Below are 72,089 nucleotides of genomic sequence, written 5' to 3' on the forward strand. Positions count from 1 at the left end.
AGCATCCTCCCAACAGCTCCTCAAAGTAACTTATACTTAGACTCTGCTTTAGTTTCACTTTCACAAGCACACTCTGCAAAAGCATGCGCTTCCTGTCTATTTTGGCACAGAGTGTACTCAGAGTTAGGCCTTTCTTTTATAATGCAATATAATCTGCATATAAACATTTAAGATTATGAAAAGTATTCAAAAGCATTTAAGATTATAGATTTAACTCAACAGTTTAAAGTGGTTATAACTGCACCTGTAATAAAGGCTAATTGGGTGCCAATAAGTTTAAACATCTGAATACAATATCAATGCTGTAGATTATATTATTAATGCAATGGTAGTGACGATGACCATGAACAATAGCAATAAAATATTTCCCTCATATCAATAACTTCAAAGCTTGAAGTAGATTGCCTGTATCAGGGGCCTCTCCTGCCAGCTAAGAACTGGAAATTGAGGCTGCTATCCACATGGACTCACCAAAATGTGACAATAAAATTGGAAAAAATTTTCCCTCGTATGATGAGTCAAGTCCTACAACAACATTTAAATGTTAGGTTAGAATTTTGTGTAAACAACACAAAAGCATGGATCCATCCAGACTTGTATCCATGGCTCCTTCTAGTGGTGATGGTGGTGTAATGTCATGTACAACCTGATGGCTGTTTTAAATGCAACAGCCTACCCTAGAAGAGTTGCTGTCCATCTCTATACCCTTATCAAAACACCTATGTTCTGATGAGGCTCAGATCATCTCAAACTGGTTTCTTAAACATGACAATGACTTCATTGTGTTCGAATGGGCTTCACAATCCATCAGATCTCAATTTAATAAAGTACCTTTGGGAACATGGTGGAGTGAAGATCCATATCATGGATCTGCATCCAGCAAGTCTGCACCAAGTGTGTGATGCTATTTTGTCAGTATCAACCAAAATCTCTAAAGAATGTTTCCAGCACTGTGATGAAAGCCCTTCTGAATAACATTAGTTATGAAAGTGTACCTTATATAGTGGACATTTGTATAAATATGTGTATATTGCTCAGGTTTCCACATCTTCTGTGCTTTGCTAGTCTCCCTTATCTTTAGTGGAATCCAAATATATAAGAGGGGATTTCTTTCTGCTGAGTTCAAATGTTGTTGGGTTAGCCTGGGTGGGATGTGCAGTTTGAGGGTGTGATCTGTCTCTTTAAAACTTGATTTGACAACATTAAAGCAGTATGTGCAGCCTTCTGTCAGCTGTGTGACACACATGGGGATTGTCCCGTCTGCTGTTTGTTTTGTCACTTTGTTTCTCCCATGGTTCCTTTCAGTTGTCAGCAGAGCAGCAGCCTTGTTAGCGTAGCTCCCTCTGAGTTTCACTGACACACACACCTCAGCACCAACAGATACACACACACACACACACACACACACACACACACACACATACTGGTATGAACCCTCAGGTTTACAAAAGTTTTCCAAGTTATTTGGTTTGACAACCACAGTATCACAACATAGTGAGGCATACTTCATCTTATACTTAGGCACCTATTGTGAATGTATGCACAGTAACATTAAAGATTAGTCAGAAGATATTGAGAAATAAATACACTTATGCTTTCATGCATGCTTGTTCGTTTGGTAAGTATACAGTTATGACCAATTTAAAAAACATTAATGTGGCTTTGTGCAAAATTAACAGAATATCTCCCTTGTTGGTTCATGTTTGCAGGCAGAAGGTATCTGCTCTGGTGCAAGACATTTTGCGGTACATGCACTAAACACCTGTAAAACTGCAAACCTTTTTTACTTTTATCGACTCTAATCAAGAAAATATTATGTATTATGTATATGTATATGTAATGTAAAAGGGATGTATATGTAAAAGGGATCTTCAGAGGTGTTAGGAGAAGTGAATGCTTTTTAAGTTTTGGAGATGGAAACACAATCTGTACACATATAGACAACCAACTGCTTGTCTCTGTTGCAGGTGGTTGCACTAAGCTAAGCTAAGCTAAGAGAATCTGTTTATGCAAACACACATAAATCCCCTCCCAGCCCACCCCTTCCCCTTATTTCTGCATTATCAAACAAATATATAACCTTAAAAATGCCTGGTTACTGTGTGGTATCAACAGTTTTTTTAGAGACAACATTATAAAAAAATAAAATAGTAAATCATCTGCTGTGTTTTCAGTTACTCACAGATAATGTACTTACCACAAACGAAGCATTCAGTATCCTAATACTGTGATTGTATACCCGAATAAATAAAGTTGTTGTATACAGTTGCAAATATTCACAGGTTTTTCACAGTTTTGCAACTTTCATACTTTTTCCAGAGAAATGAAATGTATCAACACAGATATATTAAACCGATGTAATTTTGCATTATGAACAAATACAAACACATTGATTGAGAGAATATGGCCTTAACTATGAAGCCAACTATGATTGTAGCTTATCCAAGTAACTTGAAATTAACCTGCTCCAGGGTAGGATTTGTTCTAGATTAGAGATCAGCAGGTATTTTATTTTTTTAAATTTTGGCTACAAACAACGATTTTTGATTGTATAATAATTGTATTCCTCTATAAGCACTATTATTATATAACAGGACTATCTGTGACTGTTCAGATACTGCCAACAGCAGCCCTGTCACCTGAATACCCTATGGAGCCAGAACAATACCTCCTGATTTTGCTATTGGAAAAAAATAAAATGATATGTTAATAAATATAATGGAACGGTACCGTGGGCATATTAAACTTGTTTTGTAGTATAGGGCCTTGTTGGATAGCCTTACTGCACTCTGATTTTCTTCCACTGCAGTCTAATAATATGACACTAGAGGGTGATGCATAACAGGATATGGCATGCCAGATGTATGTGTGTAGACCAGCATATGTGTGTGTCTGTGTAAAAATTAAAGCACTTGAAGGCATATTTGCTGCATATTTGTATGCTGATTATAAGGAAACATATCCTATAAAAAATTCCATCTGTGAAGGTTTCAGGGTTATTTCCTGAGAAATCTTTCTGTGTGCAATCATTTTTTCTTCTATCAATACTTTAAGTAGCACATGGACACACGCACGCACACACACACACACACACACACACACACACACACACACACACATATAAACTGAAGCAGTAAATGGAATTAAACACCCTTTTAGAAAAGACAAGACCAAATCCTTCACGCTTGAGTCACCTTCTGTTTGAGATTATGTATGCATATTATTTATTCATATTCTCATCTTGACTTACCCATATGTTTTAAAGGTCAGGGTGCTATTACTGTTTTAGAAGGTTATAAAGTTAGTGGAGGGCCAAAATCATTAAGACACTCTGTGTATGCCACCAAATTGTATAGTTTTTTTTTTTTTTTTTTTTTTGTAGCTCAAACAGGCTGCATGTCAAAGTGTGCTGTAGCCTGTAAGAGCCAAACCCCCCACAATGATAAATAGGATAACGAGCTGATTCTCATGTGGTTTCTCTTTTAGCATGCCACGGTATCTAGTATAATACTTGCAATAAACTTTTTAGGTCTGCACATTAATCCAGCACATGAAGCTCATGTTTTAGACAGCCTACTTAAATCATTAGTTTTTGGCTAGCTACCAGTCCACGAGATACAATATTAAACCACAGCTAGCAGTTAGCTTAGTGGAAAGACTATACATATGTGAAGGTATGCGTTTTATAGTCTTAAGCTGTATTAAAACACAATACTTTAAATGTGTCTTGAATAGTCTATTATATTTTGCTGCTTATACATGGTTAGCATGTGACAACTAGCTAGCTTCCTGTAGGCTAGCACTCACAATCAGCTGAAAAAAAAAACAAAACAAACACCTAAAAACCCATAACGTTACTGCACCTTTTACCCGTTAATCCCTTTTATATTTCCACAGACTAATTCTCTTTGTTATTAAGAGCTTAAAAATGGTCTATGAACGTGACTTTTTGTGCATCTGCCTTTTGTATGTGCAGTCAGAAATTGGTTTAGAGCAGCCAGAGGAGCTGCTGGCAGCTAAATTAGGAGCACATCAATCTTTTATGGACGTTGTTTTACAGTTCCTATCTCACTGTTATCTCTCTGTCTCTTTTAGGCCGGAGGGGCTAGCTGATTTGATCACCAGCCGTCTTATGCACACATCTTAGGAGATGTGGAAACTAATTAATTTGAAGGACCATTTAAAACACAACATTGTCAACACAACCTGTCTATAGAATCTCTCAGTTATACACGCAAGTGGGTGATATAGTAACTGACTTTGTTAAGCATGCAACCCATATCAAGGAGTCATGCAGGAGACTGGTTTCTAGTCCACTCCATGCCATTTTCATGGTACCACTCCCCAAACTCTCTCCATTCTTTCCTGTCAATTGTCAAACAGTTAAATGGTGAAAATGCACACATACACACACCACCTGGGCAAATTTACGTACTAATTTGAAGTTAGGGTTATTATTCTGTCGAAAGATTTTTTTTCTTCAGTTCAGTGAAGAAGTCATGTCTAATTAATTTTAATTTTTATTTCTTTTTGCCCTGTTATTGTTGATCCCCACCATTCAAACCCTGGAACAAATGAAAAATCATCATCTGTTATCTGATCTGCAAAAAGCAATCAGAGTGTAGGGAGGTGATTAATGTTATTTTTGCACATGTGTTAATGTACGCTGGTGCGTGTGTAAAATAGGTAATTGTCATTTTCCTGAGCATGCATCGGGACTCTGAATTTTTTACACATTTTCACAGCCACCCAGTGAGTCATATGGGTTGTTGGCAGTACAAATGTGATTTTCATTGCTGTAGTTAATTCACTGCTACAGCATTAGGCTGTAATAAAAACAATATTCATAATTAGGAATGAGGATAGGTAACTCACACACATTTGTTACCTGCTCTACATAGTCATGCAGCATTGGGGGTCATACCAATCTACTGCACAAGAAAGAGAGGTATGTTTTTGTGTGCTGATGGTTTAGGAATGAGAACATAACAAAATTATCTGGTTCATAACGAGTTAAAAAAATTAAATAAATAGAACATCTACAACAGAAGCATTGTGTGAAAAACTAAGTACACCCCATGACTTAATAGTTTTTAGCAGCAAGAAGTTGATGTATGATTTTATCAATCTCTCGCATCATTATGGTGGGATTTTGGCCCACTCTTTACAACATTGCTGGAGTTCATTGAGGTTTGTGGACAGGTTTTTGCACAGCTTTCCTAAGGTCCTGCTACAGCATTACAGTCGGTTGAGTTCTGAACTTTGACTTGGTCATTGCAACAACTTGATTTTTTTTTCAACTGCTCTATTGTAGATTTGCTGCTGTGTTTAGGATCATTGTCCTTTTGCATGGCCCACTTTGGGCCAAGGTTTAGGCCAAAATTGACAGATGGCCTCACATTTGATTTAGAATAGTTTGGTAAACACAAGAGTTCATGATCAACTCAATGACCATAAGGTTACCAGGTCCTGTGGCTGCAAAACAAGCCCAAATCATTGACCCTCCACCACCCTCTGACGGTGTTTGTACCAATATGCTGTGTTTGGTTTTCTCCTAACATGGTACTGTGCATTATGGCCAAACATCTCAATTATGGTCTCATCTGACCAAAGGACATTGTTCCAGAGGTCTTATTGTTTGTTCAGATGCAACCTGCTCCCGTGTTCTTTTTAAAGAGAAGAAGCTTTATCTTTGCAACCATTCCAAAGTGACAGAGACTGATAAAGTCACACAGAAATGAATGTTTCAGTGACTAGATGGGTCCATAGCAATTTTTTTTGTCATGAAATTCGGTCCTGATGCAAAATCCATGAAACCCTGAAAAAAGTCTACCTCTCAAAAGACTACATCATAACCCAGAACTTAAGAGCAAGACTGTATGTTTGATTTATTTCCCTCAAATAAATCAAGGCCTAGATTCAACTTCTAAATCTTTACTCACAACTCTAAGGGGAAAAAATGAGCAGGTGTACGCTCTAGGCTGTATTGGATCTTACTGAAATTAAACCACACATTTCTTTTACATGTAAAAGTTGAATGGCTTATAGCTTATACAAGAGCTTCAAAAGGGACCATGGCTAAATTGCCAGTTGTCTAAATAGTGTTTATTTATTTTTACATAGGTAATGAATTAGATCTGGATAGTTTTTATGTTTGTTACACCATTGATAAAGTGATGAGTTGTCATGTGTGAGGGAGGCAGGATTAGAACCCAAAATAAGACATGGAGACAAGCTAGAGACAGAAACCATACACAACTGACTACACACTGGGGATGGTGGGGAGGACACACAGAAGCAACCAAGAAAAACGGGACAGAAAGGGGAACGAAACTCAACGAGTTGGGTAAACAAATTAATACTCAAAAATGAATATTAGAATCACACAATCCCCAAAATGAATAAATCTAAACAATGCAGAACATATCAGATAATACAAAACACCTTAACAATCCAAGAGTCAACAACCCAGGAACCATGACACAATGACAGCTGGGTTAGTCTTCAGCCTCACTGTCACCCGGAAATAGATATGCGGTTATGGAAATGGATGGATGTAGCAAACATATTTCTACTTATGTATTCTACTTTCCCTCCACATACTGAGATTAATGATAAAAGAGGGCCAAGGCTAATGCTATGTGCCAGAATTTCAAAGCAAATGATGTGGATCTGCCTTAAAATTGAAAAATTTCTCCTGTTGCTCAGGCTTCATTATTCCACCATGTTTCATGGAATAGTTTTTGCCTAATCTCGCTGTCAGACGGGCCAATAAATAATCACAAATGGAGAGTGCTCAGAGAGCTCATTCTCCACTAAAGCAAGTCAAAGCAATGCAAGCTTTAATGGATTCTTTCTTTGCATAACTCCTTACCAAGTGTCATGGATTTGGTAGTTTTCTCATAATCTTGCTATAAAATCAACAGAACCTAAACAATAATCAGACACAAAGTCAAAGGGACAGACAAATGCATAAGAAACACTCCTGTCTTGCTGGAGAAACCGTTTATGACTTGCCAGTTTAAGATTACGTGTGACTGGCACGGCTGTGTGTACAACACAAACCGAACATAACTGGTGATAATGAATTACATCCACATGTGGAAAAAAAAAAGGGACAGATTATCCAGTAGTGAGACTGAGGCTATATACAGTATTATGTTCCTCCACAGGTGCATTTATCACAGAGCCTTGCAGCTCTTATTTCAGCCAGTGGAACTAAGAAGATAACAACACACAGAAGAAGCACTGACAGCTGCTGATTCAAAGGAAAAGACAGATAAGGCAAAGAGGATGGCCATCAGTCTGAAACATGACATTAATAACACTACACAGTATGTTATAATGAGCCTGTACAAACCAAGCATGCATTTTCTCTCATTATATTGTCTTTACCCCCCTTTTCTGCTGGATTTACTTTGCTAACTACTTGAGTTTCACACTGTTACTGTTTTCTGTTTACTTTTGTAAATCTTACAAATAATTTAAACCCCTCTTCTGAGTGTTTTTCCACCCTGTTTTTGGCCTGTGTCTTAGTTCTGAAATGAAGCTCTTCAGGTGCCACGGGGAATCATTTGGCAGTCCATTTTTACTCGTTCCGTGCAGTACTTTGAAAAAGCAGTACCGGTGGGCTGCAGCGGCGTAAGATGGCTCTGTTAAGAATGTTAATGCAACATCCTTGTTTGACAAGATCTTGCCTTAATATTTCAGGAAGCAAGCTTTCAAAGGTAAATGTTACATGTAAATGCCTCATTTTGTCAGGCTCCCTGAGCAGATTGGCTTGGAAAACAAAAGGTCACGCTGGGTTTCTTGACAGATAATACACAGTGGAGGAAGCAGTGATTGAGTTCAGTAGTTCTGATGAGTAAAAAACTTTCCCATTGGAAACCGTCCTTAGAAACCAATCACTACATGATTAATATATCTGAGACATTTCACCTCACTTATAGGGGTTAAAACATGGCTAACACACATATATTTAAGGATCCTTTACTTTTCTTTCTCTGTTTCTGAACAACAGTACGTTTGTGTGAACACCGTGGTGGTAGAAGTAGGCCTGTAGAGTTTGATGTTTCCTTTCTTTGCTTTCATGAATATTTAATCCAGCTCACCATCCCCAGAAGGTTCTTTCCAAATGAAAGCTAAAACAGCATCAACAACAACTACAACAGCAGCAACCAATATGGGAACATGCACCCAATCACCGTATAGCCTCACAGAGATTTTTCGGTGTTACGTAATATTGTTGAATTTTCTTGCTAGTTAGCCTTTTGTGAAAAAAATAAAAAGCTAAATTTGAAAAAAACTGAAATATGAAATTGAAGAGTATAGCAAAAAGCACATGCAAGTTGTGATCCACACACCACACACTCACACACACCACATATACATACACTGAGAAAATTAAGGAACATGAGGTAAGAAAAGCTCTGCAGCAGAAGCTAGATAATAACATAAAAGCTTAAGAGGAGATAGTGAAGAGGGCAGAATGACTTAAGCAGTCTTAGCTGTTCCTCCTAAAGCAGTGTGTGTGAGTACACACATTAAGACTTTGTGTTCCACACATTTTATTATTGTGTTTGGTCTTTGAAGGAGAGAGAAAGCTCAGTATAAGGTGAAGATTGCAGAGGGAAGATGGGGGGGAAAAAAAAGAAAAAAGTGACAAGAAGAGGACAAAGGATAGGAAGAAAAGATAGAAATCTATATTGTAAGCTTTATGGATAAAGTTCTTATTCTTAGCCAATTATACTGCATATTTACCTGCTAAAACGACATCTGATTCTCAAATTATTATCTCTAGATATCCAAACTTCAAGATCTCTTTCCACTGCCCAGTTACATCACTTCTGTGAATGCAAAGACAAAACTTTCTTTTTACATTATAATTTTGAAGTCCTTAAGCATTTCAGTAGAAAGAAACCCTTTATTTCTTCACTTTTAACATCAGAGTTTTCAGAATCCTGTTATGCAACACCACCTTTTGAGATTAAAGCAACAAATTGAAGTGGATCACGATGAAAAATCATATGCAAGGAAACAAAGTAACATTGCTGAATGATAAAACTTACATATACCTGACTAGCACGCACCTTGTAGGATAACATTTATCAGCTCTAACCTCCAACATAAGGACATACAGAAATTACATTTAGACTCAAGCCTTAAAAGTCACATGAAAATATTGGTTGGTTTATAGCAAAGACTTACAGGTAAATTATGGTTTAACAACGCTGGTGGATTAGCATCTGTGGGCAGTTTCAGACTGGCCATCTACCTGCAGAGAATGTCTGTTATTGGATGGGGGGGAGTGTCAAAACTTGTAAAATCATACTGTGGTCTTTCAGAGAAGAGTGAAGTGAATAGCTGAAGTCTAATCAAATGTTAGAAACCTGTATTGTTTTTTTATTTTTTATTTTTTATCTTTAATGTTTTTGTTTGTTCTGCTTCTGCTATTCCTGGTGAACTCTGCCGTCACCCCCTGCACTGTTCTGGCCCACTTGTCAGCCAGTCAGCGTACAGTGCAGTTGGGATTTTGGAGGAGTGACAGTTAGGATCAGGTGTGGTGGTGGTATGCTTTTGGAAAATGGTGTTAGTAATGCTTGCTTCAAAGAACAGAGCGCTTAGCTCTTACCAGACAAGAAAAAAGTAATGCAAGGCCCCATGCATAACTATACAAGAGTAGATATATGTTGTGATGTACTTATGAGAATGAATGAAATGAATTGAAAAAGCAAATACTCTTTCTTTACTTATACAATGGTTAGCATAACTTTCCTAACATATCACTAACTGCTAACTTACCTGTATGACTTTAATACGCACTTGAAACAGGGAGGACATATAAACGTACAAGGAAAACATTAAAAAGGATGAGTGAGGAGTAAGGAGAACAGGGACTCCACATGCTACACCGATAAACAAACTGAATGTAACAGGAAGTGAAAATATGTGTATTTTAAACAAAAGCCAAGGGAAAAAAATGATATTCTGCATAAGCAAAACTATCTAAAAAGCTGGGCAGCGCTGATAGTGACAGCAGAGTAAAGAAAAAAAGGTGAGCAGTATTGTTTGCCAAGCAAATTAAAGGATGACAGTCAAGTTGTTGTGTTACTCAGTGTTATAGTTGCTAACACTTACATTTTACTCTGCAGTCTCATTGCCCCAACCAAACCAGCTGATAACAGTTTTGATGAGATCAAGGAAATACTAAAGACGCATTTATATCTGATACCAGTGATAGTGGAACGTGTCAGGTTTCACACAAGGAATGAATCAAAGATTGAATCTATACCTGAGCACGTGGCAGAGCTCCTTAGATTAGTGGAGCATTGTCAGTGAGGGGAGAAGCTGTCAGATGCACAAGTGACAGGCTTGTGTGTGGGCTGCACAATGAGGGCATTCAGAAACGGCTTCCACAAAGGATAGACTAACATTGACTTGGTTTGTGAAGATCCCCATATCTAGGAAGCACAGCAGAAGATATTGTCAAGTTACAAGATGAAAATGCGACATATAAGCACGATCAGTACACAAGGTACTTTCTATTGTGTATCAGAATCTCATATCCCACCAACAAAAATCTCACCTGTATATTTGGAATATGTAACATTATGATATTTGCCACTCATAATGCCTCTACAGAGGCAGTGATTTTAGCTTTTAACTACTTCTTTTCACTTTGTGTGTATGTGTGTGTGTTGGTGTGTGTGTGCTTGTGTCACGGGACTGTGCTAACGCAGTGAAAGACTGCTGGGCCTTGTATGTAAACCTAATCTTTAGACAGTACTCTTCCCCCCAGAACATCTTCACAGTCTCCTTGCACAGCTGTTTACACATAACCGTAAAACTGAAGTCACACCTAACAGATGTTTTAAGATTTTACAGCAATTAATTTAAGCAGCAAAAGACAAATCTTCAAAGCTTCCTGTATTAATGATTACAATTTTAATTTTATATCCCAAATATCCATCCATCCACTTTCTTCCTGCTGCCGTAGGGTGAGAGCCGGGCTACACCCTGGACAGGCTGCCAGTCTGTCACAGAGAGAGACAGACAGACAGACCTTTCACACCCACTGCCACTTTAGAATCACAGACGCCACTAACAACGTGTCTTTGGACTGTGGGAGCTGAGTTTAGAATAAAGGGAGCTTTGCTGCTGGAACAGATTTACTAACTTAGTTCATATCATCTGACTTTTTCACCTCTTTTTAATAAAGATATCTCGAGCAGCAGTCATGCCAATAGACAAGTTTCAAGTTCCAGCTGAACAAATGTTATGTTGTTATTTTTGTTTATGTATTAAATAAATAGCAGTAGGACAATATAAATACATACCTCTACACACATCAGGATAGTCTGGTGTTTTTGTTCTTTATAAAGTCAAATTACTGATGTCATTGATATTTAGCTTTTACAGGTTTTCCCGTTCTTTATATGTTTTCAACACAGTGGACTCATCAACTGTAAATAAAAGATGGACGTAGCTTCTAAGTATGACAAGTGAATATCTTATCTGCATCTTATATTTATATATACAGCTGATGATGGATGCAAGAAGAGTGGCTGGTGTGCCTTACTCTTCCTATAGGGTGTAAAGATGCTGGTTAGTGGGGCTGTTGGAATGGTGGAGTACTGCAGCTGGTTGAGTAATGGTGATGCTATAAGTGCAGCTACAGGAGATGGGCTACACCTGGGGGCAAGCTCAGTATGTGGCAGGGGACAGGATTAAATGGAGGGAACTTGGTGTGGATTTATATAGCAGCCAAATGCCGCTGCTAGCGTTCCTCAAGAAATCTCATTTCTGACCTCTTGCATGGGGAACATGTAGCATTAAGTTTCAGTGAGGAGCCTTAAAAGTGCGCAGACTTTTACATCATAATAAGATTTCTTTTACATGTGAACACCAAGCAACTGAAACCTTGACAGCAAGCATCAAACATCACTTATTAACCATATGAACAACATAAAACATTTAGAAAACATATTTCAGTGTGCTTGGGTGGGTTAATAAGAATCTGCTGACTCTGTGTGTATGCGTGTGTGTGTGTCTGTGCTAATGTGTACTTCCTGTGGTGTCCTAGTTTTTGCCTGGCAGTCTTTGAGGTCAAATAAGGAGCAAACTTTCTGCATCATGTAAAGAAGAATCCCTCCCACAGGCACAGTACACACACATATGCATGTGTTGCTACATGCACACGCTCACACACTCACATGTGAACATGGATGAAAACAATAATTCTTAGTACATGTTGGTCATGCTGTCATTATACACTTCCATAGATGCAATTAAAGCAGTACTATCATCCACATAATCACTAACATACACAAGGCAAAGAGACAGCCAGTATCCATGGGTCCTGCAGGAATGGGAAAATACACAGACACACACACATACGACACACACACACATTCAAATCTTGAGAACCATGCACCATGACAATTTAATGCACGTGAAATATAAAACTGTCAGAGAAAGCACAGAAGACATACAGACACATGCAGAGGGCAGAGCGGTGTCACATACCATCACCATAGACAGGTCAGCATACGATGACACAGCCAAGATGGACACCACAGCTAGCAGGCATATTGCTACCCAACAAACACACACTCAGGAACAATTTATTGCGAGCAAAAAGGAGACATCATGGGACCTGACGTGGGCCGGGGGTTTTCATCTGATTGGCTGTCACATGCACTCTGGTTATCGTGACAACGGCTGTCCCTGCAGGATAGTGGCAGCCTGAGCTCGACGTGGAACTGAGCCATGACACTGATGAGGGAGATGGAAACTTTTTGAGCTTCCGTGAGGATTTCCATTTAATTATAATTTAATCAGCTGTTAATTTACCATTTGTCCACAAAGGCTTTTAGAAAGTGTTCCAAAAACAGAAATCTGGAAGATTTAAAGCTTCTGATTTCTTTCAATGTCCCAAAGTCCTCTCAATTCCTGTCCAGTTGGGGGCTAAAGTTGTCGAAAAAATGAATTTCCACCATCCACTAGTTGGTTCCTCAGAGTATACTCACTCTTTGTTGAATATCACATTATTGCTGATTGCAAATATCTTATTTCATGTTTGTGTGTATTGCCTCATCTCATTCTTTTCCATTTTGCTGAAAAAAGTCCCATTAAAAGGCGATTCTGTTGCCTCAGTGTATGATTCTCCAGCTTGGATAATGAAGCCGCCAGAGACCAACATTCATAGCAGAGTTAAATCATTTCTCTCTCTCTCTCTCTCTATCTCACACACACACACACACACACACACACACACACACACACACACACACACACACACACACACACACACACACACTCATGCAGAGGGGACACAGAGTCTGTGATTGGAGTTAAATCACTTGACCTTTGACCTCTTTCTGGACCAATGAGAACATCCCAGACGCCTGGGTGCAGTTCTGAAGAAAGCCTGAAATAGCAGGCAATTTAGAACAAGAGAGGAGCGGGCATCCCAGATTAATGACTTCTCTCTGCATGCATTTTACTACTTTTTGTTCTGCTCGTCTTATCTTTCTTCTTCTACCGCCACGCTTTGCTATCTCGCTCGCTCTTTTTTGTGCTCTCCCAGCACATTCTTACTGCCTGTCACTTCACACTCATTGTCTTTGGATGGTGCTTGCTGTTTTGTGCGAGTGTGCGTCAAAGTCGTACAGTGACACAGAGATGTGAGTTTTTCTTGTGAAGATTCTTAGTCATCCAGGTCATGGTTATACAAGATTTGAGAGTTTATGTTGATAAGATTACCGTAAGATAAATTCTATACCCTTTTTTTGTCATTGTGCCAAAGATTTTATAACACGGGGAAGTTGCAGAGTGCCCTCTGATGGACAAACTATGCAACATTAACCCTTGTACCATAGCGGATGGATGTTGTCACATTTATTCTTTACTTTTAAAATTTTTATCAGATGTTATACAAGCCAATACTGAAATACTGGCAAACAGCTAATATTAACGAATATATTAACAACACTGAGGATGTTCAGAGGGTTGGTGTTAAAGAGGAGGATAATCCACTGTGTTGACTCCTAAAAGGAGAAGCTGTGAAAAGATACAGCGACTGGGCTATATTTTACATACTTGATACCTGATTCAAGCTAGCAGTGCACACCTATAATCATACGTTGCACTCTGCTTTGTGAAAACAGCCGTGAGGCCTCTTAAATTGTTATCATCTATTATCATTTATGCATCATGATTGATGAGTTTTATTCAGTGAAGCAATAATGTGTAGTGCTCTTCAAACCGTCCTGATTGCACAGAAGAAGCTTTTGCTCATAAAATACTCCCTCCTCTCAATATCCTTGTTCCTAATGATGGGAAATCCATTTTTGCTGTGTAACTCCATTAACTGTGCGAGAATATGATGAGGCACGAAACTTAACCCAATAACAAATATGAAAACTCATTTAAAGGAGACACAAACGGCAGGAATGTGTCGAGCAAATTTAGATCTAAGATGTAGTAGTGGTCGCATAATACCATCAGACTGCTCCTAAACAGCAGATGAGCAACAGTTTTTTACGTTTTTTTGCGTTGCTTGCACGTGCGCACATACACACACACACACACACATAGTCCTTTCCTCCGTAGAGACCACATGTGATTACAAAATCCTGGCTACAAGACAGTGACAAGAAGAGACCCCTATATAATAATAATCCACAGTGCTTATTGATTAAACCAGTCACTTTTGGAACAGCATTCAGGAGTTGATGAACTAGCTTAGCACGATTTCCAGATTATTATTTCATCCTTTGTGCAAAACTCGAAATACATTCTGAGCTGTTAAAACACCTTCTGCTTTGTGACTCACTTGCAAAGTGTCGCTTGCATGCAACAATGGTTAAAAATAACTAAAAATAACCACTGCGTCGTTGTCATCAACACAATGGCTCACGATTGCTAATGCATGCATCTAATCATGTGATGCGCTAAAACCAATCAATAAATAGGATTAGGGGAAAAAAAGCTGTGCAACTCCAAGTGGCGTTTTTGAGTTCAACTTTCATTGATTAATGGAGCGGAACAATAAAAGAGAAAGATTAGCACTGAAAGACGGTGCAGCTGATTTAAAAGGCGAGAGCAGAGGAAAAGCAACAGCTTTATTTTATTTGAAAATAGATAATAGATCACATTGTCGTACATTGTCTGATTTTTTTGTTAACGAAATTTTATGCATGTTTTTCCTTCTATCTTCTACCTCTAACCCTTCCTCACTGCTATCAAAGATTTTTGCCTCAGCTGGTGCTGGAAAGTATTTATTGCAATCGTTGGAAGTTACTCTTGGATATGTAAATGTGGAATTTTGTAAAGGGTGGATTTGACACACTTGAGGATTCTAGCGATGGGGCACATCATCTGTGTTATAGCCTGGCCTAAAAACAAACCAGAAGCTTTTGCTGAATCAAAATGAATAACAATAGTAATTTGTTTTGAATAGTCTGGTTGAATTTGAATAGCCAAAAAGGTAACTTTCTCTTCTCTTAGCTTGTTTAGAGTACAAAATATATATACAGTGGGGCAAAAAAGTATTTAGTCAGCCACCGATTGTGCAAGTTCCCCCACCTAAAATGATGACAGAGGTCAGTAATTTGCACCAGAGGTACACTTCAACTGTGAGAGACAGAATGTGAAAAAGAAAAATCCATGAATCCACATGGTAGGATTTGTAAAGAATTTATTCGTAAATCAGGGTGGAAAATAAGTATTTGGTCAATAACAAAAATACAACTCAATACTTTGTAACATAACCTTTGTTGGCAATAACAGAGGTCAAACGTTTACTATAGGTCTTTACCAGGTTTGCACACACAGTAGCTGGTATTTTGGCCCATTCCTCCATGCAGATCTTCTCGAGAGCAGTGATGTTTTGGGGCTGTCGCCGAGCAACACGGACTTTCAACTCCCGCCACAGATTTTCTATGGGGTTGAGGTCTGGAGACTGGCTAGGCCACTCCAGGACTTTCAAATGCTTCTTACGGAGCCACTCCTTTGTTGCCCGGGCGGTGTGTTTTGGATCATTGTCATGTTGGAAGACCCAGCCTCGTTTCATCTTCAAAGTTCTCACTGATGGAAGGAGGTTCTGGCTCAAAATCTCACGATACATGGCCCCATTCATTCTGTCCTTAACACGGATCAGTCGTCCTGTCCCCTTGGCAGAAAAACAGCCCCATAGCATGATGTTTCCACCCCCATGCTTCACAGTAGGTATGGTGTTCTTGGGATGCGACTCAGTATTCTTCTTCCTCCAAACACGACGAGTTGAGTTTATACCAAAAAGTTCTACTTTGGTTTCATCTGACCACATGACATTCTCCCAATCCTCTGCTGTATCATCCATGTGCTCTCTGGCAAACTTCAGACAGGCCTGGACATGCACTGGCTTCAGCAGCGGAACACGTCTGGCACTGCGGGATTTGATTCCCTGCCGTTGTAGTGTGTTACTGATGGTGACCTTTGTTACTTTGGTCCCAGCTCTCTGCAGGTCATTCACCAGGTCCCCCCGTGTGGTTCTGGGATCTTTGCTCACCGTTCTCATGATCATTTTGACCCCACGGGATGAGATCTTGCGTGGAGCCCCAGATCGAGGGAGATTATCAGTGGTCTTGTATGTCTTCCATTTTCTGATGATTGCTCCCACAGTTGATTTTTTTCACACCAAGCTGCTTGCCTATTGTAGATTCACTCTTCCCAGTCTGGTGCAGGTCTACAATACTTTTCCTGGTGTCCTTCGAAAGCTCTTTGGTCTTGGCCATGGCGGAGTTTGGAGTCTGACTGTTTGAGGCTGTGGACAGCTGTCTTTTATACAGATGATGAGTTCAAACAGGTGCCATTCATACAGGTAACGAGTGGGGGACAGAAAAGCGTCTTACAGAAGACGTTACAGGTCTGTGAGAGCAGAGATTTTCCATGTTTGAGGTGACCAAATACTTATTTTCCACCCTAATTTACGAATAAATTCTTTACAAATCCTACTATGTGAATTCATGGATTTTTTTTTCACATTCTGTCTCTCACAGTTGCAGTGTACCTCTGGTGCAAATTACTGACCTCTGTCATCATTTTAAGTGGGTTAACTTGCACAATCGGTGGCTGACTAAATACTTTTTTGCCCCACTGTAAAACACTTTTATTTTTACTTAACTCAATAATAATGCTTTAAAGATCAATTTCAACGTGATCGGTTACATTATGCCTCTGTGTTAAATCTACACCACAACTTAAGTCAAATTGGAAACACCTTCCTAAAAAATGTAACTACATGTCAGTGGACTGCTATGACTGGCCCATTCAGTACTGTTACTTCCTATGCATATCTCACCAAGTAGGTAAAGAATAGTTCAATTTGAAAAAGCAAACTCTTAAATCAAGAGCATAGAGTTGATTTAAGAATGCAAAAGTAAAAACTAGCCATAGTCATTAGAACCTGTGACTAATTCTCTTTGTGGTGTTTTCTGAGCTCTCTGTTGTGATACATGGCTAATTCCATTCATGTGTTCTGGCAGTCCAGTGTAAACAGCGCCTAATTAGACAACCGAAATGAATAAAACTCAGCAGAATAAAAGCCCAGCAGCACTGTGACCTTGAGGACCTATTCTACAGGCTTGTGACTCAGAAAAAATAAAGGTGGTTTGCCTAGGGAGCCCTGGCTGCTCTCCAGCTGTTCAGGTCTTTGCAAATCACAGAACTCTAACCTGCAAACCCAGGCAGTGTGAAAGGTTAAAATGGTGATAAATATAACAAGCTAACAGAACATATTCAAATGAGACAGGCTGAAATCATGAATAGAAAAGCGAGAAACACAAAGAGAAAAATATAGAAAAAGAAACAGAAGAAAGGGCAGTATGAGAAAACGAGGCACATGTTGTATATCTGCAGATTGCAGAGTAAGAATAGCCATCAAAATAACATTACAAAACACTGAAAAGTCTTTTGAAGGTGCACACAGGCCCTACAATTGTTACAGTGCATCAGCTTATGTTAATAATTATCCATTGTTGCACTGATTTTGCTTAAAATATTTTGAATGTTCTAAAAAGTAACATTTTCACAGGAACCAGAAAAAGCTAAACTTCAGACCTTTCCCGCTATGTGTAAATAAAGGGTCTTCTGACCATACTGCAACTCCCGTTGTGCATACCTAATCTTGCTTAAAATCTTACAGAGTTTTCTTGTTTGTAGATTTTACACAACAGACTGTAACGTGTATGCTTGACAACTTGACACCTATTAAAAAAAAATTGTAGTAAAGCAGAACATGACTTAACTGTATTAACTGCATTTTTTGCCGAAGTAAGTAAATATTAGTAAAATAACTTTGCATTTAAGTCCAATATCCCCAAGTAATGTAAATATGTTAGCAGGGGTGACATTGTTTGATCATAGTTCATGAACAAACAACAAATGCTGTTGTTTTTCTCAGAGGGATGGTCCCAAGATGGAGGTATAAATGGCCTGTATTTGTATAGCGCTTTACTAGTCCCTAAGAACCCTAAAGCTCTTTACACATCCAGCCATCCACACAATGGTGATGGCAAACTACATTGTAGTCACAGCCACCCTGGGGCGCACTGACAGAGGCGAGGCTGCCGGACACTGGCGCCACCGGCCCTCTGACCACCACCAGCAGGCAAAGGGTGAAGTGTCTTGCCCAAGGACACAGCGACCGAGATTGTCCAAGCTGGGGCTTGAACCGGCAACCTTCCGATTACAAGGCGAACTCCCAACTCTTGAGCCACGATGATGCTCACCTGACATCATCGTGGCGATGTATAGGTGAAATTAAAGTTAGATTCATTGGACCTTTTATAACACCTTAGTGTGTCCCTCTGTTAAATTTAACACAAGTGCATGCACATGCACGTCCGCACATGCATTCACTTTGTTTGTAAATGTGCATATGGATGTTAGAACATGCCCGTTTTTGTATTGTTATGCATGCAAACACTTGTATTCGTGCACATAGGTGTGTGCTTATGTGCAAGTGGCTCCCTGCAGCGGCCCTCTGGCCGTGGCTTCATTAAACATTTCATTAATGTCAAACATAATTTGCTTCATCAGATTAAACAAGCCCCGTTCATACACATACTCTCACACAGTCTCCGACAGAGACCCAAACAGCGTCAGAAAAACCTGTGTGACATGTTCACAGCAGGAAGACGAAATTAAAGCTGCACTCTGCAAATTTACTGTATCACACATGTCAACACAGAGAATCCATAATGACAGGCTGATTTTTACACAGACGCACAGGACACACATTTTTTATGACAAGTAGGGTATAGATGAAATTATCTGGTTGTCTGCATATATTATCGGGATTATTTTTTTGTGTATGCAGCGTGTGAGTCATCATTGAGATCCACCCTCTGTGGCTGAAAATGAAGACAATTCAGAAATCTTACAGTAAATGCTGCTGTTCCTCATAGGGATACTTGACTAGCTTCACCAGTGTGTTAGTCCACATACTGTACAGTTGTGACCGATGTTCACACTTTTACAGCATATATGTTGAGATTAAAATATAATACATGCTTAAATTTTATTAAGACAAATTTATGAATAAAAAAAAATTAAAAGTGTGGTCAGGTGTGGCAGGTTTTAATGTCACCTAGTTGTTGGTTTGTTTGCAATGTGTTGATTGATTGATAATACTTTATTCATCCTGAGGGAAATTGTACTTGTAGACTAACATATATGAGCATAAATTACCAGATGTTTGTATAAACATTAATAAAAACATCTTAAAATTGGGCAGAGTTTCATATTGCAGTAGAGAGAAGGGGGGGGGGGGGGGGGGGATGACAGAGCAATAGCAATAGTTTCTTTAAAGCAGAGAAATTCAGAAGTCTAAAAAGTCTAAAAAGTACAGGGAACCTCTCGTCCAGACATCTTTTAGACAGTGAAGTATAACTCTTAGCAAATTGAGGTTTTTCATGTACATTTCAAATTAAAAGTGATAGAACCAACAGTTTTTAGTGTGTATTATAAAATTTGTATTCCCAAACTGGTTAGCAAGTGGTAGTGAAGATTGCCGGCTTTCTGTGAAGCTGATCACTAAAGCCCAAGTGACGCAAGCCTGGGAACTGGTCAGTGACACAAAACAAGTGTATTCCCTGACCAGCTGGCAAGTTCCTGCTGGAGGGTGTTGGAAGTCTCTAGATGCAAAGTGGTATATGGTGCTTCACTGACAACCACCAAGTGATTACTTGCTAGCAGGTTGCTGTGGTCATTTTGCATAGAAGATGTATACTTGCCCTCATGTCTTTTGTCCTGTCTTCCTCCTCTTACCTCCAATTGGTTGTGGCAGGCGGCTGCCTTACCCTGAGTGTGGTTCTGCTGGAGGTTTCTTCCTGTTAAAAGGGAGTTTTTCCTTCCCACTGTTGTCAAAGTGTTTGCGAATAGGGGATTGTCTGATTGTTGTGGTTTTGCGGTATTATTGTAGGGTCTGTACCTTACAGTATGCCTTGAGGTGACTGTTGCTCTGATTTGGGGATATACAGTATAAATAAACTGAATTGAGTTGAATTCAATTTAATTCAACTGCAAACCAGAAAAAGAGACTACTGGCCTTCAAAGTAAAGGTTGCACATTTTCTAAGGTGTTGATTTCAGAACTAAGCTACAACTTCACAAAGCTGAATGTCCTCCATTTGTGTTTTGAACTCTACTTTTTACTTTACTTTTTGAAGTTTCACTACTACTTGGTGAGTAGGTGGTACAGGCCACCAAAGAATCTTGCTTTAGTTAATTACATGGAGATTTTTGTCCAGCACGTTTTTCACAATCAGCTTCCCATGTTAGTTGCCAACAAGCTCCAACAACCACTTGGCCAACTGGTTGGTGAATACATGATTTTGCTAAGTGACAGGAGGTTGCCATGGGGTCACTCACCAGTCTTTAAGCTTATGTGCCTAAGGCCTTGTTTTTGTTTTTTTCCTATTACTAGGACCCATGTGGTTGGATCATATCACCCCCAATGCTAGGCATCATCATCGACATCACAAGAGATGACAAAGCCTGATGGGACTATTCATTATGCTTAAAGTATCAGTTATAGCTTTGAAGTAGAGGTCTGCATTCCCGCGGCTGTCCCGCGGGAGCCGCGGGACCCGACCAGATTTCTTGCGGCGCGGGAATAAATTTCCAAATAAAATGCGGTAGCGGTCGGTAACTCTGGTGTAATTTGAACGGGAGCGGGCGGTCTGAAAATATAGCGTGCCCGACATTTTTTCGGAACAGCATATCTGTGATTTCCTCATTCTAATTGAGCACTGGTACAGCCAGTGCTCACGCCTGTTACACGCACTGAGCGCATGGATCAGTGCTTTTTGCACGTGCATTTTACTTGCACAGTCTGTGACTCTGTGCGCGCATCACCTGCATCAGAGCGCGCTTTACCAACATGGCAGAGCAAACTGAAGATGCAATTTCCTTGAAGGACGTTCAGCTGGGATTAGACAACAGTCAGTTTACTTTAAGGAAACCCACATCAGGCAAGTCTGATGTATGGGAGTCTTTTTCATGCGTCATAGACGCAAATGGAAAAAAATTACCCTTTGTACAATGCGATAAATGCCTCAAAGTTTTACCCTTTTGCAGTCACAAGACTGGAACCTCAGGTTTAAGGCGGCACTCATGTCCCATCACAAAGGGGCAAACAAAACTGGCATTTACTAAATCTTTGCTGGTGCCAGAGAAGTTTAAAAAAGAAACCAGAGACAAATGTGTTCAGTTTGTTTGCCAAGACATTCGACCGTATGATACCATCTCTGGAAAAGGCTTCACACAGCTGGCCCAACATTTGGTCGACACAGCAGCAAGAATAGGAAAATTCGATGTCTGTGAGATACTACCACACCCCACAACGGTGTCAAGAAATGTTGAAATGAGGGCTCAGAGTCTACGTAAACATGTTGTGGAGGAAATCACTGCAACAATATCGAAGTTTGGATGCGCTGTTACAGCAGACATATGGACAGAAACATATCGAAAAACGTCCTTTTTGTCTGCAACCATCCATTACGTTAATGAGCAATCTGAGCTACATTCAAGAGTGCTTTTTGCTGCCCCTTTTGACCCAAGCACCTCAAAGACAGGTGAAAACATTCGAAGGCACCTGCTGCAGAATCTCAGAGTGTTTGGCATTGATGCGACAGACATGGGCAAAAAGATTATTTTTGTCACAGATCGTGGAGCCAACATGATCAGTGCCTTACGAGAATACACGAGGCTAAACTGCACAGCGCACATACTAAACGTGACTCTCTCCAGTGCGTTTGGTACTGCCATAATCGAAAAGTCTCCAGAGATCGCTAGCCTTCTGACTGATGTTAAAAAGTTGGTTACATATTTCAAACACTCAGGACAGCAGGGCAAGCTTAAAAAGTCACTGAAACAATCCATAGAGACACGATGGAACTCTAACTTTGACATGTTAAATTCTGTCTTGGAACAGTACGAAGACATTGCATCTGTGCTGACTGAGAGCAATAATTATGACAAGATCGGACGCATTAGCATCAGTACTCTTAAGTTACTAGTATCATTCCTAAAACCCTTCAAAGAGGCAACTGACGACTTGGAAACTGATAACACAGCTCCCAGTGCCTCACTTGTTCTTCCGTGGTCTGTGCGATTAATTGAGCACTGTACATCAGCCACAAAAGACCCTCTGCTCTCTGAAATTGCAACCGTCTGTGTAACACGGCTGAAAGAATTACTGTCAGCAGACAGCACTTCATCCCATTCTGTTCACATGCTTTATAAAATAGCAACCTTTCTGACACCAAATCTGCGAGGTCTGAGAATGTTAGATGAAAGAGGGCGACAGAATGTGATACAGGGAGTCAAGGAGATGATCGAAGATTTAAAGTTTGATCATGCACATGATGAGGATGTTGAACCAACACCTGCCAAAAGGCCTACTGTTCTTCATAAATTTTCAGATTGGGAGGAAGAGGAAGAATCATGTGGATCAAAATCACTAGATGTTCAGATTCAGGAGTACAGGACCATGAAACTTGAATTATCAAGTCAACAAAACATTTTGCAGTGGTGGAATTCCAACAGTTCCCAGTTCCCTGCCCTGAGCAACCTTGCAAGATTTGTCCTCTGCATCCCGGCAACGAGTGCACCTTCCGAGAGAGCATTCAGCCTTTGTGGTCGGATTTTGGAGGAGAGACGTTCAGTACTGAAACCCTCATCAGTCAGTGACATTCTTTTCCTGCATGGAAATTTAAAATAATTTGGATTTTTTAAGTAAGTTTCGTTCATTTGATTAATAGTTTATAATTTTGAGATGTCGTTTATTGTTGTATTTATATATGCATATTTTCTTTTGTAGGAGAGACCTTGAATTCGACATTGGGACATTTTTTCGTTAAACTGATAGTTTAAACAACCATTTAATTTCGCAGTGGCCAACTATTTTGTTCTTTTGTTTACAATTTTAAGTGACTTTTTTTTTTTTTCGCGACACTTTCCCTACTGTGTTGACAGAAAAATGTTACGTTTGTATTTTACATAAAAATAACAAGTAGGCCACAATGCTGTATTCGTTTTTATTTATTTTATTTTTGCAACACGTTTTCCATGTTAAAAGATAAATGTTGCATGTTGACAGATAAATGCATCTTGTTTAAGAAAAATAAATACAATCATTGCACAACCTGCAGTTTTATCTGTTATCTCTATTTTTTGGTGGTACCCCATTTAAATGTGAGATTTTGGAAACCAGATCTAAATTTAGCGGGAACGGTCGGGTCGGGTAGAAAATTATTCTAAGCGGGCAGCGGGTGAACAAAGACTGAATATACAGCGGGAGCGGTCGGGTGCGGTACAAAACCTTGCGGGAGCGGGCGGGAGCGGGACTAAAAAACACATTCCCGCGCATACCTCTACTTTGAAGTCTTCTCACAGCAGAAGTTTAGTATCACATTTATTTGAAGACACAGAAGCAGGAAACAGAATCAAGAAAAGTTTGATAAACTTTTTCATTACGTGGAAAATCCTGCAATGGTTTACATAAATGATTCACATCTACACTCAAATCATTTTAATTGGCTGTGCTGAAACCAGACAGGATGCAAAGTGCTGAAATGGCAGGAAGCCCTAATGAGGACACTGGTGGCAAGTGTGTGTCCATGTGGGTGTGTAGGATAGAGAGATAGGGACAGAGAGAGCACTCGCTACGAAGAGCCGATAGCCAGAGCTCGAGCTTTCATCAATAAGATTGAGCCTTACAGAAAACCAAAGACTTGAGTATCTGAACACTTAATATGTCATTTTTTGATTCGGGTTTTCAAAAACAACAAAAACCACACTTGTACAGATTGTTGATTCTTAACTGGGAATATGTTGAATGCATTCATATAACATTATGTACTATGTGTACTCAATGGACATGCCTGTTACTGTTTCACGTGTTACTGTGTCAGGTGTCTTTGAAGAGGTTAATTTTCCACTCCAGTAACAAGCTCATCTGATGACAGACCATCTCCAGGGGTTTTTTCCACTGTCTCTGCCCCTCGTGCCCTCCAGGCTTTTTTCTAGTATTTAGCTTTGGAAAAAAGTGCCCTGATTAAAGTGAGGTTGGGGTGGATTTGATTAAAGGGGACACGGAGTGGACCTGACTCAAGGCTGTATTTTTCTCCCCATCCCCCCTTACTGATTAATTGGGATATTTCTCATCCCACTCCCGAGGCCATAGCAGATTGCAGAGTCAGATTTTTTTTTCAACTTAAAACCACAGCCCACAGAAATGAGCTTTCTGAACCATTTAGTTGCCTAAAGTGTGGCTTAAATGCAATGCAGAGCTGACGAAAGACAATCGATAGTGGAAAGAAGTGGCTGTGTGTGTGTGTTTTGTTTGTTTGTTTGTTTGTTTTTTTGGGGGGGCTGACTCAGTTTGCGTGAAGGTGAATTAAAAGTTCTCCAAAGTGCAACAGTACAATAAGAACAACTGTGTTAAAACAAGCTGTGGAGTGCACTGTCATCGGCTAACATTTAATTTGGAATATTGAGATTATTCAAGACTGTGTTTAAATGCAGATACATGTCAATGTAGGTCAGCAGATTGCCATGAAAAAACAATTTAAGTCTATAGGCATTTCCAAGAACTGCCACCTTATCACGTTGGAGGGTTTGTGCATTCCAGTGATCCCAGGAGCTATGCTGCCGTAGGGTTTCCGATGGTAAATTGATCCTGGGTGATGGGCCATGCAGAACGCTCCTACTTATCGAATGGAACCAGTTGAGCTGGTTCGAACCCAGGGCTTGCTGGGCTGATTACATCTCTCAGCTGGCTTGGAAAGATCTTGGCGTCCTCTTGGATAACCTGAAAGAGGTGGCCAGGGTGAGAAAAGTCTGGGCTTTTCAGCTCAAACTGCTGTCAATGCAACCTAAACCTGGATAAATGTCAGAAAATGGCTGGATAGATGAATGGTGGCATTTTACGGAGAAATGCATTTAATTCATTTAATGCATTTCTTTCTTATGGCTCTACAACTCCTTCTACACTGTCACAATGCACAGCTTTTACAAACAGAAATTGTCAACATGTTAAATGTGAACTTTATAAGTTACACATAAGTTCAGCTGCTTGCTAATCTAAATAGCTAGTAAGCCAATTGCACAGCAATAAACTGATTTGCTAGGCTAGTAACGTTGTGAGGATGGAACTGGGCTCTCTGAAGGTGGTGTTGGATAGATGGATACTGTCTTAAGTTAAGGACAATGCTGCACAATACCTCCCACCCATTCCATGATGTGCTGGCCAGTCACTTGTAATAAATTAGTCTGATTCTAATGCTAAAATTGGGAAAAAGGTAATTTAGGTGATTTTGAATGTAACTTGATTGTTGTTGCCAGGTGGTCCGATCTGAGTATTTCAGAAACTGCTGATCTGCTGAGATTGCTTTGGACAAGCATGTCTAAGGTTCAGAGAGAACAGACTGAAAAAGAGAGCTGCTGTTTTCTGAGTGAAAATGATTTTGCTTATGCCAAAGGTTAAATAACTACTCTTTACAACCAAGACGTACAGAAGATCATCTCTAAATACAAAACAGGTTGAACTTTGAGGCAGATAGGCTAAAGCACAGCACCACACTGGTGATAAGTGTTGCTGGGGTCTGGGGTGGCTAACCAAGCTTGTAGTATGATGCGAGAGGTGGGGAACAGCTTGCCAGTCCATCACAAAGCTAACACAGAGCGCAGGGACACAACTCTTGGTGCTCACCTTCACAACTACGATCAAATATTATCCATCTGTGAACTGTCGGGGGAAACTGGAGGACCTGGAGAAAACTTACACAGATACATTGAGACTGAGAAAACCATAGCCAGTGCATTTTCAAATTCCTAAAAACCAGAGTTCTGCTTGTAGCTGGCTTTAAAAACATATTTTTAAGGCAATGTTTTAAATTTCATTGACATTATTAAAGTGTTCTCTAGTTTGTTTCTTCATTTCCAGGTGAATATTTTTACCTCTCTCCATGTTTTTATATTAATTGTGAAAGGTCAAACACAGCAGTCTGCCGCACAGCACAAGTGTCCGAGTGAAACAGTCCATTAGGGCCTTAAATATCAGAGACCTAAGAAAGACTTTCAAGGGCCCTATTTATGCACAAGTATGAATGAAATGACCTTCAACATGTATAAACAAATCAGTGACTCAATGCCTGCCATAAAAGCTCCAACTCAGAAACTCTCGAGCCTTTAGAAGAAAACAGATACAATGAACAAATGTTAAGGTTTTATATATGAAATGGCTTTTTTGGCTGGTCTCATGTGTATTGGCTGTATGCATTTCTGTAATGTTGAATCCAGGCCACAGGAGGAAACCTTTTATTATAACAAAAACCAACAAAAGTAATTCCTGCATATTGTTGTGCAGCAAAAGGTTTGCTGACTGAACTGAGAGTTGTTTTTATATCTATGCCTCATGGCAATTTTGTGGTTTAGTATCTTCCCCAGCCTTCAGTGTAAGGACTGGAGCAGCAAACTTCAAGCCTTCCTAGTGGATGACATGCTCTACCTCCCCCTCATATCATGCCACATGATTGGGGCCTTAAGAACACATTTGCAATCATTTTGAAGTATATCTTTAAATTTATGTTCAAATTTGTGTGAAAGAAGAATTTATAAATCTTTAAGTAAGATCTAGACTTTGTGTAAGAGAATATTCTGTTGTCTTTTTTGGAACTGGGACACACATCACTCACATGCGTTCTGCCTCACCTGCTTCCACACACAGGCAGCACATTCCCAATCTGGTTGTTAGCTTTCATGTCAACCCACTATTAATTGCCCCAACTTCAGTCTCCTCTATGACTGCTGTGAGGTTGTCTTCAAGAGTTTGTTTTTTTCTTTGAGAGCCTTTTTTAGACCCTCATTTGCACTGGCACCATTCAAGTTGATTTAAGATTTACAAATGGGATTCTTACTAAGCATACTGAAAGTGTTCAGTTTTTATTCTCCTAAGCTGTTTTTTGTGAGTCAAATACAAGCATGCACACTTTTAGCACATTCATGAACAGCACAGTTGATGGGAAGCTGATCTCAGTGAAGTGAGTTCTACCAGCTTGATTGCTGGTTTGGAAGCCGAATAATACATCACATACTGGGTGAGTCATAAGCGTTAGACAGCGTTTTGTGTTAGAGCCCGCGGGGTATGACAAGGCGCCATGTAAATAAGCAATAAAAGCTAAAAGTTCAACATTAGAAACCAGAATAAATGGCAGATTTTCACAGACGGACGCAGAACCCAAGACGACCAATTAGAAGAAAAATGCAAGAGAGGAGGGAAGAGGAAGTAAGAGAGTTGGGGATGGAGAAAGAGGGGCTAAATGTTGAATCTCTAATTGGCCTGAAGTTGGAAGATGTGTGTGCATATGTGTGTGCCTTCTTGTATGTGCAACAGTAAAGCAAGTAATTATGTGTGAGAGAGCCCCTCATTATAAAAGGCTCTTGCAGCTGTTATTTATTGAAAAGCAGCAGCCTTCCAGAAACTACCATGCAACAGTAATGCTACAAATCACTCTCTTGCTGTTTATCTCTGAGTACAGTGAGGGGGAATCTTTCACATCTTTCCTGGAATCCTGTTTAACTTTATTATCTCTGAAGATTACATGAGCAGTACCACCTGCAATTTTAACACCATGAAACACAAACTCCTAATGAGATTTTGGGGAATGAATGCATGAATTAATAAATTAATGAATGGATGAATTTATCCTTCTCACTGCACAATGTATAACAAAACTAATACACTGTCATATAATGGCATGAATTAATTAAATAATTAGAAAAGAACATTGCAAATAAGTTACTTTTATGTTACATAAGTTGCATTTGACAGCATAATTTAAGAGCATTTAAATGACTTTAATATATCTTCACAGGTGTATTAGGAAAATGCACCAACCACAGCATTGCTAGCATCGTATAATGTGCTTGTAGCAAGCTATACTGAACTTGCAGCTTATCTTCTTTCTGTTGCTATCCGGAAAACCCCAATATTATACAGTGGTATACAGTAATGAGACAGTTGTTTTAAACCAGTCAGGGAAAAAAAACCCTGATATCAATAAAATACAGGAATAGCCTGCAATGTAGTTTGGTAGCATTTTATATTAAAATGTTATACTATTAAGCATTAGTAAGGTACTAGATAGTGCTTAATTAATCATATATACCATTACTCCTCCTTAGCATGCCATGTATAAATACATATAAATAAATATGTTCATCCATTGGTCACTGTTACAAAATTTCACAGCTATCACTGCTAGTAATAATCATAATGATCAATTATAATCATAATCATGGTCATAAGAATATGTTATGTATTGATTAATTTATATTGTATATATGATGAATTAAGCACTTGCCATTACCTTAGAAATGCTTACAAGTGTGACTTTATTATGAAGTTATTAGAAGTTATTATGCTATCTGTAGTTTTTATTACATTAAGCTAGTTCATTAATTTATCCAAAGAAACAAAGGTGAATTTGACTTTATCTCCAGAGGAAAAAAGCCTAGATGTCTTTAAAACTGTGTTTTTCTAGATGAAGAATCTGCTATAGTTATGGCACACTGCATGAATACACATGATGACAATTTGTTCAATATAAAAATGTAGGTTGATATTTATAGTCTGCTGTTTCCATCCACTGGATGCAAAGTTCTCTTGTTTTGTTAAAGTGTGTCAGTAATGTCACTGGGACTTGTCATGTTTTTTCCTGCAGCAATGTCACCAGCAAACTATATATTTATTAATCCTGGCAGATAGTGGAGGTTCTTGTCTCTAAATTGCTACAGCAGGTCTAACTGTAAATAGACACAGTATTTTGCCCCAAATCCCGAGAACCGATACAAAATCCAGGGCTCTGCTTTTCCTTAAATAAGTCAGTGCTAGGAGGGTGAAGATGACGCAGATATGTTTTTGTAAAAAAAAAACTTGGATGAAATATCCTGTAATTGGACAAACAGTGGGCCCAAAGATCGGACTTATACAACACTTAGTGTTATGATCCAGTGATGTGTTTGTTTTGTGTTACTCCTCCCACCAGAGGATAGCTGTGGGTATCTTTCCCCTTTTCTCTCCTAGGAGGTGGACACCTGGGCGTGGCTGCTAGGTATCTGGGTGGAATCTCTGCCTATCCTCGGATTGGATAATTGATGGATCACCTCCAGTACTTAACTACCGGATGACAGCCACCTGGCCCCTCTCCCCGAACCTCCACCACTTAACCAAGAACCTGTGTGTTGATTTATTGCAGTGTAGAGTTTTCGTGTGTATGTCTGGCGTTATTATGTCCATTTTGTAAATAGTTGTAAATAGATTTGTCAAGTAGCGAATAGGCAAACTTCTTGTTGCGTTTAATTACTTGCCTAGACTAAAAACGTAACATTAGCAAGTGTAAGAATTTTATTGACAAAAAGTGGAAAAACCTGAGAAAAATCTAGAGGATTGGAGGTTGTGCAGCACAACAGTGTCACCCACGGTAGCTCTGCCAGGAAGGAGATAAGACAGAAGTCCTCAAGATAAACAGTGTCAGTTTTACCTGTTTTGTAGGAGAGTGTAATCAAGTAAGGGGTCTGTGGGTGGCTGGTGGCAAACCAAAAGATGGCAGAGATTGAATAGGCTGGCTGGTTAAACAGAATGGGTGATGAAGAGGACAAGCTTAGGTTTCCACAAACAGCAGGTGAGTGTGTTTCCAAGGTGACAAGGTTTCTGAGAGAGCTCGGAGCAGGTAACTAGGAGAGGCGAGGAGAGACCGGATTGCTACAGACAGGCGATTGCAAACAACAGGTAACAAAGGTGGGCTAATGTTCACAATAATTGTGATGACAGTCTGGCAAAGGACTACTGCAACCTCCAGCCTTGATATACCCAACACTTCATTATCACACGTGGAGCAAGGATGGAACTACGGGGTAATTACTCCCGAGGGTGAACCCAGTGAAAGGAGTCAGCCCGGCAACTCCACCTGGGACAAACAGCAGAAGGGTCAGAGAAACTCAAAGCCCAATCAGCTGAATCCCAACAACTATGGTATTATATGATGCCCCAAGACAGGAAGTTGTTAAAATATCAGCAAAAGATGTACTTTCTGACTGCTGCAAAAGCTACAAACAGGTCCACTGATAAAGTTGTGGCAGTTCTTTCAGACTGCTTTTGGCATGAAATCCTGCTTTAATTGGCTGCAGCGGACACTCTTTCACAAATAGGAGATATAAAACTCACAGTGGAATTTCAGATGATAAAGAGATCTTTCACATTCCTTGCCACACTTGTCAGTATGAACAACCTCTTTTTTTTAAATGAAAGACAACTACAAAACCCAGATGTCAGCGGTTTAAAGAGACATAAGCTAACTGATACCTTATCTAGAACACTTGATTCTAGTTTTATGCATTCAAAGTTAAATGTCTCAGCAACTAACGCTCTGCGTTTGTTTGGAGCAGAGCTTCCCAAAGTGTGGGGCCCACCCCTTGGGGGGGGGGGGGGGGGGGGGCATGGAGCCATTGCGGGGGGGCAGTATGAAAAGGAAAAAAACCCACCCACACAAACGCAAAGCAGGAGATGAGGCATAGCTGTATATGTTTCCAAACCAACCTCATTCTAAGCCAAAGACCAGAAAATATGGTGAAGCACATCTTAGTTCACAAACACTTGTTGTAATGACTCCATTACATGACATTTTGGAGATGTTAGCTCTTTATACAGTAAAGTTACAGCGGGATACAAATAATATCAGGCTGATCCTGCCACGATTTGTTCCCCCGGTTCAAATCCCGGACAAACAGGATCCCACAGTTGTTTATGTTTTTGAATCCATTTTGCACAGAGAGGCATTTTTTGAAAAATGTATTGATAGCAATGTTGAATATTATTACACAGGAAAAAACAACTACACGTAAAATAATCACACCATGACGCCTCTGCCTTTCTAAATGGAGGGACAGTAACTGTCTGTCTCTATCTGCCATTCTGCAATTCTTTTCATGTAAACAATAACATTTGCACAGTGTGACGTGAAAAAAGGCACATACTTTTGACGTTGCGTGACGAACTCTGTATTCCTCATCCACACGTAAACGCAAAAAAGGAGTTTTAAAAATCTCTGTTTTCCGCGATTTTAAACGCAGTTTACGTGTGGACGAAACAGCTGCGTTTTCAAAAATACCCATGTAGGTGTGGACGTAGCATAAAAGAGTTAGTAGTTTATTTTATTACTACCTGTAATTTATTCCAGATTACTTGTGTTTGCTAAATTGTTTACTTAATGTTTAAGGTGTGAAATAAACTGCAATGGAGTTTGAAAACAAAATATGGGTGTGTGTGGTTGGAGGATGTGTTTGTGCGTGTGCACGTGCGCGGGGGCACGAAAATGTTTCTTGTAAAACAAAGGGGGCCTAGCAAAAAACGTTTGGGAACCACTGGTTTAGAGGAACATATGTTATGTGTGTATATATTTTGCAACAGTATGATGTCCGGGGACATGCCTAAAGGAAAGATTTTCTTGTTTCGTCACTTGTGATTTAAGCTTGCACTCCTCTCTTAAATTATGCACCTCCAATATAATGGAGACATACACAATATGCATTAGTCATGCACTCTGAGGTTCACATACTGCCTCTAAGTATGAGGCATAATGAGTACTGTTTGAACAATGGCTGTGGAGTTTTCAGGATCCGTGTACATATGAAGGTTAAGGCAAGGCCATGTGTAAATGGAGGGGTGGGGGCTGAAATAAACAGAAAAGCTTTAATTACTGCAATATATATTTGCATTTTGCAAAGGAGGATGCACATGCAAACACACACACACACACACACACACACACACACACACACACACACACACACACACACACACACACACACACACACACACACACACAGCAGTCACCAAGCTGCAACATATGTTTCCTCTTAACCTCTAGCAGTCCCTTGTGAACTCCAGGATGATACATTACAGAGTGCACTCGACCATTTGAGCATGTGTGTGTTGCCCCAAATACAGGCCACAAGGGTGTGGTTAATGTAGGATGAGTAGAAGGTTATGTCAACATTTGGTGTATTGATTTCTCCGCAGACTCTCCCTCTAACCTTTTCACTTACACCCTTTTTAGCCTTCTGTTGTTTGATCTCTCAATACAAATCTTTAATATGGTCTATTGCTCAATGAGAGATTGAGTCTCAAAGGTAAATAATAAATATAATACAACATTGTAAAAGAGGCACATGAAGTATTTCAGTGGAACACACTGGAGTTTTGAGATTGACAGTATATTTTGGTAAACAAATAAAAACACTCCAGGCTAGTCACGAGGGCTATTTATGATTAAGAATCAAAACCGATATATAGAAAACGATAGCACAATTCCACTTAGGAAATTCCAGGAGGAGATTTCCTGTTATACAAAATTAGTATACTGCTCACTATGTGTGCGTGTGTGTGTGTGTGCATGCATGTGTGAAAGTGCATCTTTTGCCCTGAAGGCTTAGATGGAAACTGATGGACAAGATAGAGGGAGCGATGGTAGAATCAGGGGAAGGCATCAGGGTGTGAATGCTAATAGTCTCCTAGCTAAGACATCTGCATCTCATCTATTTCTTATCCTTACCTGACTCCCTTCCCTTTTTCTCTCTATTTTGGTCACCAACTCCCCAACTTTCTGCACTCTTCTGCTGCATAAACTTCTGATTCCTCCTGCTTCTCCCTTTTCAAAGGTAATGATGGATGGATGGAAATTTTGCTACTTTGATTCAAGGATAGACTGATTGCACGTTGGTGATCAAAGGTCAATGTCTTTGTTACTTTTCCCACTTTTTTTTTTTTTTACAGCCATTACTAAAGAACCCATACAATAATAATGACACAATAATAAGGCTAGCACTGGGATATGACAATGTTATGAGAAAAGGAAAATCTACTGAGGAACAGAAATCGAGAATGTTTTCCAATTCTAGATTTGGCTGACTAAGAATTGATGAAACAATCTTGCAACAGTGCTTTAAATGTGTGTTAAGAATTTGTTTTAGTAATTGTAGTTTTTTTGCACCAACATACGTGCAGTATCTAAAGACGTCTACTAACATGGCGCGAATCAATATTAGTTTTATTGACGAGGCTTGTGAACGCATTCAAGAATAGGGATGGGTACCGGTTCTGACATAAACGGTAGTAACCAGACTGAAAAGCAGTGCACATTTCGGTGCTTTATTTTTCCTGAGATGTCATACACTTTGGATTTTAGCCAATCATTTTACCTTTGCAAGCGTAGTAGGCGGGCCCAGGTACGTACGTTCTTTTAGAGCAGAGCTACAGATTAAAAATGCCCAAGGTGAAGCAGTCAAAAGTCTGGCTGTACTTCACAGCAAAAGATGCAAACTCAGCAGCCTGCAACAAGTGCTTTAAGGTGATACTGTGCAAAGGAGGTAACACCTCGAATCTGAAGAAACACCTGGTGACGTATAGCATTTTGTTAAAAGCCGAGAAATGCACCGTATTTGATAGCTTGCTGCGAGACCTCACACCGTGCGCATCTATTGCGGGTGTGGTGCCTGTTATCGGTCCCGGAGTTAGCAACATGAACCCAAAGAGGAGAGTCCTGGCCCCTAGCCCTGCCAGTGTAGCAGAAATGATGACGGATGATGATGGCAGCAGCAGCCGTTCTTCTCTGGGCGAGTAGCTTAATGTTGTTCGTGTGTAATTTATGTCGAGTAGGCTAACCACGTTATTAAATTAATGCACGTAAGGTGAACTAGCAAACACCGTCGTAGTTACATGCGGCTGTCTTTTTGTTTGATGGCAGGTACTCCCTTCACCCTGGCCAAAAAGGCCAAAATGACCAAAGAAAAAGAGGGAAACAGCTAAACATGAGAGGTTTTTGGACAAAGTTGGTGTTTTTTCCATTGTTTAAGCACTGCTTCCTGCCAAGAGTGATACCATATATGCCCTATAGCTGCAGAAAAGGCTAACATTGTTATCTTTTTACAAAAAACAGTTATACATAAGAGGTTTTTTGATAAAGTGTGCATTCTCCATTCTTTAAGCACCGGTTTGAGCACCGGTTCGAGCACAGTTTAAGCACCGGCACCGTTTCAAAAGTACCGGTTTGGTACTGGTATCGGATAAAACGTAAACGATACCCATCCCTATCAAGGAATCTAAATCTGTTTATACTTTCTCTTAATGAACTAATGTTGTTGGTAGAGGCACTGGACCGCAAGGCAGTAATTCAAGTTCTTCTTTTTTTTTTTAATCTTTCTCCAGAAACAAACACATTAGCAGAGATTGGAAGGGATCACATCATCTTTAAATCAACACCCCTGCTGTTCTCCCAGCAGGGCTCTTCTTACACAATATTTGTGTAAATGTATTTTTGGCTTTTTTGTGTTAACACATGATTAAGCATGTGCATGTTTATCCAGGCCCCAAATTGCAGAATTCGCAAGTGCAAGTATGTGGGTTATATGCATTTCTGCCTTGACAGGAGGCTGTACAGCACTCTCCCATCCTGCAGGCATAGAATAGAGAGTGGGGGGAATGTGCTTGCCACTGCAGTAAATGAGAAAAAAAGAGGTGATAGGAAAAAAAAAAGAAGTGCTGCAAAAGTTGCTGAGGCACACAAAAGAAAAGAGAGAGACAGAAAAAAAGTCTCTTATCCTTAATTAGAGCTTCCGCCTCTCCCCTTCTTTTGGAGAACCAAAGCATGAACCCACGTTACTTTTTTCCCTCCGTGAGAAACATTTAAAAACATTTTCCCTAGCTGCACTCCTCCTGTCAGACTTTAAAAAATTGTAGATGCTTTCTTATCTTTTATGCCATCCAATTTGTTTCTCAAAATGATCGAGTGGTGCACCTTCTCTGCATGCGTTTCTCTTTGTTTATGCTGGGTTTGTGCTTTAGAGAGTGATACTGATGTAGTACTAGTGTGATCCTAACTATTATCATGCTCTTCATCAAAGCCCTGTCAGGATATTCAGTTCTCACAACGGCTGAAATACAAAGCAAATGCAGACAAACTCACACTTGTGCATCTTGGCCCAGACTGTGAATCGTCACCCTCCTCTTGTCTGTGGAGCGTGACAGCTGATGGCTCATTATGGTGAGGATATATAGGATTCTGCACCTCATAGATATTAACCTTGAAGTAGCTGAGGTATTTTATGATTTATCCTGAAATCCTTTATGCTGCACTGATCCTGAGATATATGCAAACCATACATGCATGCACACACAGACTTACAGAAGTAAAGACCCAAAAACAACATGGATATGAAGTGTCAAACAATTCAGGACTAACACACAGTACTTGTGTTTTAAACACCACCTGAACACAGCACACCTAACACTTTGATCGATATCTAGGCATATGTGTAGGCCAGTGACATTCCATCAGGACAAGCAAGGCAGCTGCCCTGTTTGGATTTGTCCTGATTTTAGATTCAAATCTAAGAATAGACGTGAATTCAAACATCCCACAGTAGACCAATCGCTCTCTTTAAATCGTAGACAGTGCTGCTTCACTTTAGACTGTAGCCATCCTTATTTACTGGGTGCGTCCATTTCCTGTTAAAGATGACTGAATTTTTGCATACAGACTTTGCATAAACCGCTGTTTTGTTTTGTTTTCAGAGTAGGAGATCAGTGTGTATGACAGAGTATTAGGGCCACATTAAAAGAAAAATATATTATTGATCATTTTGAGAATAAAGTCAAAAGCACACAGGTGTACACACGGGTGTTCACAGACGCGGACTACACCTTTCTTGGCTGCTGCCTCAAAGCACATTGTGCGCTGTCTATCTTGCGTGCTGCACAATATCGTTTAATATTTAGTATCTACTGTTATCTACTGCTAGCTAGTTTATTGTGATGGTGCTGTTTTTTATTATGTTGCTCTTTTTTTTGTTTGCTTTCTCTTCTGTTTTTTTTTCTCTCCATACAAGTGATCCAGGTGTTTTGTTTGTTTTTCTTTCTTTCTTCCCCCCTTTCTCACCGTCTCTTCTCCCCTTTGGTTTTCTTTCTCTCCCTCTCTTTCTTTCATTCTTTCTCCCTGTCCTATCCCCCAGTCATGTCTGTCCCGTTTGTAGCAACTGAAAATAAAATAAATTCCTAATTATAATAAAGGTCAATCAAATGGACCAATATGGCAAGGCCATGATGATCCACTTGGTAAAATAAATCCGCTTGGCATCTTTCTTGGCCTTAAGACAACAATTCTGATGGCTAAAGATCCAAACGGGACACAAAAAAAGAAAAAAAAAAGAGAATAAAGTCAAAATGTTTGAGATTAAAGTTGAAAATCTATATTGAGAAAAAAGCTGAAGTTGTATTTAGAGAAAAAAGTCAAAACGCAGAGATTACAGTTGTTGTTTTAAGACAAGCTGCCATGGTTTCTATACTCTCTGAGCTAGTGAAATTGTACTCAGAATCAACTTTAGAAACAAGTACAAGAACATCAAAAAGATGCAGGTGCAGAAAGCTTCATCTGGTGAGATGGAAAAACAGACAAATGTGGAAGAGTGGATTGTACAGAATGAAATGGCTAGTAAAAGACAGATGCAAGGTTAGCCATGGTTACACCCTTGTGCAATAAAGTGGATTTATGTTGTATCACCAAATTGTTTCATTAACTTATCTAAACAAGGCATTTTGTAGAGGGTATAGCAGCTGTTGCAATTTGTCTTGAAACAACTGTAATCTGATATTTCAACTTTTTTTCTCAAAACACAATTACAACTTTTTTTTTCTAAAAATAGTACTACAACATAATTCTCAAAATGATCATTGTAATTTTTTCTGTTAACGTGGCCCTAATACTCCTTCGTAAGCATGTGAGGCAAGCTGGAGGAAACACAGCTAGCACTAGCAAGTAAATGAGCTTCAGTGATTTATCATTGTAACAGATGAGTTTCTTCTCGCTAGCCATCTCGGCAAACATGTGTGATGTAGAGAAGATAGAGTGTGAAAAATGTGTTAATAACTTATTTAATACATTAGGAAGGAAAGCTGACCATGATGGAGAGGGGACATTAGCTCTGACCATGTCTGGTCCAATGAAACAGGCAAGTTGAGCAGATGAAGGCTAAGCAGCATTAACAGTGAGCTAATTAGCATGATCAGTGAGAGTGACTAAATGTAATACATTTAACCGGCTGGTTTGCCAACACTCCACATTCATTTTTCATTAATGTTTTAATAGCCCCTGTTGATATTTGTGGTTAACCATGCCACACACAGCTTAAATTGCTTTAAAGTCAGCAGATGTTTTGTCAGTGGTGCATTTCAGTATACTTAAAAATCAATTTGTAGGCCTGTGTTTCTGATCTCATGATCAACAGTGTTTTTCACAGATATGTAGTCCTTACAGGAGGACTGATTTTGTCTGATTTTGTCATCTAATATACACTGGAAAGAAAAATAATCTGTAAAAACTTTATGGATGTTTTTCATATCTGCTAAAAAAAATTGCAGTATGGTAGAAAATTACCAGGACATTCTCTGTGATTATTTAAATAGATTTTTTCTTTTTACAAACAACAAATCTTTTGTTTGTGCCCCTTAAAGAAGAATGCATTATCATTTAGTAATGTTATACGAAGCTAAAGCTAGTTAATAAACTCAGAGGAAAAGAATTCGAAGCAACAAACTAAACTTATTCTTTGACTTGCTGTTTTTTGCTGGTGGCTTCTTCTGTGAAAAATATTTAGGTAATGTTGGTTAGGTAAGTCTGGTGTTCATGGGTGCCACTGTCTGGCTTATAAGGTATGGAAACGCAAATTATCCAGAATTTATACCAAAGGATATAAAATGCATTAGCAAAAAAAAAAAAAAATTTAAAGCCATAGATTCGTTTGTGAGTTGTGTTAGTTAGTGTTTTCAGTATAAATGTATAAAGTCAAAGTTTAGCCAAAGCCAAACAAATGGTGTTGGTAAAAGGCTCAGAGAGCCACCTCATGAATGCACCTGGGAGGCTGCACCAACCGGGAACCTGCAAGGCAACAGAGAGGGGCTAAAAAAACACACAGGAGGAACTATTGTAAAGTGAAATATCTTTCTGTATCTATAAAATGGTAAAAATTGTACTGACTCCATTTGCAACAGTGATATTTCTGTCTTTATTTCTAGATAAATCTTGTCTTGAAAGGTAGTCACATACCTTTGCACGCTGGCCTCAGCTACACACAAGCCACATAAAGAATTTGAGGCCTTGATTCTCCTTCTGTTTGTGTATGAGTATGTGATTTTTTACTCCTCTCTATCCATTTACTGCTTGTCTTTATCTCTGCCTGCTATTGAATAGAGAGAATGACAGCTTGGCTTGGAAAAAAAAATCACTTATTGTAGCCGTTGACAGTTGAGCTTATTCTGCATAATGGTCTTGAAATAGTTCATGACGAGTAGTTTCAGCAGAGACGGAGAGCTTGGCATGACTACTCAATAAGCACTCAGTCTACAGTGTAGTGACACGTCTTGCACAGTGAAAATAGGGAGTTAATGAAACCACTCGCACCCAGATAGAGAGTCAAGTGATTCACACATTGCCGATAAATGCAATAGTAGAGAAGAGTTCAATTGCTGTTTCTAAAAGCCAAAGGCCTTCAACAGTAGCAGGCGTATTACACTTGGCATGTTATGAACACCCCTCTTCTATGTGACTGCCTCTCTGTTATATCTTTCACTTGTAGCTACAACTATCTGCTTTTTCTCTGCCCTTTCTTTGTCTTGTTTCAGAGCTTTCTCACCCACTTGTCCATTGGGACAACCAATAATAATCTGAAAAACTTTGCTAGCTGTAGGTTAGGGTACAGCGAACATGTAAAAGTTGGTCACATCACATGGTGTCCCGTCATTCTTTAATTAACCCTCAATGGACACTTTTAATATGGTGTAGAGCAGAGGTCCCCAAACACTGGACTGAGGACGCACCTCACTCTCGCACCCAACTCAGTCTTGTTTTACTTTTTCCATACATCAGTACATCTGTAAGCCAACCCTTGTGGCGACTGGCTAGCTATAAAGCAAGCTCAGGGCTCCCACAGATCCTGCATTATAGTAAATTATCAACTGGTATGATAACATAATAGGTATTGATAATGCATTTTATAAAGTGCTGGTGTAGCATACATGGATTCTCCATAAAAATATGTATCCACTGTAACATCACCAGATGATTTGTGGACCCCTGTTCACTTTCAGTCCATTTGTGCGGTACAACATATACAACATGGGACATGCATGTCCTGGCTTAAGACGGATCAATTCAAGCTTTTAAAGCAGCTGACCTGTTGTGACACTCGTGAGCCCCTGCCTTCACATATTTGCCCTGTCATCATAGTTATCCATTAGTTTAATACCAGCCTGGCTTGTTTTGGTTCCTCTCCTTCGGGGAGCAGAAGTTATAGTGATAACATTTTGTTTTATAGTATGGTATATAAGCTATTGCCATTTTTTTTAACCCAGGACTGAACTTGGATGAGAACATGTAGTGCAAAGTTATTGGCTACCACTAGTTATGAGAGCATGAGCTGCATTGTACAAAAAAGGATACTAAGTCCTAACATATACAACACTAACAGGCTAAATAAGTAATTATTAGCATTCGATTAAAAAGTACACATAACCCGTCTGTTTACGTGTTCTATCAGTACAGTTGAGCTCACATTTAGTCATATATTTGATTTACTCGAATAAAGTATAAGTAATCCTACCTATAATAGGAAGCCTTTTAGCTAGGACGTTTTTATGGACATGAAGTCTGCCAATAAAGATTGAATTGAATTTTTATTTCTGCTGGAAGGTTTGAAATTCTAGCACATACTGTATATAGAGCCCAGACAATTTAAAAGGAAACAAAGAGAAACAAAATGGTAGCCTCTCTGTCACACTCATTCTGGTCTTGTCTTACCATGTTCCCCTCTGTTTTCACAGTGATTAATAGAGACCTCAAGTCCACCGTGGGGTCCTCCAAGAGCTTTGATTAAAGGCCACTGCACCTGTCAGTCTTAAACACACATTTTCAGACACACACAGAGCAGCAAGGCAGAGAAAGGTGACCTGAACATAGACCCAGCCATATCTCTTCTCAGATAAACACAGACACTCGGGTAATCAATTGAACACTGAAAGCAGTCACAGGGGTCAATGTCATAGTCATAGATTACACCGGAGTTCTGCAAACTTTGTGGCAGGGCTCGGTGACCACATTGCACTGTTTTGTAAATCAATGTGCAAACTGTGACCCTGACAAGTTGAGAAGTTTAAGTTTAAGCTCTTTTATATATGTATATATAGTGCTGGGTGTTTTTTATATATATATATATATATATATATATAAAAACAAAAAACACCCAGCACGCCCCTGCGGGCGGTTTATCCTTCAAGCTCGGGTCCTCTACCAGAGGCCTGGGAGCTTGAGGGTCCTGCGCAGTATCTTAGCTGTTCCCAGGACTGCGCTCTTCTGGACAGAGAGCTCCGATGTTATTCCCGGGATCTGCTGGAGCCACTCGCCTAGCTTGGGAGTCACCGCACCTAGTGCTCCGATTACCACGGGGACCACCGTTACCTTCACCCTCCACATCCTCTCGAGCTCTTCTCTGAGCCCTTGGTATTTCTCCAGCTTCTCGTGTTCCTTCTTCCTGATATTGCTGTCATTCGGAACCGCTACATCGATCACTACGGCCGTCTTCTTCTGTTTGTCTACCACCACTATGGTTAGCCACCACCATTTTGTCCGTCTGTATCTGGAAGTCCCACAGGATCTTAGCTCGGTCATTCTCCACCACCCTTGGGGGCATCTCCCATTTTGACCTCGGGACTTCCAGGTTATACTCGGCACAGATGTTCCTGTACACTATGCCGGCCACTTGGTTATGGCGTTCCATGTATGCCTTGCCTGCTAGCATCTTGCACCCTGCTGTTATGTGCTGGATTGTCTCTGGAGCATTACGGACAATACCTACAACCACTATTACTGACACTAACAGGCTGATCTACAATACGGCAGCAGTGATCAGTGAGATGCTTGGCTACAAGTTGAACAGCCACAAGGGGCAGTACCCTCCATGGAGAAGAAGGCTAGAGGGCAAGATCAAAGTAGCACGGAGGGAGGTTAGCCAACTAATGGAGTTGCAGAAAGGTGCGACAAAGAAGGTGCATAAGAAATACAGCAAGCTGTCCATACCTGAGGCCTTGGAAACTGCCAAGCAAAGACTCACAGCCTTGGCCAGCCGCTTGAGGAGGTACACCAGAGAGATAGAAGGCAGGAAAATAAACCAGCTGTTCTCCACAGAACCAGCAAAGGTGTACTCTCAGTGGCAAGGGAACAATAATAAGAGAACAGCACCACCAAGGCTGGAGACGGAGCAATACTGGAAGAGCATATGGGAGAAGGACGCAATGCTCAGTGGCTAGTGGATCTGAGGGCAGACCACAGCGACCTCCCTGAACAGGGTCCAGTAACCATCACAGTGGCAGATATCCAAGAAAGGGTCTCCAGTATGAAGAGTTGGACAGCACCAGGGCCTGACATGGTTCACGCCTACTGGCTAAAGAAGCTGACTGCACTCCACGAGCGTCTGGCAGCACAAATTAACCAGCTGCTAGTTAACGAGAGACACCCGGAATGGCTAACCGAAGGTCGGACGGTCCTGATCCCCAAGGACCCCAAGAAGGGACCGGTCCCCTCCAACTACCGACCAATAACCTGCCTCAGTATTACATGGAAGCTCCTGTCAGGCATCATATCGGCTAAGATGAACAGGCACATGGGTCAATACATGAGTGGGACACAGAAAGGAATTGGCAAGAATACCAGAGGTGCAAAACACCAGCTACTGGTAGACAGAACAGTCAGCCGAGACTGCAAGACCAGACTGACCAACCTGTGCACTGCCTGGATTGATTACAAGAAGGCCTATGACTCAATGCCCCACAGCTGGATACTGGAATGCCTAGAATTGTACAAGATCAATGGGACCCTAAGAGCCTTCATCAGGAACTCAATGGGGATGTGGCGTACAACACTAGAGGCCAACTCCAAGCCTATAACACAAGTCACCATCAAGTGCGGGATCTACCAAGGAGATGCTCTGTCCCCACTGCTGTTCTGCATAGGCCTGAACCCCCTCAGTGAGATCATTAACAAGACTGGCTACGGATACCGACTACGGAACGGAGCAGTTGTCAGCCACCTCCTGTACATGGATGACATCAAGCTGTATGCCAAGAGTGAACGAGACATCGATTCACTGATCCACACTACCAGGCTATACAGCAATGACATTGGAATGTCGTTCGGACTGGAGAAGTGTAGTCGGATGGTAACAAAGAGAGGGAAGGTAGTCAGAACTGAGGGGATTGAACTACCAGAAGGCAACATTGCAGACATAGAGGACAGTTACAAGTACCTGGGGATCCCGCAGGCAAATGGGAACCATGAAGAGGCCGCTAGAAAGGCTGCAACCACCAAGTACCTGCAGAGGGTCAGGCAAGTCCTGAGGAGTCAGCTGAATGGTAAGAACAAGATCCGGGCCATCAACACGTACGCCCTGCCCGTGATCAGGTACCCTGCTGGGGTAATAGGCTGGCCAAAGGAGGAGATAGAAGCCACTGACATAAAGACAAGAAAGCTCCTTACCATGCATGGAGGGTTTCACCCCAAGTCCAGCACCCTGAGGCTGTACGCTAAGCGGAAGGAAGGGGGCCGGGGACTGGTGAGTGTCAGCACCACAGTCCAGGATGAGACAACGAACATCCAAGAATACATTGGGAAGATGGCCCCAACTGACCGAGTGCTCAGTGAATACCTCAGGCAGCAGAAACCCAAGAAAGAGGAGGAAGACGAGGAACCATCATGGAAGGACAGGCCCCTGCACGGTATGTACCACCGGCAGATAGAGGAGGTGGCTGATATCCAGAAATCCTACCAGTGGCTGGACAAAGCTGGACTGAAAGACAGCACAGAGGCACTAATCATGGCAGCACAAGAACAAGCTCTGAGTACAAGATCCATAGAGGCTGGGGTCTATCACACCAGGCAAGACCCCAGGTGCAGGCTGTGTAAAGATGCCCCAGAGACAATCCAGCACATAACAGCAGGGTGCAAGATGCTAGCAGGCAAGGCATACATGGAACGCCATAACCAAGTGGCCGGCATAGTGTACAGGAACATCTGTGCCGAGTATAACCTGGAAGTCCCGAGGTCAAAATGGGAGATGCCCCCAAGGGTGGTGGAGAATGACCGAGCTAAGATCCTGTGGGACTTCCAGATACAGACGGACAAAATGGTGGTGGCTAACCAACCAGACATAGTGGTGGTAGACAAACAGAAGAAGACGGCCGTAGTGATCGATGTAGCGGTTCCGAATGACAGCAATATCAGGAAGAAGGAACACGAGAAGCTGGAGAAATACCAAGGGCTCAGAGAATAGCTCGGGAGGATGTGGAGGGTGAAGGTAATGGTGGTCCCCGTGGTAATCGGAGCACTAGGTGCGGTGACTCCCAAGCTAGGCGAGTGGCTCCAGCAGATCCCGGGAACAACATCGGAGATCTCTGTCCAGAAGAGCGCAGTCCTGGGAACAGCTAAGATACTGCGCAGGACCCTCAAGCTCCCAGGCCTCTGGTAGAGGACCCGAGCTTGAAGGATAAACCGCCCGCAGGGGCGTGCTGGGTGTTTTTTTTTTTTTTTATATATATATATACACGTATGTAAATGTGTGTATGTGTGTATAGTTTTATTTTTACCTTAACCTCTATGTACATCTGTTTAGTAAATATATCTGTTTCCACAGCCAGTAGCAGAGTGGCTAAGTAAATGACTTTTAATCTTTCTTATTTAGCATATAGCATATTACAAACTGAAAGTAATTTTGTCTGGTCTGTGTGTGTGTGTGTGTGTGTGTGGGTGTGTAGTTGACATTGGTCACGCTGCGTATTTTTTTTGAGAGGAAATTGTTCTCTGTCATTTAGTTGGCAGCCTGGCAGAACTGCAATTTACTCTCTCTAATAGATACATCTGATTATGCACTGATGTCCGTGGATGCACACAATATGAGTACAAGGGATCACAAGGTGTTCACATCGCCACTATGCAGCATCAATCTTTTGTGTTGTTACGTCATTCCAATACAAGGTTGCCTCAGGGGGAGACATCTTCTGCCTTCATTCTTTCGAGCGCACATGCACAAATCTGTCAGACCCCTATGGTGGCTGCAGGCTTTGTCATATACTGGTGACAGTAACAAGATGATACATGTGTCAGCAAACTAATCGACTGCCACACGGCCACTGTGGACACTTGGATGGAACCCACTGGTGTCACATTAGCGTTGTCTTTTTATTTAAGGGTTAACATTTTTAAAAGGTACACTTTAAGCCAAAGCTTGAGTAGTTTTGGTGCTGAAACCTAGTGAAAGCGAACAAAAAATTGTGTCCTGTGTGTAAGCTTTAATTTAGCTTCACACTGCATCCTACTGGTGACGTTCTTGTGATTTATGCTATCATCAGCTCACCGCTCTCCGCCTAATGCGTCTTTGTCACTTTTTAAAAGAAGAGCGTTAGCTCTCAGAATGAAATACTGCTGCGACTAGTGTATCAATGAACCTATGTACGCCAAAGGACACCTTGTGCATATCTGAGATGCCAGCAGCTTTGACTCTATTTGATGTCCTGGGAAATGAGATGAGATTGCTAGAGCCAAACGTATGGCAAAGCTAACAACCTAAAGACGTACTGTATTGTTTAATTGCTTATAGTTCCTTTGGTTGCATTCGTATCTTTCTGACATTTGTTTTTAAGTCTCTGAAAGAACAGAAAAACACACAAACACGTACACACACATCCATACCAAATACTGTGACAGATGCTGGGCCAAAAGCAAGTCAACAATGTACAGTAGATGAAAAAAATGAACAGCTTGCACACTGCAGGACTCCAATTTTGCCTATTTATTGAACCATGAAAAATACGCACAGTTACAGGCCGTGCGTATATATATGTATATATACATATATACCCTTTGACATGGAGCCTGCGTGGAGGTGGGATCTAATTACTAACAATCCATATAGAAGACAATCCATTCCATTTCCTACGCCTCTGATGCCCCCAGCATCTACCAGTCAATCAAATCAGTGCTATGTTGTTATTCAGTATGACAGCAATTCTGCTCATGTTAGCATAATTGGTCAGTTTTATCATTAAGAATCTCGTATTTATTTGTTACTATTGCCAACACGTATTGTTTAGCACTTTAGTACTATTGTTTGGAAGGCATACTTGTTTTGTACTCCATATTTGGATTCCTCAAACATTAAGACGAGCTGGTTTTATTGTTGAAGTATCATCTTTATTGTCAGTAACTCTCAAGTGTTTTTACACATTTAAGACATCCACTAGTCTAAGCTCCTGGAAAAAAGAAATACTTAGTAAAATCTCTGACAGTTGCTGCCAGAAGCTCTTTGTTCATTTCTGGCTGGAGATACATGGGACTTTTGATGCAGGTGGAATTTCTCAAGGTATTTCTTGAGAGATGTTACCGAGCATGTCACGGTATGGCATGGCACACCGTGGAAGGAGTGGGGAAGGAGGACCCAGGCGCGGTGCTCTATGTATGGACAGTGTTTATTTACAAAGTGAAAACCAACGTAACAATAAATCCCCGTATTCTCCCAGACTCCCGTGTCGTGTCTCCCCGTGAATAGTCCGTGTTGCTGTGCTCTCCGCTCCCGTGTCAGCACCCCCCGGTGCTCGCTGCTCCCGTGTCTTCCACGCTCCTCATATGGGAAACAAAAGACGCAGCGTCAGGACACCTTCAACTGCGGGCATGCGGGCATACACACACACACACACACACACACACACACACACACACACACACACACACACACACACACACACACACACTAACTAAGTAACAGGACAACTAACGTGGAGTCGCATGCAATGATCCCGCGTCGGTGGGAGCTCCAAGACTCTCCTAAGTAGCTCCCCCGACGAGCCCTGATCAGCGGCAGGTGTGTGGCTTTGGGTGTGGCCAGTCCTTCCACAGGGCCACACCCCTCAGGCCTGCAGGTGGCTGAGCTCCATCCTCCAAGCATACCCGCAGACGTACACACACACACACACACATCTACAAGCATGGAGAAGAGCAGCAGCAACACCAAAATACATATAATAATAATAATAATATAATACATAACTGCTCAGGGATCCTGGGTCGCCCAGTCCCAGGACCCTGACAGAGCAAAGGATAAGATGTTCATGTTCCTCATACACAGAATCCTTGTGATTTTTTATTGTTTCTCTCCAGTGTGTCGTTGTGATTGTTTTTGTTTTTTCACTGAATGTCACTGTAAAAACATTCTCAACTTTTAGGATGTATAAGTTGGGTTTGAGATCCTGAGTCACTCCTTTACCCTTTGTCCAAAGTGCAACTAAATGTACGTGACCTTGTTGAGTAAAACCCTTCTCTGAGCTTTGTGTTGTAGTTTAAAAGGCACTGGTCTTCAGGTGAAATTAGTGGGTGATGAGATTTGTCTTTTTCTGCTTTTCTAATCTCTTACACCTTTGAAAGCTTTCATAAGTAGCTTTGAGTTCTGGCTCCTGCATTAAATTCCATTAACAGCTAACTGGAGGCCCACTGAACAAAATCATATCAGCTAGCCCAAATTGCAGCTGATTTTGTTGAGCCCTGCCTTAGTTGTTGAGAATCATCAAATTGCCTCAAGATTGTATTAATTTCAGCAAATTGGTGATTATTATAATTTGCACACTCAGCCAAGTCCTAAACTTTTTTTTTCTCTTTAGCTTGGCATTGGCAAAGTTATAATTAAACAAACTTTGTGCAAAGTTTAAAAAAGAAAAAAAAACTACTCTTTATATAATAGCATATACACTGGCTTGCAAAAGTATTCGGCCCCTTGAACTTTTCCACATTTTGTCACATTACAGGCACAAACATGATTCAATTTTATTGGAATTCCACATGAAAGACCAATACAAAGTGGTGTACATGTGAGAAGTGGAACGAAAATCATACATGATGCCAAACATTTTTTACAAATAAATAACTGAAAAGTGGGGTGAGCGTAATTATTCAGCCCCCTTTGGTCTGAGTGCAGTCAGTTGCCCATAGACATTGCCTGATGAGTGCTAATGACTAAACACAGTGCACCTGTGTGTAATCTATTGTCAGTACAAATACAGCTGCTCTGTGACGGCCTCAGAGGTTGTCTAAGAGAATATTGGGAGCAACAACACCATGAAGTCCAAAGAACACACCAGACAGGTCAGGGATAAAGTTATTGAGAAATTTAAAGCATGTTCAAGGCTACAAAAATATTTCCCAGGCCTTGAACATCCTACGGAGCAGTGTTCAAGCAATCATTCAGAAATGGAAGGAGTATGGAAGAAGGTGCTCTGGTCAGATGAGACCAAAATGGAACTTTTTGACCAAAATGCAAAACGCTATGTGTGGTGGAAAACTAACACTGCACATCACTCTGAACACACCGTCCCCACTGTCAAATATGATGGTGGCAGCATCATGCTCTGGGGGTGCTTCTCTTCAGCAGGGACAGGGAAGCTGGTCAGAGTTGATGGGAAGATGGATGGAGCCAAATACAGGGCAATCTTGGAAGAAAACCTCTTGGAGTCTGCAAAAGACTTGAGACTGGGGCAGAGGTTCACCTTCCATCAGGACAACGACCCTAAACATAAAGCCAGGGCAGCAATGGAATGGTTTAAAACAAAACACATCCATGTGTTAGAATGGCCCAGTCAAAGATCTAAATCCAATCGAGAATCTGTGGCAAGATCTGAAAACTGCTATTCACAAACGCTGTCCATCTAATCTGACTGAGCTGGAGCTGTTTTACAAAAAAGAATGGGCAAGGATTTCAGCCTCTAGATGTGCAAAGCTGGTAGAGACATACCCTAAAAGACTGGCAGCTGTAATTGCAGCAAAAGGTGGTTCTACAAAGTATTGACTCAGGGGGCTGAATAATTATGCACACCCCACTTTTCAGTTATTTATTTGTAAAAAATGTTTGGAATCATGTGTGATTTTCGTTCCACTTCTCACGTGTACACCACTTTGTGTTGGTATTTCACATAGAATTCCAATAAAATTGATTCATGTTTGTGGCTGTAATGTGACAAAATGTGGAAAAGCTCAAGGGGGCCGAATACTTTTGCAAGCCACTGTATGTACAAGAAAATACCAATCAGCAACTTTTAAACAGTATTTTGAAATAGAATTTGAAATCGATACAGGTATTAAGCATACAGTTTTGTTTTTGTGTTAATGTCCAGGCAATGCTGATAACACATTTTCTAAATGCAATATTTAAAAAGAGCACTTGACAAAAAGCTTATCTCATATCTCAAAACATATCTTGGCATGGTGTGCCCAAGTGGACAACCAAACAGAAGATGAACACTATCTGAAAGTCATGTCCTTAAGAAATGGGAAAGAAATCCAGCAAAGACCTGACACAGTATCTAAAAGATGCATCTGAGCCTTTGGATGATCATTCTACTGTTCACTGAATCCTTAATGGAAACAGTCTTTGTTTAAGGATGTCTGCGAAGAAGTCGTTCTTAAAAAGAGAAACAGGGAGAAAGAGCTGATGCATACCAAAGTACACAAGAACTGGACTGAAGAGTAATGAGTCCAAATTAGAATTCTTTAGTTCAAATCATCATCATTTCATCACCAATAGGGAAGATAGGGAACAGATCAGGAGAGAGGTGAGTATGAGTGACTATCTACAGGCATCTATACAACATCCACAGATGAGCTTTGAATGCCTTTCAAGAAGCCTGGAGAACTATTCCCGAAGACTACATGAAGAAAGCTGCCTGAAATAGTTCAGGTTGTGTTGAACAATAAATGTGGTCATACCATAAATTGACTTTCAAATATATTAGAATTGCACAGACTCTGTTTTTCCTTTATGAATTGTGTTTCCATTTTTGTTTTCACCTAGATTTGTCATTTTTTACTATTATCCAAAATACCATCAACCTGTTGTCGTCGCCTAAACTGTAATATCCTAACCTGTAGTTTTGATAAGCTTTATCTTACTGGGAGAAAGGATATGGTAAAATGATGGCAATTCTTTTTTTAGCCTCTTGAGAGGTTTTGTGTTTTCTGTCACTTCTCAAGGCTTTAATGAATGATTAATGATCCCTCCATCAATATTTATTGATCATCAAGAAGCTGCAATGAGGCTTCCATGCAAAGGCTGATGAAAGTTTAATACTCCAATCAAAAAACTGGTCCCATCCTTCCTTTGACAGGAGGCAAGAAGTGTCCCATTATCTTGTACTGAGGCCTGCACAAATTCCCAGCAACACATAGAATTTCCCAACACAAAACTTGCGTTACTTTTGGGAAACTAAATGACGTTTTAGCGAAGCTAGAAGGTCATAATGTGAATTAGCACAGACTAAATCCTGGTTTTCTGACTTGAAAGTACATCTATTACACAAAATCACTGTTCCCATGTGTTTCATGATCCACACAGGCAACTTGATTATTTTCTAAGCAATGACGTACTGTATATGAAAAGTTATTTCACAAAGACATTTAGCAAATTAGGAGAAGACTGCGCTGAAGTAATTTAGTGGAAGCACAGCAAATCTGTGTACTACCTGGTCGTGTTTAGGAAGCAGATAGAAAAATCTATTCTAAATTCCTAGAAAAATAGACACTCTTATTGGATATGCCTGCAATAAATTAAGTTACAGCTAACTCAATTATTGCTCAAGGATTGTACCTTTTTTCCTTTCCCCCCTTTAATAGCACATTTTTTGTGATTCAGTGTACTTTATATTTAAATCGACTTATTAAAAGACTTTAAATGTAAGGAACTTGCCAGTGTTCTTGATGACAGTGACCCAGCAAGCACAATAAAGTGAATCATGCTTTACTCATTCTCAAAGGGAGCCTGATTCTGTATACATAAGCACTGGGTGCAGCAGTAACACATAAACAAAGGCCACACCGAACACATCTTGCCACCTACAGGTGCATTTTGGAGTGAATTTGCATATGCCCTTGAGACAGCCTCTACTGCCTGTTAATATTCTCCTCACCATTAACAGCATTATTGCGTGCACGAAACCTCTCTCTCCTCAGGTCCCACTCTTCATCCGACCATTACCCTCCTTCGTGCGTATACGTGTTTCTGGTAATAATTCTCTGCATGGACTAGCACTTTTAGTCCATAGAGAGAAATCAGAGGTGTGTATGTTTGTGTTGTGTGTGTGCCTTGTCTCCCTGTATGTATTGGGTGTACTTGTGATCATTTATTATTCCCATCTCTAATAACTTGTTTCTGCTGTCGTTGTGACCTTGTTGGTGATAGTTTCTAACCTGCTTAGCTTGAACAGACCCAGTGAAACTTTGGGCTGACATCAACTCCAACACTTATTTACGAGTCCAGTAGGTTTAAAAGTATCTGACAAATGCACACAGTAAGCCAGATAGAGGAAAGTACAAAGGCAGTGTGGGGGCGGTGACTATAACTGACCAACCTGTGCTTCTCTGAGCATTAGGTGAAGTTGTTCCCTGTCCTCTTGCTCCTTCTGCGCCTCTTTTTTTACTCTTGCCTCCCTTCAGAACAGCCAAGGCAGCACTTTGAGGCTGTGGCTGTGAAAGGAGGCCACAAGTTTACCTCACAAATAAATCTCTCTCTCTCCCCACTAAGTTTGACCTCTGGGAAGAAGTGGATCAAGGCCTGAGGCAAGTTCTTACTTAGAGGAAAGTGCACTACTGCACAATTCTGTAACTGCCTAAACAAAGGTGGAGAGCGATACAAATTTACAGGCTGAGAGGAGTTTGGGGGCAGTTTTTTTTTTTTCCATTTACACTTTTGGATCTCAGAAAGTTAGAGTTCTCTTTGATGATTTTCATTCAGCATATAAACTAGATGTGATGCACTAGAATCCTTTGCTGCTCTCCAATCACTGAGCAAATCATAGACAATTTTCTCTGGAATCATTTTAACCTTGCAGATTCCCTCTACTCAAACTTTTACTCAAAGCTATCCTTATGCTAACTTTAAACTGAAACATGATTTATATACCCACAATATGAGTAATACGAGTGTACACTCTGTCAAGCAGGGATTTTGCTATTTCTGAAGTACTTCCCAAAGGTAGAATACAACTAAGAGCCACTACTCACACATTGCATACCATCACAGATGGACAACTGTTATAATGCACCGCTCTCTTTCAGCAGTGCATTATACTATAAAACTCAACACAGTATTTGTCATCATCTGGAAAAATGCATTCTGTATAATGTATGTTCATAACAAAAATGCACTGATGTTGTTGAGACAGCTAATAATTGTGTAACAGTGGTGTTACAATTATTGAAACTGAAATAATCGCTTAAACAGTGTCTGAACATGTTTATTCATGTACTTAAGTATTTATATTATTTTGCCAGTAACATCTCTAGTTATATGTTCCTCTACAAAGACCTTCTTATAGAATTAAAACTGTAATGTAACGAAAACAATTAACTGAGTCCAACAGAAATGACTAAAAAGATTGCTGTAAGCTACACAAATCTCATAAAACAAATAGACATGTCCAGTATCCTGAGGGTCATGTCCATATGTTTAGAACAGAAGATGAATCCAGCACTTTTAAAAGGCCAGCTTCAGCAATCAGCAAGTCTGTGCATTTTTATGTGCCCTCAGTGCAAAACACTTATCCTGTGTAATAACAATCTTTGCATGCATGCACATCTTTGGTAAAAAACATTCAGCTTATCCTTGACCTCAGTGTACATTGGGCTATTTTATTGCTAGCCATTAGGACATTTATGTAATCCATTTGTGGTATGGGGTAGTGTTTATTTAGTCATACATTTATTCATGCAATCAGCACAGTCCGAGCAGCCCAGGTTTCCAGTGTAATGATTTCCAAGCCTCACCTGACAAGCTGTCATATGCTTACCAAAGTTTCTTTCTAATGCAGCACGCGACAATATAACTTTGTTAGAAGCATTTTTGCTTTAAATTTGTTAGTTTAGTGACACCACTAAATCTACATTTAAGGCTCAAAGTCACTTGTAGGCCTTTCAGTGGTGTGTGCACAGTTCCAAAAACAAAAGAAGCTCAGATTAATCCTGTTAACTTTTGTCGTTTGAATCTCCTCCTCCTTCAAATTGGCCTACTTGTCGCTCTTTATTTGTCTCTGCCTGCCTCATCTATTCCTCTCAACCTCGGAGTGTGACATACTGTTGACACCGGATGGGTTGAGGCAGACAGACGACTGATGAGATGAAAGTCAGACGTGATGAAAGCTGATAGAGCCAACAGCAAACTCATTTACAGACCGGTCTCTGCCCTCCTGGGACAGACCTCCTTTTGTCAATATTTTCTGGAGTATGACATGCTGCAAAATATTTAAACATACCTACTGATTTTTGAATTACAATTTTAGAATTAGTACTGCTGAAATTGCAGGGTTGTTTTTTTTTTTTGTTTTTTTTTAATGGGAAAAGAACAAGGTGAAAAGTACAGGTATGATGTACAGATTATGAACACATCAGTGAAATTGGGCTTCCCACTTTCTAAAAATGCCTTTTCCCATTGCTAAACACAAAACTAGCACAAACTCCCAGGTAAATAAGTCAACGCTCATTGTAAAATATTGTGTATCCTCCTGATTTCTTTTTGATGTGTTACAGCAAGAAGGCTCTGCTTTCAAACGTGCTGGCCAGTTCGGCCCTTTCTATGGGGAGTTTGCATTTTTCTATGTGCTTTTATGGGCCCTACAGATACACATTAGTTTAACTGATAATTAAATTAGCTGAGATGTGGGTTTAAAACTGTGCTGCTGTCTGGCTGTCTGCATTAGCCCTGTGATATACTAGTTGTCTATCTAACATGTACCCAGCCCTTTGCCCCTTTACAGCTGGAATGAGCTCCAGACTCCCTGTGATCCAGTGCAAGTAAAAATATGCACGTACCATCCGAGTCTTTTTTATTACCAACAAAACATTGGTTATTACCTGCCTCAGAGGTTGACTAAAGCTGACAATGAGCAAACAACAACAACAGCTAGTTGTAAGCTAACATTATGCCAGCTAATGTTAGACTTGGGTTTCCTAAAAATCACAGTTTCCCTCTGATAACAGTTTTATTATCGTCTCATATTGTATGACACTTTATTTGCTTAGTCTAACAATGTTAGAACATTGTGACGCCCGGCGTCAGTTAAAAAGAGGTTAACTGCCAAACATAGAAAATGATGTCCTCTCAATACAAGCGAGGATTCTTTTTTTTTTTTTTTTTTTTTTTTTTTTTTTTTTTGGCCTGTCCCGTTTGGCTCTTTTGCCATCAGAATTGTTGTCTAAAGGCAAAGAAAGATGCCCAACGGATTTACTTTACCAAACTGACCATCCCAGCCTTGCCGTAATGGTCCATTTGATTCACCTTTTATTGTTTATTTTATTTTCACTTACTGAATACGGGACAGACTTGACTGGGGGAAAGAAGGAGAGAAAGAAAGAGGGAAAGAGAAACAGCTGAGAAGAGGGACGGGGGAGAAGGGCGAGGATTCTTTCTTCCTGGATACATGAACATTCTGATCTGCCATGGCTAAATATTGAGGAAGTATTATGTAAACCATCCTCACCTGTTAACTTTTTAGGAAAATGTTTAAATGACTTACCTCACGTAATAAAGCATAACCCACTGATATATAATGCTATGTGGACGTGGGGAAAACTGAGAAAATTTTTTAACAGTAGTCTTCCGTTTAATATCTTGTCAACGTTTATAAATAATCCAGACCTTCTGCCACAAAACATAGGGTCAAGCTTTGTGGGATGGCATAAAGTAGGTGTAAAGAGGTTTTATGACCTCTTTAAACATGGTGAGTTTAAATCATTTGAATCCTTGAAGTCCCAGTATTCTATGTCAAAGACTGAGTTTTATAAGTATTTGCAATTGAGAAATTATGTGTTAAAAAATGCTAAATCATTACAAATCCCAACTGCCTCTTTTCGGTTGGAGAAATTTTTTCTGGATAATAGGGAGCATAAACATTTTGTATCAAAGTTTTATTCCGAGATTTATGCCCTAATTGTGGATAAACTGGCATGGTTGAGAAAATCTTGGGGGACGATGCTTAAATGTGAAATAGATATACAGCAGGGGCGGAGCGTGGGGGTGGCTTACTGGGCTTAAGCCCGGGTTGTTTTGTCAGAAGCCCGGGGTCTTTTGGAGTGTAATTTTTTCATAGTTAGATGCCTGGCTGACAACTGTATAAAACAAAAAGTACACACAATATTCGAAGCACATAGTGCACACTGTGGGAATTTAGGACTGTGCGTGAATCCCCCCTGATATTGGTATGATCCGAGCTCAGGCACTAAGCGACTGAGCGAGGGGGCGGGACATCTGCTGCCCCTGAGTGCGCTGTTGGAGAAACGGAGCCAGCCATACTAAGGGGAGCTTAAGTTTGACCAGGTACCAAAGCAAATCATTCACACCGTACAAATAATGTAAATATGACGGTGCATCACGAAAGATTGATATCAAACTGATCACTTGACCAATATTACGTTACTTGCTCTTCAAGTGAATCAACAAATGGTGAAATGAAAAGCCGAAGAAATGCTATTTTTTTTAGAATCTTAGCTTACGTGTGTTTATTTCATATTTTCAGTTCTTACCCTCCCCGACTAAATCGGTTTCAGTGATGTACTGAAATATAAGAATGGACATTAGAGGGTTCTTTCAAAGAAAAAACTCAGGTAAATGTTATTTTATATATTATGCTTTGTATGTTGTTCAGTATATTTCTATGCAAAACAAGAGGGGTTTCAGTACACAGCAGGATATTCACATTTGTAACCAGATATTTACATACACTTTAGGGAGAAAACATAAAACATTTTTACTCTACGACATCAATTTAGAGTAAACTTTTGTTTTAGATAAATATTGAAAATATGGGAAAATCAAGAGACATCAACCAAAACACCAGGAAAATAACTGTGGAGCTCCATAAGTGTGGCTCAATTTTGAATACAATTTGGTGCCATTTGCAATTAAGAAATACAGATAGTTTCTCTCTTTACTCTTAGAGTTAACAAATATGTTTTTTATATTTATCAATCTAAAAAAATAAACATTTAGTCTGATTTGATGTTACAATTAAAAAAGTGTTTGTGTTTTGATCTGAAGAGTTTGTAAATATCTGGTTTCAACTGTATATTTGATGATTGTCAGCACAGAGAGGGAGAGAGAGGAACAGAGAGGGAGATGGAGAACGAGGACAGAACAGAGGGTCTGGTTGAATTGGGGTTTAGTCCTCATGTCTTGATACAGCCCCGGTTTTGTTCTGCCTTGCCGCTTAATTAAAAAACTAGTTTAAGGTGTCCTGCACATGTGATATATATTTTTCCCTATATGAAGTTACTCTTTTTTGAACAAAACTCAAAACAGAGCCTATTAATCTTTCAGTCATTTCTACCCCCCCCCCCCCCCCAAAAAAAAAAAAAAGAAAAAAAAATCCCACATGCATACTACCCTTTAGGGCTAAGCCCCGGGTGTTTCAAATGTCTGGCTCCGCCTCTGATATACAGGCATGGGACAAAATCTTGCTCCTTCTATCTAAAATCTCTGTTTGTAACCGATTTAGAGAAGTGCAGTACAAAATTTTGCACAATGTGTATATTTCTCCATATATTTATAGTAAGTATAATATGGGAACATCTCCAAACTGTTTCAAGTGTAAGGTCAGAGTGGGCACTAGATTCCACTGCTTGTGGGAATGTACTATTATCCAGTCATTTTGGAAAGAGGTCTGCGCCAATATTAGTACAGCCATTGGTCATCAGGTGACAGAAAACCCATTAATGTGTATATTGGGATATATTCCTGTCTCACTGGTACAACATGAGCATGTAATTCAGTCACTGTTAATGTTGGCCAGGAAAAGCATTATGTTGAGATGGGTGGGGGCTGAGCCTCCCTCCATTTCTCTATGGAAGTCGCTCATCATTGAAGTTATGACTCTGATCAGGCTGGGACACTATATTGATGGGAGCTCCCGAATTTTTGTGGACAAATGGAAGAAATCACTGGAAGCACTGGGAGTAACCTGTAAACTGGATCCTAGTGGACAACAATTATGGACATAATGTTGTAATGTTCTAGTGCTGTGTAGTGTTATTATTTTGGATGTGAACCAGTCTTATATTTGTTGGGGAAAAAAGTTAAATAAAAGTTTAAAAAAAAATAAAAAGAGGTTAACTGATGCTGGCCTAACAGCAGCTAACAGAGGCTAACAGCAGACCTCACCTAGGTATCACTGTCATTTGTTAGAAGTGAGTTCGTATCAGAGTCTTCTTACAAAGTTTTACAGCCTCCTCCACCTCTACTTTAGAGTAGATGTGGACAACAACTGACATAAACAGCGGAATGACACCCTACGCTCACTGCACATTAACAAACAAATTAATACTTAGTATATTACATTGACATTTCTGGCAAGGAGCTCAACTAATCAGGAAATACTGGGGACCTACCTTACCATTAATGTGCTGCAGTTGATCAAATGTTTTACACCGCTGTCTCGAAAGCCATTAGGGCACCTTATTTTCTTATGTGCTTCCTGAGCTTTTTAGCGTGTACTGGTGTGTTCCACTGTTGTGGGGTTGGGCAAAAAAAATAAAAAATCTCGCTGTCTAGTTTTGCCAGATGAAAAGACGCACACACAGATACAAACACATTAGATGGAGTATGAGTTTCTGCACCAGTGGGTGGTTTCAGTGAGCAAAGACATGATGTGTGTTTAATGTGTTTGTTCTTTAAAGCTGAAATAAATTTTGGACAGTATGTGAATGTCTGTTAGGTTTGCGCTTATCTCAAAAAGCAAGAGTGAGAGAGAGCACCAGAGACTGATGATGAGGGAGAATGAGTTGTTTTCACATCATGTCGAAAATTTAACACCTGTTTTCTTCTGCTCTTTGCCATTCAGGCTTTTATCTAGTCTTTATGCTTCGCTGTTTGTCTGTTAACTGTGCTCTATGCCTTTATGTCACATCACTGCCATGGCAAATCCTGAGGCAGAGCCCTCCTGGTCATTCTTACTCATCCCTCCCAGCCATACTGTCCAGCCAAATATCCTGAGGGTGATTGGGTCTTGGCTGAATGTGCCTAAAGGCCTTGCAGTAGCCTTTCTGAAGAGAGGAAATGTTAGCTATTAAATCATTTCTTCAAAGTGTAAGGCTGGATTTTAAAATAATTTCATTCATCTTGTGACTTAATATTTTATTGCAATGCCAATAATGTATGAATTTAAACTTGTTCTTTGCTTGCATATACTCCCATAAAATGTCTGAAAATGGTAAATGGACGAAGTCTTATACAGAGCTTTTCTACTCTAACTGGGCACTCAAAGCAATTTATACAACTTGACTCATTCACACCAGAACATTTTTCTATGCTCTTTCTATGTAGGCGCTTCTAACACTCACACACATTCATACTCCAATGGATGTATCAGAGAGAAACTTCGGTTTAGTATCTTGCCCAAGATTATTTGGCATCCAGACTGGAGCAGACAGGGATCAAACCACCAACCTTCTAATTAGTGACTTGGTCTACTGCCTGAGTTACAGCCACACCACATGAGATTTAAATGTAGGATAAAATGCAAAAGCAGTGATGGCTTGAAGCAGCCTAACAAGATTAAATCTAAAAATCCTCAATTTTACTCCAAATATTTGACATGTTGGGATTTTTCCACTGCTGCCTAAGTGTACTAACATCACTAAGTGACGTATAGCTTATTTCATCACATTAGTTTTTGCACATTTCTTTCTGATTTTGCTGGCATGAAAGTAGATTTGAAAGCACACAGACATGAATGCACTTATGTAGCATAAGGAGCTGCACTGACGTATTGTTTGAATGTTTGAATGGCCTTATTTTAGGATGTTGTTAGTTGGTTTCTTGGCATTGTAACTTTTGTTACAGTCATAAAACGATAATGATAGGGTGCTTTCATAAGGTGTTGTAGGTGTATAAAGGCTGAAAAGTAAGTAAGTAAAGTAAAATTTTATTTATATAGCACCTTTCATGATAAAAATCACGAATAAAAATCAACCAAAAGCAAGTTTAAAAAGATGAGTTTTTAGCTGTTTTTTTTAAAGCGACCACTGAGTCACTGAGAGTCACTGAGAGTTCCACAATTTGGGGGCCACAGTTACAAAAGCTTTGTCGCCTTTTGTTTTCAGCCTCGTGTGTTGGACAACCAGCAAGCCCTGGTCACATGACCTCAGGGACCTACTGGGAATGTATGAATGTAAAAGTTCACTTGTATATGTTGGTGCTTGTCCATGCAGAGCCCTGAAAGTCAAGGTCAAAACCTTAAAGTGGATTCTGAATTTAACGGGGAGCCAGTGCAGCTGAATCAGCAGGGGTGTGACATGGGAGTACTTGGAGGACTTGGTCAGAAGCTTTGCAGCAGCATTCTGAACAACTTGCAGATGCTCCAAAGAGGCTTTACATAAACAAGTAAACAAAGAATTACAATAATCCAGACGAGATGAAACAAATGCATGAATGACAATTTCTAATTCGGAGTGCAATACAATGGGACTCAGCTTAGCAATGTTTCTCAAGTGATAAAAACAGGAGCGAACCAGAGATTTTACATGAGCATCCAAAGTCAGAACTGAGTCAATAGTAACACCAAGGTTCCTGATAGACGGTTTGGCAAATGTAGCAAGTGGACCCAAGTTTTCCATAACACTAGGTACAAAATTTTTAGGAGCACAAACAAGGACTTCAGTCTTCTCCTCATTTAGTTGAAGAAAGTTTCCAGCCATCCAACCTCTAATGGAGTCTATGAACTTATGCAAAATCTGTAGCTTGGAAACATCATGGGGCTTAAAGGAGATATATAACTGAATATCATCTGCATAGCAGTGATACGAAATGTCCTTAAAAGTGCTCAATAAGTGTTGCAGAGGAAGTAAATACAGCAAGAACAATAAAGGCCCCAAAACTGAACCTTGTGGCACACCATAGGCAAGAAAAGTAGAAGAGGAACTGTACTTACAGGTAGCCACAGAAAAGGATCGTTCATGCAAATAGGATTCAAACCAGTCCAAAGCAGCCCCTGATATACCCACCCAGTGTCTCAGCCTATCTAACAGAATATGATGGTCCACAGTATCAAAAGCAGAGGCCAGGTCCAACATCAACAGAACGGAGCATTCTCCTGCATCACATCTCATCAAAATGTCATTGGAGACTCTAAGAAGTGTAGTTTCAGTAGAGTGAGCTCTACGAAAGCCAGATTGGAATTTATCCAGAATGCTGTATTCATCTAGAACAGCTATAAGCTGCTTAGCCAAAACCTTTTCTAAAATCTTAGCAATGAACGGTAATTCTGAAATTGGTCTGTAGCTACTAAGAAGAGAAGCATCAAGCTTAGGTTTTTTTTAACAGTGGGAGAATAACAGCATTCTTACAATAAACAGGGACCTGACCAGAAACCAATGAGGTATTGATAATTGTGAGCACACAGGGACCAATAGACTGAAAGACATTTCTAAACAAACGTGTATATTAAAATACCCGGCTAGAACCAGTCTGGACAGCTTCAAAGGATAAAAAGTTTTTTAAAGTCACCGAACTTTAAAAACATACTCTTTAGGCCAGGTGGACGATACACTACAGCGCAGTAAAACGGATCTTTATTTCCAATTCTAACCAGCTGTAGTTCAAAGGATGAAAAATGTCCGACCAACACTGCGCGGCAGTAAACACCGCAGCGACACCTCCTCCTCGACCCGACGTCTGAGGCTGGCTGATGAAGGAGTACCCACTCGGGCAAAGTTCAATGAAGGATGAAAAGTCACCATTGCGCTGCCAGGTTTCAGTTAGAAATAAGAAGTCCAGTTTCTTGGAAAGAATAAAATCGTTCAGCAAGAACGTTTTATTAGTCATTGATCGAGTGTTAAAAAGCGCCATGCTCAGCGAAGTAGAAGACATATTATTAACAGAAGCGGCCCGATTTAGGGGACGAAGAAACAGAGAGTTTGATCCATGACGCTCATAAATTCCACTCACCGCGGGGATGGAAGGCCAAACAACAGGAGAGTCTGGATGAACACTCCTGAGGTAGCGCCGTCTCATAGATCCAGGCACAGCTAGTCCCCGCTTCCAGAACAGTCTGAGTTTTACCTGGACACCTGCTCTTTTTCCTCTCCTCCTCTGTGACTTGCGTGGACACAGAAAGGCACCACTGATGACACCTAACGAAGATCCAGACACCGGTGTCGGCAGCGGAGGATGGAAAATACCATAGGAGGATGAGGCATCTTGACTTATCATAAAGGATCGGATGGATAATAGCGTCAGGTGATCATAGCCGTGCATGCACAAAAGGATCCAGACGCAGACTCAAGCGCTAGCAGAAAAAGACACTTTATTATAATAACAAAAGGTGACCCGGGAAAACCAGAGAAGCAAAACGAGGAACTAAAAAAAACCCGGGGAAACAATGACGTGAGGAAGCCGGAATCGGGACCGTGGGAGGCTGCAACAGAAAGGGGAGAAGATTACTAGTGAGCCGGGAAGCGGGGGAACACATCAAGACTGAGTTAGAATAGTTGGCTTACGATCAGCACCGGGTGATCCAATTGAGCAGGAGGACAGCCAGGTGGCAGATACTGGACGCCGGATCGAAACCACAGAGAGGTGATTAACGGACTGGCGTGGAGCATCCGTCAGCGCAGGGTTAAGTAGCTCTTCAGGTAATCACCCCGATGGAAAGCAGGTGTGCTGGTGATGGCCCAGCCCGGGGTGTGGCTACCCGAGCATCACACACTCCACAGACACAGGACCACAGACCATGACAATTCTAGCCTGTTGCTAGGTGCTAGCAAGGTGATGCTTATCATATGTTATGCATAATTGAGCTTTTGTAGTTATAAATTAGACAGTATTTCCATGAATTGGTAATCAACTTGATGACATCATAATATCTGATATAGATAAGAACCTACAGGGACCTTGAGCAGTATCCACACTGGAAGTGACATGGCGACCAAAACGAATGACGTCAAGTGACTAAGGCTGAAATAATCACTGGCAACTTTTGTTATAGTCATAAAATTACTATTAATGTGGCATAGACTATAAATAAAATAGACGTGACAGTCAATGCAAAAGGGTTCAGACATTTTTTAAGGTGCACGTTTGAGACATTTTTTTCATTTCCCCCCAAAATTATTCGTTTAACACAAGTTATTGGGCTACATCTGATTTTGCTGGAATGAAAGTAGATGTGAAAGCACACAGACATGAATGTACTTATGTAGCATAGAAGATAGAAGCAAACTACTGATCCTATCGCATTAGTATAGATCCAGTATCAATACCAGGATTGATATATAAGGTGGGCCATTTATATGGATACACCATAATAAAATGGGAATGGTTGGTGATATTAAAGTCCTGTTTGTGGCACATTAGTATATGTGAGGGGGCAAACTCCTCAAGATGGGTGGTGACCATGGTGGCCATTTAGAAGTCGGCCATCTTGGATACAACTTTTGTTTTTCCAATAGGAAGAGGGCCATGTGACACATCAAACTTATTGGTAATGTCACAAGAAAAACAATGGTGTGCTTGGTTTCAACGTAACTTTATTCTGTCATGAGTTATTTACAAGTTTCTCTTTGTTCACAGCCATTGACATGTCGAAGAGGTTAACACGTGAGGAGGGGATCGAAATTGTGTTGTATTGTACTGGTGAACGCAGTAACCAGGTCATTGCTGCAGATTTCAATGCAAGACACCCTACGAGACCACCCATCTCCCATGCTACAGTTAGCAAACTGCTTGCTAAGTTTTGTGAACTTGGTTCAGTGTTGGATTTGCCAAAATGTGGACGCAAGAAAACTGTCACTAATGAAGAAACATCAGTGGCTGTCCTCATTCAGCAAGAGCCCACAGCGTAGCACTCGCCGCATGTCACTGGAGAGTGGAATTAGTCGAATATCCCTTCGGCGGATATTAGCTACTCACAAATGGCACCCTTACAAACTCCAGCTACTGCAGCATCTCAACGAGGATGACCCAGATCCGCGCACAGAATTTGCAGAATGGGCAAACAAAAATTGGAACAGGACCCTCAGTTCACGCAGAAGATTTTGTTCAGCAATGAGGCAAACTTTTATGTGAATGGTGAAGTTAACAAACAAAACCACCGCTATTGGTCTGACACTAACCCACATTGGATGGATCCCTCCAAGACTGTTGGAACAACAAACAAGTCTGTTTGGTGTGGTATATGGGGTACAACGATAGAGGGTCCATTCTTCATCAATGGAAACCTCAAGGCCACTGGATATTTGAAATTGCTACATAATAATGTGTTTCCCTCTTTATGCACTGAAGCTGGCACGTTCCCTGAGTTTTTCTAGCAAGATGGTGCACCACCACATTATGTGTGCCAGGTCCGAGCATTCCTAGATGAACAGTTTCCTGGAAAGTGGATTGGTTGGGGGCCAGTTGAATGGCCCCCAAGGTCTCCCAATCTGACCCCCTTAGACTTTTATCTTTGGGGTCATCTGAAGGCCCTCGTATCTTCTATGGTGTGAAGATACGAGATGTGCAGCACCTGAAACTACAGATACTGGATGCCTGTGCTGGCATTTCTCCTGCAGTGTTGCTATCAGTGTGTGAAGAGTGGGAGAAGAGGGTTGCATTGACAATCCAACACAATGGGCAGCACATTGAACACATTTTATAAGTGGTCAGAAACTTGTAAATAACTCATGACAGAATAAAGTTACGTTGAAACCAAGCACACCATTGTTTTTCTTGTGACATTACCAATAAGTTTGATGTGTCACATGGCCCTCTTCCTATTGAAAAAACAAAAGATGTATCTAAGATGGCCGACTTCTAAATGGCCACCATGGTCACCACCCATCTTGAGGAGTTTGCCCCCTCACATATACTAATGTGCCACAAACAGGACTTTAATATCACCAACCATTCCCATGTTATTATGGTGTATCCATATAAATGGCCCACCCTGTAGATACTATCAAGATTTGGATTGATCCGACCACATTTAGCTCCAGTTTGGGAACAGCTTAAGATGTACCTGGGTGCCAAATTTGCTCACTGATCTCCTGATGTTTTAGACAGAGTTTGGGGACAAAACAATGACAGACCGATTTCATGTATTATAATAGGACATGCATTGTTTGGCTTTGGCTTACCGCTCATGTTTTTACAATACAATTTCAAAAATTTCTATCTCAAGATTTCACCTACCCTCCCGCATCTACGAATAATCTTAAGCTTCTTTGATGTTAATAGAGGCTCTAGGTCCCTTATATCTCATTCATTCATTAGGTAAATATGTTATGGCTTTATTGTGTTGCAGAACATCGACTATTTAATTCACTTCCCACACAATACATCTGCCTATAATGTTTCTGCTATGATTAACATAGGTATGATATGGTAAATTTCTGAGTAAGGACTTAGAGATTGTCCCAAGGTTTCAATATTTTGAGTGCTGAGAAGGGCAGAGTTACAAATCGTTGAAGCCTGGATGCATACAGCTACGTCCTGCAGGATCCGTAACCTGCAGAAGAGAATGGATAGGTACCCAGCGTCAGGGGTCAAAGATTTTGAGATGGGTTGTAGACATGAAGAAAGTTAGCGAGGTACTGATGGGCAAGAGTGTTAAGGGTGTTAAGGGTTAAGTAATTCACTGGGTGCCAGTGTAGAAGGATCTGAGACTTTCCTGGAGATTTCAGAAAGGATTCAATTATAGTAGTCCAGGCAGAAGGTGACAAAGGTGTGAATGAGTATTTGGACAGGATAAGAAACTGAAGGTTGGATAAATGAGATGCCTCAAAGGTGGACATATGCAGATGTGGCAGCAATATTAAGTGGGGTTGTTTTTGTGTCAGTGGGTGGCAGGTCAGCCCATTTATGCAGGCCAGGAAGTACTTTCTTTAAATTGGAAGACCTCAACTGACTACAGATTGGCTTGGTTTAAAAGTAGGCTTTCTGAGCATAGATCAAGCTGCTGTGAGCTACAGAGTGCAATATTGTTTCTGGGGTTCTTGCAATTGGTATGCACCCGTCTTTAAATATGTTATTTAAATTTTTTTTGTGTTTTTGTTCTTTTGAAATTATGTTTTAAGGTCACTTTCTTGTTTTAACTAGCTGGGATATGCATACAAGATGTTTCTTTTTCCTTCTCCTGAAGAATATACAGACTCTGCACTGTACTCCCAAACTTTAACATCTTTTAAAATATTGTTTACTTTGTTGTTACTTTGTTGTTACTAGCTGCCACTGTTGAAGTTTGTTTTTAACACTAAGCTATGTACTTTGTGGCACCAGAAGTTTGTAATTGATTTTTTGTTTTTTGTAAACATGATTCATTAATCTTTGAAAATAAATAGAAATACATGTATTTTAAATAAATTACCATTTGATTTGATACCATGTCTGATTTTCTTTTTTTTAACTTTGCAATTTTTTCTGGGTTTAGCTTTTCTCTTCGAAGTCACGCTAGTCACACAGATTTGCTAACAGATTTTATGTTGATGTAGGTGATGATGTAGGCGGATTGTGATCAGCAGTGCATTGAATGTTGAGGGATTAAGTGCAGATTACCTCTCCAAAGAGTAAGACTTAGACATTAAACAAGAGTGGTCTGAGAACTGACCCTTGGCTAACCCTTTGAGTGACAGGAAGTGAAGATGTTGATGCCATTGTGATGAGAGACAGGACTATTTTATCCTGAAAAAAATCTACTTGCTGAGGGCTACTGGATTTCTTCTGAGACTAGAGTAGCAGACTGTCAAAGGTTCAGAAGCCACCATGAACACACTTAAGTCCATCAGGAGAAGGGGCACTGACCTCTTTTATTTTCTTGAGTGAGATTTACTGTTTTTATTGCTGTTTATGTGGCTGTACAGATCAACACATTGTGATTTGATACTGAATTGGTGTTGCCACTGAAATAGACCAGATCGAGAGTGTAGAGTCTTTTAGGAGTCGGAGTGCAAACATGCTACTTCAAATCAAGGCTCTCAAACAAGTTCTAGCAATCAAACAGCTACTGGGCAGCCAACATGTGTTTGAAAATCCCAGAATAATGGCAGTTTACAGAGAGTTTACAGAGTGTTACTGGCTTTTTCTCTCAAAATGACAGGTCCTACAGAGATACTTGTCATAATCTTACACTGTACAAGAACAAAAACAATGAGATTTTTAAAAGAATTACATTACCTGACCCTTTCTAGTAAAGGTTATCCTGTTCCCGCAGGACTAATGACTTTACTTTCAGTTGTGCTAATCCAGTAGCAGGCTTATGAATTAGAAAAAGGACAGACATGACTGAAGGAAGACTAAATTTGGCAGAGTCTTGCACTCTTGAACCTTTGAAGCGAACTGAATCCCAGATTGAACAGCTATATCTTTCCTTTTTTTTTGCCGGAGGCAGCAATCCACTCCTCTTAATCAGGCAGCAGGGTGGAATGTTTTCACCCGATGGGGTTTTTGGTTCAAGTCAGTCCCATGAGAGCAAACATCTGCTCTGCTGAAGTGCCCTTGGGCAAGACACTGAAACCCCAGTAACTTTATGAATGTGTGCTATTGTACATCTGCGGCAGTCAGATTTTTCTATGTAAACAAATCAATAGTCATTACTATTCAGGAGGGTTTGTTGGAGTTTATATCCCTGCTGTGTGTGTGTCACAAGAGGTCACTCACTTTTTAACTGCCATCAAATGCAGCTGTTTTAGGCACTGGCTGTGTCAACCCCTGACTCTGTGATTACTTATTATTTGGCTCACTGTGTGTGTTTCAGTTTACAGCAAACATCTTAATGTCTGCTTCCATCCAACTGCCTATGGCATGATCACATCATTTAAAACCATTTTGAGGTTAAAAATGATAACACAAAAGAAATCATAATTTTACGTGACAACACATAGTTTGTTTGTGGCAGTTTTGCCTTTGTTGCCATAAAGTGCCCCCTTCGGTTAAATTTAAATGGATCAGACCAGAACACATCCATATGGAGCACATCGTAACTGCTAGGATTGAATGGGTGAAAAAGAGGAGGTGTGCAGTGCTGCGTTTTCAGCAGTAGATGGCATTTGGTGTCACTGTTTCTTTGAAGAGTAGGAGGGAAGCACTGCAGCAAAGCAGGGAAGAGTGACTACAGTACGTCAGTTTGGGGAGGGGGGACAAAAAAAGTCCTCTCAACTGGAATCCACAGCGGAGCAGAACTACTGGTGTGGTCAAAAATCAAAAGACTTGTTCAAGGTCGGCTGCTAAACCAGACTGACTGAGTCTAAATGAAAACTATGAGTACGTGTGAGATACAGATGGAGAGAGCACGAGGGAGAGACAGAGAGATTTTCTGGGCGAGTGAAAAGGTGAAAGACAAAGGTAGCGATCTAGATAGACAAACTTGCAGCCCGAAAGGCAAACGACTCACCTGCCAAATGCACAGCTAGACTGACAAATCAACAGCAGGCTCTCCACTGGGACAGCGGGCCGAGTCAAGCTCACAGCCTTGAAGATAGAGTCCAAGTGCAGAGAGGGTAAAAAGACTGCAGGACAAAAGGAAGCATTTGCAAGCATGTCATGTGTCCTTGATGCAACACATTTCCACAGATGAAAGCAGCATATCTCATATATACAATGAGTGAAATGATAGTATAATGTTGAGGGTGTTGGTAGTAATAACTAGCGGAGAATTTGGCTCTACCTTCTCACCTGAAACCCATCTGAGCTGCTGAGCATGTTGCAGTTTTTACCAAATGTGCTGAAATACCAAGTGTTTAGACTCTACATCATTATGTTGCTATTAGAATGCAATTTTTTTTTTAAAATGACATGATATAAACAAACAATACAACAATAAAATAAATAAGGTGATGTAGCTTTAAGGCAGACCAGCACTTCAATAACGCACAAGAGACAGATTTTAACAGCTCAGTATACGGCAGTTCCTATCAGTGATAGTATCTTTATACCATTCTCTGCTTCCTAAATGCCACCTTCTTTCAAATTCTACACCTGCAGTGTGGGTATGTTCTTAATTCTTAAGCACCAGGATTATTTTGTCAAGCTTTATAAAGCTCATCCACAGAAGATTTTACAAAACCGTTTTCACAAGCAAAAAGCTTTGCCAAAGTTGAAGGTAACGCCAACGTAACTTTTGAATTTATATGTGATTTAGTGAAATTTCAAATATGAAATATGCTTAATTTTTAAAATTTCCACAATATTTTCTTGGAGTGTGATCTAATGTTGGGTGCAGTCGAGTCCTGCGTCTCTCTGGATGTCTGCTGTGTTTAGTATCCAGGGCTATGGAGGCAGAACTGCTATTCAAGCCTACTGGATACTGTATCAATCAGTGCTATTTTGACATACTGAACAGACAACAAAAAAATTACAGTAATTAAATTTGATCTGAGAGCAATGACTGTAACAAAACTGCAAATCATAGGCAGTTTCACTGGAGCGAAACTGGAGCATTATTGTGGTTGCCGTTAAAAGCAGAGGCTCAGAGAAACAATGAGTGGATGCTGGGTCCTCTAACTTTGCAATTATATTAAAATTGCAGTGTGTGGGTGTACCTCAGAGATTTGGATGGAATTAGGTTAATGTATCTTGCTAAGTAAAAAGAAAGAAGCTACTTAAACTATTTGCCTCTAACATTGAGTCATGCAAATGCAAATTAAAGCTTGATATGGTATTTTAAAGTGAAAATCTATCTTTAAAATCTTAAATTTAAAGTGTGTAAGTTTGTCCACAGGATTAGTTCGAATGATGCTCAAAGTGTGCTCAAAAACACCCTGCCTATGTCAGGTGTTTGGAGCAAATGAGTTAGTGTTTGTGTGTGTATGCTCTTCCTTTACTTATTTCTTTATAGCCTACTTTCCACCAACTAGGTCACATCATGTACAGTGCCTCAGCCATAACCTCCGTCTGCTGCAGTATATGTTGGTAAGAATAGTAGGTAGTTATATGTGTGGCACAACCTGCATTCACAGTGACCATCTATTTATACTCGCTGTCCTGTCCCCATAAAAGATATGACACTAGCTCTAGCTCTACAGCACCTCCCCAGCACACACACACACCCACACACACAAACTCACTCGCTCACCTTTTCCTTGTTCCCTCCTTCCCATCTGCCTCGTGTTTCCTTTGCTGACTTCCCACCTCCATTCCTGATTTTCATGTACAGACAAGCAAAGACTCAAAGAAACAAACAGAAAATTAAAGGGAGTAAAGAGTAACTTTAAAATGCATTACACATGAGTTTAAATGTGACCCATTCAGTTTGCTTCATAGAAAGAAAATCTCTCCTTTTAGGTATTTTGCTCAGAGTTGTTTGGCTTTTTATTTGCTTTTTGTGTCATTTTCCTTAATATTTTCTGTTGTTTTCCAATTTCAGTCCTCTTAAACTATATCTCTATCCATTCACATTATCTCTGTAACAACATCGCAACTCTCAGGATTTTATGATAGGTCTCCAGCATTTGTAAGAGCTCTGTAACCCCGACAAATACACATGTGTTTAATACAGTAGATAAGATACAATCTAGGCCAAAGAATGCATATCACAGAAGAAGGAGCACAAAACACACGCCTTGTATTACCTAAAAGGTTCCCTTAGAGTGCACATTGTTATATGTGTTGCAGTAAGGCATTCTTTTGGTGAGATTTTCGTAGGTCGGCCATTTCAGATATACGGAAAGATAATGTGACCTGCTTTACAAAAAGCGTTGTTTGATTGTGATATTAATTTGCCCGAAGCTGAGTTTGACAGAACCCCCCCCCCCCCCCCCCCCCCCCCCTCCCTTCATCCCCTTCCCTGGGGGTACACTGTCACTGCCCATACTGAAACTATTTTCTCCCCCGCTGTTGATACAATCTTCCACATGGCAGAATAACTCATCAAAAACTCTGACCTTGAGTACAGAGCTAAACGGCTGCATGGGACTGCTTTGCTGGGAGGTTTGAGTTTTACTACAGGTGTTAGAGGAAATAAAAGTGTTTCTGTCAACCATTTCACAAATTAGAAATCACTTCTCTCTTCTCCTTTTCTGTTTAAATCTCTTTGCAGTGACAGATTTTCTGTGTGATGTAAGTCGGGGGCTTTTGCTTTACCTGAGCTAAGGTGGCCTGACTGTCTCTGTGTGTGTTTGTCCAGTGTTTCAAGGTGAAATGAGCTGATGCCTGATGACAGGATGAGTGCTGACCACACAAATGTTTCACCTTTCCCTTCTTCCCTTTGCTTACTGTATCTCTCACTCCTGTTGCACTGCATTGCCTTGCTCTATTCTATGCACCAATATAAATAGGCATGCTGTATGCTTACTGTATAACCTTAAGGTTTATTAATTAATTAAAACAAACAGGCTCACAGACTGTTACAATGCCACACATACTGTAGATATTGTAAAGTGGCATTACAAAACCATCAGCACTAAATAAATGTTTCCTTCTCACTTTCTATAGTTTATGTTTTACATTGTTGCATTTGCAGATTTAATAAATTAGATAACTCTGTGTCCAATCACAATTGCTTATCACATTTCCATAGCAACAGTCATCAATGACAAAATCTAGCTAGTGCACAAACTGTGTCATCATTATGTTAAAGTGGTAAAAAATAATGCAAAAGTGTCTATTACATATCTATCTGTATATCTATATAATCTGTAGTTTATATAATCTATATAATATGCATATATCTGTTACATCTGTGAAAAGAATGTAACATGTCTGTCTTCATTGGTTTTAGTCATATGTTTGGTGGGGAGACCTACAATTGGTAACTTGCTATCCAATCTATATCTGTGAAACCTGCAGTGTTGGGAGTAACGGAATACATGTACTGCCTTTATGTATTTAAAATACAAAATATGAGTAACCGTATTCCGTTACAGTTACCGTTTAAAAAGGTGGTATTTAGAATACAGTTACTTTGTTGAAATAAATGGATTACACGGCGGTATTTTCCTGTTTCATATTGTGGCGGGTCAGGACTGTTTGGGTTTTGTTTGACAGCTACGTTCTGTTGTTCCAGGCGGCAGCGTTACGGTTGCCATGGTTACAGGGTGATGTGCTCTCTCTGTGACAGTGTGTTTCCTGGGTGAGAGAGTGCCTTGTTGCTACCCGATCGGTACCGGAAACCCGATCGGTGCCCCGCATGCGCAAATCTTACGTCACTTCCTCTCTTTGCCAACATTGCGACATTCAATATATTTGAATGATACGGTTAGCGCCCAGTTAGCTCCTAGCATTTCTCAACAGCTCTGCCTCCTTTTCGACTACCGGGACATTTAAACAATGGATAATCCGTGTACAAACAAATTCATGCTTTTCTCCTCAACAGTCTGTGTTTATTGTGTTATGGTGTGTTGATACCTGTGCATTCCTGTATTATCCTTTTGTGTTGCACATTTCAATGTTTTTTTTCCTCGCTACCTGGCCTGACCTGTCTCCCCAATGTGATGTTTGTATTGTATGTACGGTCGGCAAGGTCTGTCATCTTGGTTGTGGTACAGACTTTGTAATATGTCATGTGAAGATTCATCAGCCAGATGAAGTGTTTACTGACAATTGACAGTGATAGCGGACAGCATCATCACTATTCCAATCAATCCTCTCCACACAGACAGCATAAACACACTCGACTATCACTAAATCAAATTTAACACACGTTTGTAATGGAGCTAATTCAGTTTACAATAGGGTTCATTCACTCGGTCAGCAGGTGGCAGTATCGTACACTGGGGACTAAACTGCCATTAAACGAACAGAAGAAGAAGAAAACCCCTGCCCATGCCCGGTACGGATCGGGTAGACAAGTCCTGATCCGTAACTGTCTTTTTATTTTTCGTTTTTGTCTACATTATATTGAAATGTTTCATTATTGGAAACATTTTAAGAGATACTTGTTATTCTTAACATCTTAACAGATACTCTGACCCGTAACTATCGTAAAACGCTTCGACCGGACGTAGACACCTTTTGCACATGCGGGGTACCAATCGGGTTTCCGGTACGGATCGGGTAGTGACACGCCTTTTTGTTGTTGTTGTTGTGCTAAGGTAATAGGCAGAATGCTACAGGCATAGCCCGAAAAAATGTAGCCTTATGGGCAATGGCGTGTCCAGCGGGGTGGCCTGGGGGGGCACAGGCCACCCCCCAAACCAGACTGGCCACCCCAGGTGCCACCCCAAAGGCAAAACAATAAAATTCAATCAAATATCAAATGTCCGATTATGTTTTCACGGTGACGCTCAGATATCTGAGTGTAAGTGAATGCAGCATCGGCTTCTGCGCTATGCGCATCACGTTAGCAAAGGTAGGAGAGCTAAGCGCGAAAGATGGCACTGCAGGAAACAATTTTTCGGTGAAAGAAAATGAGGACAGAATAAATGTCCCGGTAAGTAATATTAAGTTTGTTGAGTTTAG

The sequence above is a fragment of the Mchenga conophoros genome, linkage group LG4 (assembly GCF_057382185.1).
Source record: "Mchenga conophoros isolate Kocher_MC1m ecotype Shallow Benthic linkage group LG4, M_conophoros_male_GT1.1, whole genome shotgun sequence".
NCBI lineage: Eukaryota > Metazoa > Chordata > Actinopteri > Cichliformes > Cichlidae > Mchenga > Mchenga conophoros.